Source organism: Cryptomeria japonica, chromosome 1, assembly GCF_030272615.1.
Source record: "Cryptomeria japonica chromosome 1, Sugi_1.0, whole genome shotgun sequence".
Classification (NCBI taxonomy): domain Eukaryota; kingdom Viridiplantae; phylum Streptophyta; class Pinopsida; order Cupressales; family Cupressaceae; genus Cryptomeria; species Cryptomeria japonica.
The window spans coordinates 650,294,412-650,366,500 of NC_081405.1; the positions used below are offsets into that span (position 1 = coordinate 650,294,412).

Genomic DNA, 72,089 nt, shown 5'->3' on the forward strand with positions numbered 1-72,089 from the left:
GATTCAGTGAATCTAAATAATTTAAACGAGGAAGACACATCGCCTCCACCACCTCGTGAAGATATCCCAATTTATGGAGACACATGGATTACAACCTTTTGGGTTTGTGAGCAAGATACAACTTCCACAAGCCCTACGTCAAATCCTACACTAGAATCTGACAAGGAGATTACCATTGACGAACTTCACTCATCTGTATTAAACCTCACTGACTCCTCCTCTAAACTCAACTTAATCAATGAGGTCATGCCCATCATCCACCCTAAGCTCATCAATTGGAACCAGCCAAATCCCCCATGTCTTTATCACTTCCAAAATGATGAGGCGCTCATCAACTTTTTGGAAATATGGGATAACATAGCAAGTGGGGATCATAAAGCTAGATTTGCCATCAAACTTAATAGCACATCATACTTTGGGGCAGATGCCAAACCTTTCAACTGCAAAAATATCACAATAAAACATGGATCTTCTAGTGAAAACCACACAGTGGCACTTATTGATCCCAAAAAAGTAAAAATAAAGAGCGTATCCAAAGGTGAAAACCTCTCTGAGGTGCCTATGGATGAAAGGTTTGACAACCTCCCCTCAAGTACAAATCAGGAGAGATCAACAATATTAATCAAAGAAATAAAAGAATTCAATGTGGGGACCCCTAAGACTCCTCACCAAATACATTTGGCATCTCTACTAACTCTAGAGGAATGGCCAAAATTTGTGGAATTCTTCCAGAAGCGTTAAATCAACTTTGCATGGTCTTATGCAAGCATGTCTGGCTTAGATCCTAATTTAGTTATGCATCACCTAACCGTGGTAGAAGGAGCTAAACCTATAAAACAAAAGCTCAAAAAGATGCACCCACAAATTCTTGTTCTTGTCAAGGCAGAACTCAAAAAGCTCTTAGATGTTGGTTTCATCCAACCAATCGATTATGCAGATTGGATCTCCAACATTGTACCTATCGGCAAACCTAATAGGGGCATCCGTATCTATAAAGAATTCAAATTGAACAAGGCATCCCCTAAAGATGACTTCCCCTTACCAAACATCGACATGATTGTCGATCTCACAGTGGGTCATGCAATGCTTTCTCTTATGGATAGATTTTCAGGGTACAACCGAATCAAGACTGCTCCAGAGGATCAACATAAAACAACTTTCGCATGCCCATGGGGAACCTACTATTGGAATGTGATGCCATTTGGTCTAAAGAATGCAGGGGCAACCTATCAAAGAGCTATTACTACCATATTTCATGATATAATGCACACCATAATGGAATATTATGTCGATGATTTACTAGCTAAATCATTAACAAGAGAGGATCATTTGGCAATACTGGGTAAAATCTTCGACAAATTAGAGCAATATCATGTCCGTCTCAATCCAAAGAAATGTGTCTTTGGAGTCACCTCCGGGAAGCTCCTAGGATACATTGTTTCAAGCAAAGGCATTGAAGTAGATCCGGTGAAAGTCAAAGCAATCATGGACATGCCACCTCCAAAGAACATCAGTTAGTTAAGGACACTACAAGGGCAACTACAATCAATTCAGAGATTCATTGCATAATTGGTTGATAAGTGTCATCTCTTCATGCATTTGTTACACAAGAATATCCACTTTCAATGGGATACAAAGTGCTAGCAAGAATTCCAAATGCTTAAAGACTACTTAATGCATACATTGTTGTTGATCCCACAAGATCCAAATAGACCTCTATTGTTATATATTTCAGCTACAAATATGGCATTAGGAGTACTGTTGGCACAACACAATGCAAAAGGAAAAGAATATGTTGTGTATTATCTCTCGCACACTGGTAGGCTATGAACTCAGTTACACACCTATTGAGAGAGCTTGCCTAGCAGTTACCTTAGCAGCCACCAATTTGAGGCACTACATTTTAACGCATAAGGTATAACTCATCGCCAAAATTGATCCACTCAAATATCTACTCAACAAGGCAGCATTGACAGGCCACTTGGCCAAATGGGTTATGATCTTGAGTGAATTTGATATAGAGTATGTGGACCGCAAGGCTATCAAGGGGCAAGCTATTGCAGATCAATTGACCGATGCACCCCTCGCAGGTGACCATCCTCTTGTTTCCAATTTTCCAGATGAAGAGATCTTCATGATCACAACTACACAACCTTGGAAGCTCTATTTTGATGGCTCACATACCATACATGGTTTAGGGTAGGTATTCTTTTTATCACACCTCAAGGTGACAACATCCCGAAATCATATAGGCTCACTTTCCCATGCACCAATAATATAGCAGAATGTGAGGCCTTTATCACAGGATTTAGATTGGCTATACAATGGCATCTCAAAGAGGTACAGGCATATGGAGATTCCTAGCTAGTTATCTGACAAGTCACCAATGAGTATCAAACTAAGGATGATAAGCTCATGTCGTATAAAAGGATGGTGGATAGTTACAAAGAATCATTTACATCTATTACATTTGACAAAGTGCCCAGAGATCATAATCAAGTTGCTGACACAATGGCTACAATTGCATCTCTCCTAGATCTTCTGCAAAATTCGACACGCTACAAGTTCTCGATAGAACAACTTTGGATCCCTACATATGATATCCTCAAAACTGAAATGATATGTTGCCTTGTTGGTTTTGAATATCCATGGTATGATGAATTCTTCACTTACCTCCGCGATCACACACTTCCTCCCAACCAATCCAATAACCAACGAAAAACCTTCATCTGCCAAACCACTCAATACACCATCATTGCCGAAACCCTATACAGGAAAAGTCTTGATGGTACTCTCCTTCAATCTTTGGAACAAGATGAGATAACAAAGGCCTTGGAATAGTTACATGAAGGAATTTCTGGGGATCACCCAAGCGGTCCTTCGCTAGCAAATAAAATCATGCGCACTGGATACTATTGGCCCACCGTGGAAAAAGACTCCTACTATTTTGTCAGAGAATGCAAGAAGTGCCAAGTTCATAGAGACCTGATACATGCACCAGCATAGAAATTAGAAACAATCACAACACCATGGCCCTTTTTTCAATGGGGACTTGACCTTGTGGGTAAAATTCATTCATCTTCATCCAATGGCCATAAATTTATTATTACCACCACCGAATACTTCACAAAGTGTATTGAATTCGTTCCACTTACCCAAGTCACCGACAAGTAGATCATCTCATTCATCCTTAATTATATCATCTGTCGGTATGGTGTACCCATGTCCATCATCACAGATAACGAGCTTCCTTTCAAAAATCAGGATGTCCGTGAACTCTTTGAGAAGTTTCACATCTAACACTACTTTTCCACCCCATATTACCCACAAGGTAATGGTCAAGTCGAAGCATCAAACAAGAATATGTTGAGGATCCTTAAAAAGATAGTCAATGATTCTAGCCGTGATTGGCACATTCGATTAAATCCAACACTATGGGCGTATTGAACTACCATTCAAACCCCTACAGGCACAACTCCCTACTCACTAGTCTATGGAGCAGAAGCCATCCTACCTATTGAGGTTGAAATACCATCTCTACGGGTTTCCTTGCACAATCTGATAGATGATGAAGCATATCGGGTATTCCTTCTTCAAGACTTGGAACTACTTGATGAAAGGCGACAAGCTGCATACAACCACCCGAAAGCCTATCAGCATCAAATGAGTAGAAGCTATAATCATCGGGTCAAACCTCGCATATTTGAGGTAGGTGATCTTTCTCTCAAGGAGAATCCTCATAACCAACCAAACAGAGAACATTAGGGAAAGTTTGAATCCAATTGGTTGGGTCCATATGTTATCACTGATGTATTTGGGTCTGGGGCATATCAGTTGGCAACTTCAAAAGGAGAACTAATAGCAGATCTGATCAACAACATGCACCTCAAATGGTTTCATACATAAGTTGTGAAGAGAATTAGGCTCTTCCAAATATATCAGAAAATACCAAAAACATTCAAAAAATGTCCTAAAGAAAATATGAAAAAATCAAGAAAATAGTAAAGAAAAATCATACATCCAAACGGTGAAAACCACTATGGTGGCACCTTGGGTAAGTACGATGGTGAAAACCAAGAAAACATGCACCATTCGTAAAGGTTATGGCTCCATTGTCTTTCAGACTTGTTGCGATCACAACCATTGCATCCATTCATCCATCATTCAAACCATGGCTTGTCATTGATCTGCAATCGAGGTTAATACTTCATGTGTTCTGCATCCTACTTTCATAGTGATGTCTAAACTGGGGGCAATGCTCTTACCCTATTGATGGAAATGGATTCTACATTACTTGTGATTCATTGAGTCCTTTCAAAATTGGCTGGAAATAATACCAAAAAAATTCATAAAAACTCAGAAAATACCCAAAACATGTCAAAAACATTGTGAATGCATATAATATTCTTTGTACATACGCACCAAAAAAGACACCAAACAAATATTTTGAGCTACTCAAACAATGATCACTTATCAAATCAATCAACCAAGTCAAAACATCTACACACAATCATCTTCGCAAGGATGCATCCTTCCTCACAAAACAAAGACATGATAACATTTTCTTTGACAAGAAAATTATGTTTAAGCTTATAAGCACTTGCTCGGTTTGTTATTTATTTATTCATATCAGGTTCCTACGCTACTCCAGGATATCCACAAGTGATTAGAGTAGCTAGGATGGTTCCTAAATATCATTTTGTTTGCTATTTGCGGATTATTCCAATGAAGTTTTGGGGCATGTACTAATGGTGTCTACATGGGAAGTTCACTAAGCTACACGATCCTATGCAAAATATAGTCGTGGATCACTATGGCTTACTGACTACAACATATACCTCAACCATTTGCACATGAACCAAAATGGAGGGTAACTTTTCCTTGTCTATAAATGCTTTCTTACATGTCAAATGCTCAAACCTGGTTCTTGCTACCTCGGCCAAGAACGATACTACCATTCTTGATGAGGAAAATAAAGCACTATGAATACTCTATGGATCGTCATTTTAGCTCATCTGTATATATTGCATATCACCCATCCATTTTCTCATTCATTAATCATATCTATTGTTTGCATGAAAGTAATTCAGGCTTATATGAGAAAGCACCTAATATAATTTATCTTGGGTACAAAATCATGACGGAGTTCTCTGATACATCATCTTACATCTGCATTCCACATCTGCAAATTTTCAACAACTTGCATTCATATATCATGCAGGCATGGAGTTATCATGTTAGTTACATCAACTGCATTTTGTTCATTATCATTTAATTGCACTTCAATTCATTTAGATATTCATTTAAGTGCATTGATTTATTCATCACATTAGGGCATTTAACACATCATGTGCATTTATTATCATTTACTTCCATTTCATTTAAGTGCATTTGTTTCTCCGTTATTAAGAACATTCCTTCATCCATTTAGTGCATTCATTTAAAACATTAAATATGCATTCCTTTCATTATCCTTTAAAATTGCATTAAGGTGTAGTTATTCATTATCCTTTAATTGTATTAAGGTGGGGTTATTCATTATCCTTTAATTGCATTAAGGTGCAATTATTAATTATCACTTAGCTGCATTTGTTTGCATTATCATTTTAATCTCATTTATCACTTAGTTATATTTTGAATCATTTTAGTCATTTAGATTCATTTTCAGATTCATCTCAACAACATCACATCATTTAGATACACCCATTTAAGGGCATTCATACATAACATTTGTTCATCCATTTAAGTGCATTCATCTAGTTGCATACATAAACATTTGCATAAACATTTGATCCACTTAGATTCACTTAGATTCATATTAGAAACATGCATCAAAAACTAATTTCATCATCAAATCATATCATCAACTTATATGATAAAATGTGATGCATACATCGTCATTGCATCATATTTTATCATTACAAAAGCATCATCGATCCTCTACCTACATCCACATGATTAGCAAAATCATCCATAGCATGTATATAGAAATAATATCATCATCAATGTACATACAGAAATCATATCATCATCAATGTACATATAGAAAGAAAGTCATCAATATCATGAATCTAAGCATAACTCATAAATCATCATCCTGTAATAAAACATATATGCATATCATATCTTCACAAAACATGGGATCTCCTCATATATCACATCGTATATCGTATCAAAAAAGAATACATGTATCAGAGTACAGAGATGTCACAATATATCGGCTAGCAAGAGCCATCCAAGTAACAATCTAAATAACAAAGTAACAAGTGCATAGAAACTCTCAAATAACACTCTGGCCAGATGCTTCTCCACCACTACCCCCTGCACCTCCCCCACCATCTCACCGACGAGGACCCATTACACCACCACTGCTCCGAGCCCTTTGTAACTGCTCTGATCTCGCCCATCACATCTAGGAATAGCTCAGTGTTCGCTGACTAACTGGCACAACCTGCTCATATAGGCCTCACCAATAGTCAATCTCTCCACCTGCTTGCTGCATCTCCCTCAAAACCACCTCATTCAGACCTTGTGCCTGTGCTCCCTCTAACACTCAAACTCTATCTTGCAACTCCCTCAATCTGTCCACCAGATCATCTCTCTCTCACACCACTACCCCCAACTCAACCTCCCATGCAAATAGCTGGACATCTTTGGATGCAATCTTTGCCTCCCTATCCTCTAACTGAGTTTGCAATCGTATAATCATAAACTCCCATAGATCTCCCTCTCCTCCACCTGCCTCTCCCCCTCCCATCTCCATAGGATCCCCTCCTCCACCTCCAAATCCATCCCCACCACCTCCACCTCCTCTTGCTCCACCAAAACGTCCCTCACCACCTCTCTCTCCCCCATCTCCTCCTCCATCACCTCCTCCTCCACCCCTGCCTCCTCTCCTCCTCCGTCACTGTCTCCTGACATCCTCAAAAGGTGGTATGGGCTCAACTAGATCTGAAATGTGTGGAATCGGATGCGCGGTATGATATTGCGTGTACTCCTTTGCCACTCCTGCATCCATAATCTCTGGCCTCAACTGCCATGGTCTCGCCTATAAGGTATGGAACTCTACCAAGGCTTGATCATAAGGTAACACTGGTCCCCACTGAAACCTCTCCCATACTACTCGTGCATACTCCCCTGAACCCCTCGGCAAACCCTGCCTCTATCCAAATTGCCTCATCACTCTCCCTGTCACCTATCTCTCTACCGAGTAGGATGTTCACCCTATCAAAAAATGTGTCATAAATACATATGGTAGCACCTCTCCATCATCCTCCTAGGGCTTGCACTCAAGGTATGGCCTCCATATGACTGTATCTAAATCATCTAAAGCCCGCTGCCAAAACTCCAACTTCCCCAGATGGGGCTGGCTAATCAGCCATCCATACATATATGCATAGGGTTGATCTATCGCCCTAAACCTCAAGCTAACCAACCGTGTGACTAGCAGGTGCTCCCATGCCTAAACATGCAACAATGTGATCCCTACCACTAGTGATCTAGCCTCTCGGTACACTACCTCATGTAAGTCCCTGTAAAGGTGTGCTAGTACACATGGCCCCCATGCATAGTGGGTCCCCTCTGTCTTCATCTTCTCTATCACTTGACCTCACCCAACCGCCAATCCATGTGACCTTTGATCGGGTCACAACAAACCCCCAATGATACCTGCTAGAATTGCGGGTAGAGGCTCATATAGTGCCGCTATATCCTCCCATGCTATCGAGCCATCCTCAATGTACACATCATTGGAAAATATCCTTTACACAACTATTGTCCCTAAATGGTGATCATATGTAACCAGCTCCCCTCTGATCAGGATGTGCCAAATCCTCCATACATCCTCCACAGTCACCATCATCTCTCCCATCACCAAGTGAAACGTGCATGTCTCACTATGCCATCACTCTGCCAAGGCCTTTAGTAGACCGTTATTTTTTTGAATCATGGGTAGGTACATCATGTCATACAAGCCCATCGCACAGACATAATCTATCTCTGCCTCTGTCAACTGCGCCTGCAGCCGCTGTGTGGCAGGATGCCTCTCCCACATCTGTAAAATGGAAAGCTCCTCCTACACTTATCGACATACATATCAGTTGTTTTTTTACAAAGTTTCTTAAGTTTAAACCTAGACCATCAATAGATACTTTGATCAAGTATCTTATGGTCTCAACAGGTAATCGATCATGGCAAACCTAGACTACAATAGGCATTTATCACAAATGACCTAGTCTCAACGGGGCTGCTATGATTCATAAAAAAAAATCATCAATCACTCAAACACAAGCCTCAGGAAATATTTTCTCTAACACTGGGGCATTTTTACTACAATCGCGCTACTCTACTGACAATAGCGCTACAACTTGTGTATAAACGCGCTACAAACAACCAACGTGCTAAAACAACTACCCCATAGCACTATTAAATGACAAACGCGCTACAACCTCTACTCGATTGCGCTAAAAGTGCAACAATGCTATCACTATGACACAATTGCACTAAAAGGACAATGGTGCTACAACTACTAGGCAATAGCACCACTGCAACATAGTAGCCCTATTTTAGGCGACAAAAGCGCTAAAACAGAGTTTTAGCGCTATTGTCTTGCTTGGACTTTGACACTTGAAAAAACATGACAAAAATGCATAAAAAGTAAAATTCAACATTTGCGTACTACTGGTCCGTAGTCGTCTGGCCCCTGGAATCGACGGATCCGCTCTAGTCGGTGATCTGCTATAGGCATAGGCATGATGATTGCCGCTCACTCCTTCGCCAAAAGTCACTATCAGATCTCCAAACTGCCAGGGAGATAGGTGCAAATGAGCTTATTTTTACCCCTCCCCCCCATATATACCCTCCATCCCTAACCCTAATTCACCCTGCTCACCGTCGTGGTCCCTGTGAACTTCCAACGCCTCTCATTTCTCTGTTTTACCCCCGTTTCCTCCCATTCTTTCACCATTATTGCTAATTTATTCTATGCTACCTCCCCTCCACTTGTTCTTTTTTCGAGAGATCGCCTGATTTTTTGAAATTTTTTGGTCCATCTCTCGAGGGGGCATACCACCCACTAAATTAACATTTATGGGGCATATTTCTCACACCTATTTTTCTTTCTTTGAAACGATGCGATAAACCGCACCGTCTCAAAGAGGGGCAAATGTAGTCACATAAATCTCTCCACTTAATTAAATTAATATTTACTATGTATTTGATTATTTAACCATCAACAATCAGTTAATTAAATTAATATTTTATTAATTCATCCTCAACCTCTTCTCCTATTAATTAATTAAATTATTCAATTTATTTAAATTAACTCATTAAGACACACTCTAAATCAATTAAATGAATAAAGCACATTTATTTAATTTAACCCCTTTTTCTCCTTTAAATAAATAAATAAAATATTTATTTAATCCCCAAACTACCCCCCCCCACCTCCCCCCCACTTGCATTCTTCTACAAATGCAATTTACACTATTTGGTTGAAATAAATGAATTTTATTTTAATTAAAATCCTCTTTTCTCTCACCCACCAAACCCACTAGACTCTTCTAACCCATTCTAGACTCTTCCAACCCATTCTAGATTCTTCTAATCCATTCTAAATTAGCCTAAACCCATCCCCTAATTATTGTCACATTCCTAAGCAACTTGAAGTCGCTTCTCAAAGCCTCCAAAGTCTTTGAAAAGCATTAAGGGTTTTATGTCTTTAACAAGTTAACCCCTAAAGTCTTCCAAACCATTAATGACTCTTACATTACCATTTATGGCTCTTACATGACCATTAATGGTTAAACTCAACTCACCCACATGGTTAGAGACTTTCCCTCTAACTCAAACCTCATTTGACTCATGGGTCTCTTCAAGCATTTATTGCTTTGACCATGGTCATCCCTACTAACTCTTGCACAAGAGTTTATCCATTGGATAAAGACATAATTCATTGGATAAAGGCTTTATTCATTCAACTCAAGCGTAACCTTACCTCCTAAGGTAACCTTCAAGTCATTTCAAGCATTTAATGCTTCTTTCCTCTCCTCTCAAGCCATCTCATGTTGACATTTGTCATCCTAGGATTGGGTTGAAAGCCCTCACATGGATCATAAACCCATAAATCTCGACCCTTGTTGAGATTACTCAATCTTAACCATCCATTGCCCTGTTTTTCCTATAAATAGAGTCCATTCCTTCTTCATCCAGATCCACAAATCTTGTATGCATCTAACCTATAGTAAACTTGACAGAGCATTTAGGAGCAAATCATATCCAGTTTGTTATTTTGGCTAAAATCAATATAGATTAATTAGGTATTTTCTCATATCTAGTTGTCCTACATTTGCATAGTATTTTATCTTCATTATTCATAAATATTCAATCTCCATAAGACATCCATAGTAGTGCAAAAAGATGAGGGCTACACTCATTTGGAACTTGGAGAGGAGAGGAACAAGGGAGGAGAATCTATGAGCATTTTGGAGAGCATATGGGAGGGTTTAGTGTCTTTCCTCCATTTTTGTTTGTTTTCTATAATATGTTTGATATCTCTCTTGATATGCATGCTTAGGATTGTAGTTTCTTTCATCTTTCTTTTTTGATTGATACTAACTAACACTGACGTTTGATAGACTTGTCTTGTGTTCCTAACATCCTTTTTGCAGTGGATCATTTCCATATCCCATAATTTGTTCCATCAAGCTTAGGGATTTCTCTTCTGAAAATAGTTGTCGATGGATTTGAAGTGTTAGCTTCCATAGGATCTACCTCAAGCAGTTAAGCTTCTGCAAAAGAGGAACAAAGCTTTGATACCAATTGTTAGGATAACCGGTGAACAACTGAGAGGGGGGGTGAATCAGTTGTTAATAGATTATATCAACCAAACCACTTAATAACCTTTAACCGGATTACATAAACATATAATATTAGAATAGAAGAAACATATACCGATAAACAATACAACTTAACAACAAAATAGATAATCAACACAATGCAATCATACCACATAACACCATGATTTGTACGTGGAAAACCGGGAAAGGGAAAAACCACAGTGGGAAGCCTACCCACAGTTAGATGATACTTCTGCAGAAAGTATGTGATACAAGGAGGGGCCTGCACATGCAGGAAGGAACACTGCCTAGAGCGTACTGCTCATTACAAAAGAGTCTCACTGACTACAGAGAGGTTATAACCACCTCAAGATAAATGGACAATAATCTAGAATAATGAACTACTAGAGATAGCATCTACCATGCCTGATTACATTTCCTGTTAAGATCCATACCGGAGGCCTTTGACCTCTTCATTCGGAGAGAAAGGAGTCTCAAAGGTTTGGTGAGTCCAAGATTGGATTCACTTTTTGTACATAAGAAGGAATGCATGTGCTTGCAAAGCCCACACCGGCTGAAGAAACTGAGAAAGAAACACTTGCACATTTACTAAGTGGACTTGTATCCATATTTGAAATATTCAAAACCGACTAGGATACCTATATACAGTTACTTGAGAAAGCTTATCTGGAAATATTGAAATTGGTCAAGCTCTAGTAAAGTAATCTATAATTATTCATTCTTTTGCACAAATTCCTAACAGTTATTTCAATTCTTTCACCGGTCTTTGGCATTGATGCCAAAGGGGGAGGATATGTATGTGAAAAATGACATGAAAAGGGAAGTATGTATATAATCCTAGGGGGAGAATATCAGATAAAGAGTACATTGCAAACATAGTCAATCAGCTCAAGGGGAGCATGTTTCCTTTCATGTTTCAGTTTCAGTTGAACCAACAGGGAATCCATTTTTCACATGAGTTTTGCCATCAATGTCAAAGGGGGAGATTGTTGGCAATTGACACTCATTGGATTCATATGTTGGCATTGATGGAAACAAGATTCTATATAAGGCATATACTATAATTGGAGGTATATACCAGCAGATATCGAAATTGGAGGCATACACCGATAGATACCGACATTGGAGTATTCAGGGTCATTACCGGCACCGACACCTGCACTGACATCCAACACTTTAGTGAAGCCGGCATCAATTTGGGATCTGAAAGGTTTTATTTGTAAAATCATTTTGTAATTATTGTATAGGGCCGACATTGAATATCTTTTGTAATGTATTGTAAGCCGACATAAGGAATATTGTTTGAAAAGGGTATATAAGTCAGTTTATTAGGTCATTTTGATATAGGAAAAGGAAGTAGAACGATGTGATGTGAAGGATATGTATGTAGGTCATTTGTATGTGAAATTTATATCATGCAATTATCAGTAGATGGTTTGTAACACATTCTTGGAGGAAAGGAGATACCGGTAAAAGGGTTCAGGGTTTATGAATCTGTACAGAACAAAGCTATTACCAGAACTCTTTTTGGCATTGCAAATGCATTTTGTGAGTTCACCATTACTGTTTTATCTCAGTAGAAGCTTGTAGTTAGTGAGACTCTTTTTTGTTGAGCAGTGTGCTCTAGGCAGTGTGCCTTCTTGCATGTGCAGGTCCCCATGCTATGTAATATCTTTCATATGGCCAGTGAATTGATATTGTGGGTCACAAATCCCACCATGGTTTTTCCTCTTTGAGGTTTTCTACATATAAAATTCAGTGTGTTATGGTGTTCATTCATGTGGCTAGTTTATTTACTTCATATTATATGTTTCTTCATTTACCAGTTTATATGTGTATGTTATAATAAGGTAAAATCTTACATTATCGGCAGAACACTGATTCACCCCCCCCTCTCAATTTTCTTGGATTCCTTCAATTCCAACACAACTAATTCTACTGATATCAATCAACAATCTGTAATTTTTTGACAGATTCTAGATTATTGACTTTTCATGTCATTTTTTAACCAGTTTAGCCATAGACTGCCTCCAATAGGTGGTTATAAAATTCATGTTATTCAGTTTTTTGAAAATCACACATAGTTCATTTTGATAGGCAAAACAAGATGCAACTTTCGTTCTTCAAAAAAGTCAATAAGACAAACTTTACAACCACTTTTTGTAGCCAGTTTAATCGCATCCAAGAGACAGAAGACCCACTGTACTTTTCCCCCTAACTATAGATTCCCCCCTTGGCTCTGTAGTCTCCATGAACCATTACCAATTTGCCATTTTTGAAAAGTGTTGTGCATGCATTTACATCTGATGTCATGACAACATGTGGATGTCACCTCCAGCATGTCCATGTCATCACAGTTTGCGCCTCCGCCATATCCACTTCGTCAGATCCCATGCATCCGACCCTCCTGTACCTGGGCATCGGTATGCATGTGTTCCCATGTATTCCATGTATGTCGTGAGTATGACACCACTTTTTTGCAGCCATAATAGCTGCATCCATGCAAACGCATGTAAGTGACTAGATTTCTTTCGAATGCCTCGGTGACGCAGTTAGCATAAAGCATGATTCTTGCTGAATTTTGATTCGTGTTGGCTCACATAGATTTCCATACAAGGCAAATCAAAGAAATCAACAGAGGTTCATAACACACACCACAACAGTAGAAAAAGAATAGCAGGCGACATATACGTCAGTAGCACCGCCAGTAAAGAAAAGGTTGCATCCACAAAAGACAAGGCTACTAAGTAAGTTGTTTCATTTTTTGTCTCAAGCTTTAGGGTTTATTGGGTAACTTGTTAACATGAGAGTTACTTGTGTGTAGGGATGGACAAGGGTTTATGTCGCCGCAACAATTCTCGCTCCATGGAATACATGCATGGTTGAAGCCATTTACTGTCCATATTATTACACAACATAATTGGTTGAGAAATGTGTAGTCATCCAACAATGCATATGTATGTGTGTACATGTGTGTGTTTGTTTGTGTGTCATTCTCTCTATATATAATGCAATATATAATTAACTATGTATATATGTATGTTAATGTGTGTTTGTGTGTATGTGCATGATATATAGAGACAAAGAATGACAGACATAGACACACATATACACACATACACACACATACATATGCATCATTTATTGACTACAAAAACAAAACACTAAAAAATATGAGGCATTGCAACAATTTTGTAGTTATAGAAAGCAACCAACTCATTGTATTTTCTAACTCTTAACATATTGGGCCCTATCACACAACCCTTCACCAAATAAACAACAAAATTGTGTTTAGTTGGCTCAAGAACAAAGTGGACACTGTAAAGCGGAAAAATCGAACCCTAGTTGTTCTCCCCTCCCCAACTCCAAGGAGAGAGAAGGGAGAGTCACTAGGGTTGATGGTTTTCACTTAAGGGAGACTTTACATTCAAAAGAGGGGTTGAAACCCACAAGATCCAATCCCACGCAATGCAAGATTGGATTCTAAATGAGTTTCAAGGGTTAAGACATCAAGGATACCCTCTTTTGTAAAGAATGTAGATAGAAAGATTGAACTAGGAATGCATGTAAAGTAGGAAAGATTCGCTTATAAACAGAGATAGGGATATGGGATGAAGCTGCGGACCTGGAATTAGCAGTAAAATGTCGAGACGGTGCTGTTCTACAAATTTGAGCGAAAGTTGACAAGACGATGGCGCCCGGCGTGCACACGGTCCTCCGAAAAGTCCGCGAAACGAAGGTGGATCTGTTCGTCTCTGCACAAGGATTCCAGATCTTCAATTACAGCCGCGTACCTGCAACCTACACACAGAAAAGAGAGGACGATTGGGGGGTTAGGGATGAGGGGTTTGCCTTTAGGTCAAACCCCGGTTTTGGAATTAACCAAGAAATGAGAATGTTGTAAATGTAAATGTTTGTAATGTAAACAAGTACTGATACCTTGTTGTAAGAATGTTTGTATTCTTACATGCGAAGGTGTAATGTATGTAGTATGTTGTATGTTGTATGTGATCTCCTCTTCAATGGTTGAATCCTTGTCTTGAATGCAACACTTAGCCTTGAATGGAGACTTAGAATGCTCAATTGCTTGAAGGAATGCTTGAATGCTTGAATATCGTTTTTGCCCCTTTTTTTTCATCTACCAAAATGGGAGAGGAAATGTAGTTTATATACTTGTCAATTAGGGCTGATAGACTGATTTTCCCGACCTTAGGCCGACCAAGAAATATTATTTTTCAATTTGCAAACATAAAGACCCGAGACCCAAAAGAGACCGGGCCCAAAAATAGGGCCAGGGACCAGGGCGCTGGGCGCCATGGTCCTGGGGGACTAGGGCGCTGGGTGCCATGGTCCTGGGGGACCAGGGCACTGGGTGCCCTAGTCTTGAAGGACCAGGGCGCTGGGCGCCATGGTCCCACCTCCAGGGACAGCAGGGTGCAAGGAGGATCAGGCCAGGGTGCTGAAAAATGCAGTTTTTGATGTTATGAACAAGTTTCGGGGTCTCCATTCAGGTTTCGTGTTGCATCGCCATCATGAAGACCCAAATGCAGTCGAAATTGCTAGTGTCACAATTTTAGGACGCTACATTTAGCCCCCACTTTAGCGGGAGTATAAGCGTACGCTCATACTTCCGGTAAAGTACAAGGAAACAACATTGAAAAACTTTCACCACGTCAAAGAGGCAAGATACACCAAGCCCCCAATGGACTAAGGATCTTACGACTTCGATTGACAAAGTAAAAGGGAAGATCACAAGGGATAACCATGACTGTCAGTAGTAAGGTTCCCTCACTATGAGTCATGCAAGAAAGATATCAAAAATTTTCAAGGCAAAGCTAAATTTGTCAAGAAATTTTCAAGTATCTTGAAAAGATATGGATGGGATGTATGCCCCCCTACGTTAAAGCGATCGCACATGCCTCACCGGGGGTGATTGCTTTAAGGTAGTGATACATATAAAAAATGAGAAAGGAGCACGTTATCACAAGGATTTAGCCCCCAAGTGTGAGATAAGCCCAAGGATAATAGACACAAAACACAAAGCACAAGGTGACTTCGCTTTCCTTGGGGTCAGTATGCTGTACGATAATTCATGTATATCATATGTATGTATGCATAATTGTTCTTCATTCCCCAATCAAGGAAGGTCACCTAGATGAAGGGAACACATGTGTCTTTTGAGTCAACATGAGAGAGACCAAGAGATCTCAATGCTTTGCATCGTCCTCAAGTAGAAAACACTAAGGACAACAAATAGAAGAATGAGAATAACACATAGAAGAAGTAACAAAAGATCAAGAGAGGGGGAGAGAGTCTGCTATGCTAATGAACTAGTCTAGCATGTCATCTACCCCCCGATCTTGCTGATCAATATTTCAGGAAGGTAGGAAACACGCTAGAGGAGGAACATCCAACACAGCAGATGGAGCTATCACAAGATCCAAACAAGGGCTATGTTCATACCCCAAGCCACGGTGTTCTTGTCTAGGAGCTAAGATAAGTGTTTTAGAAAATTCATTAGATAGATGGTTATCAACATCAACATATTCATATTCACTATCAGAATCAACAGGAGTAACATTTTCATCATGAATAACATTTTCATCTATGTCATCATCAAGATTTATAAAAATAGGATCTTTAACTCACACAGGATCAAGACCATCATGAATCATATGTTTAGGAGATTTCGGCTCAATCATCGGCTGAGGAGAAAATGGAATAATACTGGCTAAAGGTGTTTTTGGGGATTGCAAAGTTTGAGAAGCAGCTGCCTGAGCTCTAAGATGACGCTTTCGTCAGCGTTCACATGTAGAACAATTTCGTCTAGTCTTAGTAGGAAGTTGAGAAGATTGAGGAGGAGGAATGATCTCATCCTTATCACTTGGGTTTTTAGGTTGTGGTCTCTTAGGTTGAACAATAGGAGAAGAGGAAGGTCTCTTCTCTCCATAAGAGGAAGGAGGAGGAACTACTCCATATAAGGGAGGAATACTTGGTTTAGGAAGGAGACCAAGTCCATCATGATGAGGAGGGATAGGTCTACTTTTAGGAAGTTTATTAGATATAGACATAGTCACATCCATAGGGATGGGTTGGGAATCTTCTTGAGGAAAGACATTAGTTTTATCTTTCAAAGGAAGAACTTCCTTCTCAAGAACGATAGGAATGTCAAGTTTGGGTGTTCTAGGTTCACTTAGAGATAGGATCATATCTTTTTTCCACTTTTGATAAGATTTAAAAAGATGATCACTTCGCGGAGGAAGAGATTGGAATTGTTTAGGCCAAAAGTAATCAAGAGGAACGCTAGAAGTTCTTTCAGCTAGTTTAAAGAGACTATGATTGATAGTAACAATTTCACCATTATGGGGAAATTTCAAACACTTGTGAATAGGAGAAGCAATAGCTTTCATGGAAGATAGCCAAGGATAGCCTAGCTTCACACGAAATTGTTCGGATGATGGAATAATAGCAAAACTCACATCAAGATATTTGTTATGGACCTCAATAGGTAATGTAATAGAACCAATTGCAGGAGAAGAAAATGCATCAAATAGTTTCACAACCACATTTGTTACGTCATAGATCACTTGATTCAATTGCAAAGTAAAAAGAAATTCTTCAGTAATGACATTAACCATACAAGAAGGATCAATAAGCACTCCACGGCAAGGTGTATTCTTGACTTTTGCAACTATATATAAAGGACCATCAGGTGCCCTGATAGTTTCACTAGAATCAAAGGTGATGGAAGGTTCTTTAGGGATTTTCTGCTGCTCTACAAAGTTAATCACATTCGGAGTCATAGACACAAGATCATCAGGTGAGACAGAGGAATCAGTAGTAGCAATCACATTAGAGGTATGAGAAGGCAATGGATCAGTAAAAATCTGAAGATTTTGGTTAGGAGGAGCTACAGATGTGTTGCCTTTATCATTCACTCCAGAAACAAAAATAGTATTATTATCAATCAAATCTTGAATTTTACCCTTTAAAGCAAAACATTTTTCAGTATCATGCCCAGGATGACGATGAAATTGACAAAAGATTTGTTATCAAAATAGGGTGAGTTAATCTTTGCAGGATCGATTTGCCTTATAGGAGGAAGAGTAAGCACATTTTGTTCCAATTACTTATTCATAATACTATGCAATGATTCATTCAAAGGAGTAAACTTTCTTTCTTTCTTGAAAAACTTAGAAATAGGAGGCACACCTGATGCTACATTCACATGGTTGTTGATGATGTTTTCATTGAATTTAATTGACTCTCTGTTCGGTTTAAAATTCCCAAATGGTTGTTGACTACTATCACCCTTATCACTCGGAGCCATAGGATTTGCTTGTTCCATTTGACTCACAGTCAGTTGATAATTGTGAAGAGTTGCGCACGACTGTTGGAAAGAAGTAAACTCAGAAAACAGGAGTTTTTCTCTAATATCTTTTTGTAAATTAGAAATAAAGATTCTTTGAATGTCATTGTCAGGCACTGGAAAAGAAATTTGAGCATACAAATGCTTATATCTACCAATGAAATCAGTCACTTTTTCCTTAACACCTTGTTTACAATGCATTAAATCAATCAAAGTAACTTTAGGACTTATATTTTTTTGAAATTGTTGAATGAAAGCATTTGCAAGTTGTTCGAAAGAAGTAATAGAATAAAAAGGCAACGAGCAATACCATTGTAGGGCTTTATCTCTTAATGTTCTAGTAAACAGTCTTGCAAGCAACCTTTGGTCATAGGCAAAATCGGTACATATTGTTTGAAAGGTCTTAACATGTGTTAGAGGATCACCCTTACCATTATAAAGCTCCAAATGCGGAATTTCAACATGTTTAGGGGGAATAGCTCGAACAATGTCAAGAGAAAGTGGGCTCGCAACATCAAATGTGGGCACACTAAACTTAGATTGATTCATAGAGGCAATTTGTTGCTGTAAAGAAGAGACAGTTTGTGCAAGATTGTTAATGGTCGCTTCAGTCGAAGAGTTCATATTAGACGTGTTAGATTGTGATGGAGGTGTTATGTTATTGAAAGAAGGTAGAGAGTAAGGTGGTGGGACACTATGATAGTTAGTCATAGGAGATGATTGGAAAGGAGGAACACTACAAGGAGGAATGGAAGGGTTAAATGAATTGCCCCCTTGTGTCATGTTTATTTGTGGAGATATAATAGGAACACTCATTGAAGGAATGAATGAAGAAGTCGGATTGAATGAAGGAAGAGGATTGATTGAAGAAGAAGGATTGCCCCCATGACTGGTGATCATAGGAGGAATGTCTTGTATTGAAGTAGTCATTATGTTTGATGTAAAAGTAGGTATACTAGCAATAGGAGTTGTCAAAGGAATAGAATGATCAACTTGAGTAGGAGGTTGTGTATAACCTAAAGTTTTGGCACAACTTTTCATAGGCATCACATTCGAATCCACAATGTGTGCAATACCACGCAAAATATCAATTCCATTCTTATCACTTTGAACCATACGTTTTAGACCCTCAATTAAGGAGAGAGCTTCACTATCAGGGTATTCTTGAGACATCCATTGTCGAAAATCATCAAATTGGTTATCCAATTTCGAAAGTTGTTCTACAGAAACCTCATGGAGAACTTCTTCATCATTAAGAGGATTAGAGGAATTACCCATGTCCTCGTTAGAAAGGCCATTCAAATTAGGTTCCATCTCCTCAATAATTAAACCTTGGAAAGACTTAATTCTAAGGCTTCGTCTAACGGGAATAGTGTAAGTAAGGCTTATTGTTGTAAAACTCATGCACTAGAGAGAGAGAGAGAGATTTTGAATTTTTAGAGGTAGCAAATTCCAATAAAATCAGCCAATCTCCTAGATTTAAGCTGTTAAATGCAATCAGGACAATCTCCCGAAATTTTGGAAAAAATGTCCAGGACCGTGGCGAACGGAGTGCACACGGTCCTCACAACTTTTTTCAAAATTTTCAGGGATGACAGTTATGATGATTTTAAAGCTAATCTGAAAAAATTGAGTGATTTAACGATCTATAGATAGGCCAAATTAAAGTTGCAATCTCAAAATTGAACCCTACCAAGACTGTTGAAAAATGTAAAATTTGAATTTTGAAAAAGAGGGGGAAACTGAAATTTTGAATTTGATGATTTTAGAGGGAATACTAAAAGCAATGCAAGTTTTGAAATTTTAAAAGTTGACTCGATTTCATGCAAAATTCAAATTTGAAAGTGGAAATCAAAGATGTTGCAATTAAACACTTAATTTCAAAAGTCACAAATTGTAAAAATTTGAATAAAGCACTGAAATTTTGAATGAATGCCAACACACTTTTCAGATTTAGGATTGTAAGAAACACAATTTTGACACAAATCTCAATTTCAACAATTTTTGAATGATTAGAAGCCTCAATCCAAGCAATTGCTAGACCAACTTTGACTTTAATTTTGAAAGTGTTTAAATTGATAAAATCAGCCAAAATTCTGGATTTTAGCAGAAAAATACAGTAAGATCTAGCTCCCGAAATTTCGGAAAAAATGTCGGGGACGAGGGCGCTCGGGGTGCACATGGTCCTCGCAACTTTTTTCCAAATTTTCAGGGATGAAAGATATTGTGATTTTATTGCGGAATCCAAAGTTACAGCCGATTTGGAAGTGTTTTGATTAGTGAAATTATCAGTCAAAGGTTGAATCAAGAAGGTTCTAAAAATTAGGGTTTTGACATTTAACCACTTAATTTTCAGAATTAAAGCACAAATATGAATTGACAATTTGCAATAGAAGGGTAGATCTGAAACAAGCATTAACAATTAAACATTTCACAAGTTTAATTACTTAAAAGAAAATTTTAGGGTTTTTATGCAATTAGCCTCTAAAATTTGCAAAAGATCAAACATGGAAATGTAATTAGGGAAGCAAATTTTTCAGATCTAACCATGAATAATCAGAATGAGGATGTTCACATCGGGTTCACCAAAATGTAAAGCGGAAAAATCGAACCCTAGTTGTTCTCCCCTCCCCAACTCCAAGGAGAGAGAAGGGAGAGTCACTAGGGTTGATGGTTTTCACTTAGGGGAGACTTTACATTCAAAAGAGGGGTTGAAACCCACAAGATCCAATCCCATGCAATGCAAGATTGGATTCTAAATGAGTTTCGAGGGTTAAGACATCAAGGATACCCTCTTTTGTAAAGAATGTAGATAGAAAGATTGAACTAGGAATGCATGTAAAGTAGGAAAGATTCGCTTATAAACAGAGATAGGGATATGGGATGAAGCTGCGGACCTGGAATTAGCAGTAAAATGTCGAGACGGTGCTGTTCTGCAAATTTGAGCGAAAGTTGATGGGACGATGGCGCCCGACGTGCACATAGTCCTCCGAAAAATCCGCGAAACGAAGGTGGATCTGTTCGTCTCTGCACAAGGATTCCAGATCTTCAATTATAGCCACGCACCTGCAACCTACACACAGAAAAGAGAGGACGATTGGGGGGTTAGGGATGAGGGGTTTGCCTTTAGGTCAAACCCCGGTTTTGGAATTAACCAAGAAATGAGAATGATGTAAATGTAAATGTTTGTAATGTAAACAAGTACTGATACCTTGTTGTAAGAATGTTTGTATTCTTACATGCGAAGGTGTAATGTATGTAGTATGTTGTATGTTGTATGTGATCTCCTCTTCAATGGTTGAATCCTTGTCTTGAATGCAACACTTAGCCTTGAATGGAGACTTAGAATTCTCAATTGGTTGAAGGAATGCTTGAATGCTTGAATATCATTTCCGCCCCTTTTTTTTCATCTACCAAAATGGGAGAGGAAATGTAGTTTATATACTTGTCAATTAGGACTGATAGACTAATTTTCCCGACCTTAGGCCGACCAGGAAATATTATTTTCCAATTTGCAAACATAAAGACCCGAGACCCAAAAGAGACCAGGCCCAAAAATAGGGCAAAGGACCAGGGCGCTGGGCACCATGGTCCCACCTCCAGGGACAGCAGGGTGCAAGGAGGATCAGGCCGGGGTGCTGAAAAATGCAATTTTTGATGTTATGAACAAGTTTCGGGGTCTCCATTCAGGTTCCATGTTGCATCGGCATCATGAAGACCCAAATGCAGTCGAAATTGCAAGTGTCGCAATTTTAGGACGCTACAGACACTCTCAAACAATTTTAAATTTTACATACAGAAAATGAAGAAAATTGGCATGTGTAATTTCATAGCTCTGGTCACTATGGAAAAGTGGCACATATGATTAGGCAAATATACACACCTTTATACTCTTCTTCACCCATCCACCACACAGTCAGTGATGCTTGCTTTCCTGACACCTCCACTTGAATACTGCAAATGATAAACAAAATTCAAAGTCAAAACAGTAAATGTTAAAAATAAATAAATGTCGTGTTATGTGAATGATAAATGGAATTCACAGTTAAAACGGTAAATTTTAGAAAACAAAATCATGTCATCTTATGTGTTAGGGTTTTAATTTACCACTGCTGCCTAACCCTCCACACAAATCTTAATGCTCTCGACACCTCCCGCCCACCTTTGCAATACAAAATAATGATACAAAAAATTCAAAATGAAAAACACTAAGTAAATGTTATAGGTAATCAAAAAAATATTGTGTTATCTGTTGGGATTTGCACTTACCGCTGCTGCCAAACCCTACACAACAATCTTGACACTTCCCACAAACCTCTATGCTATAATCCCTCCTTCCTACACATCAAAAACCCACATGTTAGCAATGATAACATTAAACCTATACAACACGCGTTATGAATGTCACCTGCTTTGACCTCACCTTCGCAGCCACAAAACTTGTGTCCTTTTTCACACCTCCTGCATGCCCTGCAATACGAACAATGTACACATTGCTGGATGGGGGCATACATGTCATCTCACAAAAACCCTGATGAGATCTAAACACAAATTATACATATATTAATAGAAGTATATATACCTCCACTCGATGCGCAACTCCCTCGCTCCATGACTCAACTACGAACATTCAACTAGAACGATCGAGATTTTCTCGAATGGTTTCCCCTCTTCTCACAGCCTTCGACTCTCCCCTGCCCATGTAGGTCCCATATGAAATAAATCTGAAACATTTTCAAACAACCCGGTTATTGATCCTTTTTACCGGTTTTGAATTTTCAAGTTTCAAAATATTAAAAATTGGTCTTTTTCAACAAGTGTAGCCATTCCTGTAACTGTGAGAGCAACCAAGTTTAAATTTTAGCCGCATGGTGCCCATAATCGTGAGATCGATCGGAAAATTGTTAGCCACGTGCAACCTTTTCGTCAATGAGAAAATGGCAACATCATCAACATCATTGGACCCCAAGATTCCTCCACGTCATCGGTGGGTCCCTTTACGTCGGTCTCAAGGTATTTTGTACTTCTATTGTACTAGCATGCGATACCATGGAGGGACATGTCGTTTTGGAGCTAGAATATCTATAGTTGTAATAATCGTTGTGGATCTTTTCATTTAATTCATAAATGTTGTCGTACTGCACAACTTTCCTCTGAGAAGAAGTTAAAAAAAATTCATGTCTTTGTTTAGAAGTTACCACAATGAAACAAATCTCTTCTTTGATCGATCTAGATGTTGATTTAAAATAACATAAGAAATAAAACCGAAAAGAAATATTGCAGTGAATAAAAATAAATGAACAAAACAACACACAGACAAGAACACAGAATTTATGTTAGTCTTCGGACATGTAGTGCCGCACTTAAAACATTTTGTTGGTGAAGCGGCCACCAAGGTTCAAATCCCTACTGGGCCTTTGTGCTCGCAAGGCCTTGTGCCTTTGTTGGGTCATTGTGCTCGCGGATTTGAACAAGTGAAGTGTGGGGATGAGGTCCCCCGTTTGTGGCCTCATTGGTTCATAGCTCCAAGTCAAAAGCGTTTACCCCTTTTTTTTTATAAAAAGAACACGAAATTTATAGTGGTTCAACTTAAAGACTTCATCCACTCTCAATAGGGATTCTAAATATATTATTCTCTAGTAAGAATTAAATATCACAGACACACAATAACAGCCATATGAATGGCTAAAATGGATTACTCAACTCCAACATATTCTCTCACCCAATAATAGAATACCAACCATCAGTGGTTTTCAAGAAGGATGCGGTTTGTAGAGAATAATTGTTACAAGGAGAAGAGTAGTTACACAAAGATTGTAGGCGTGATAGGTGGGATTGGGCTTCATGCACCCAACAATCTCCCACTTGAAGACCAATCAACACTAGAGAAAATTGCTCCCCTAATGCAGGCTTATTGTCACATCCCAATTAGGCCCATCAAAGATCTCAACTTCTCCAATGACTTTTCTAGGACACTTCAAATCAGTCTTCTCCAAAATAAATCAGAACTAACCACACTTAATAACATAAAATAAATACCACAATCTATGGGATCAAAAATGTTCCTACTTCATACACAGAAAAGCCTTGATCAAAATACATTCCTCCCACTCTCAAAGAGAAGAAATTTGCCTATAGCGAAGGAAAAAGTTGAGAGCACATTTACCAACTCTCCATCTATGGTAGCGCTTTGTTCTTGTTTGAGCAACCAAGCGGTTAGAGTCTGTATGTCATACACACCTAGTCTTGTGTTTTGCTTTGCTCAGAATTTGTTGTCCTGTTTCTCACACTCAACACATTCTTCCTCCCATCTAACAAATTTACAAAACACTCAAAATTTGAGATGGTCTCCAAACCATGCTCCGAGCAGGCAAATCTCTCATAACTGTTGCCAGTACTATTTCGGGACTCCTCTAGCATCAAATTTTGGCTTTTATTACATGTTGTAGAGACCCTAGTAACTTCCACTACTGTTGCTTTATCAATAGCCTCGAGAGTCTCTTCTACTTTATTTCTCAACATAATTTGTTCGTTATTTTTCTCCCCGGCAATTTCTTTAGCCACTTCAGCCTCTCTAGCTTCACCTATTTGCTCATCAATGCCAAACTCAATGAGAATAGAATGAAGCTCAACCAATTCCTCCTTCAGTTGTTTATTTCTTTTCTCTTCAAGAAACTTCCACTCTTTGTTTAATATCTCTTTTTCCAAATTCATATGACAGCACCAATCTTCTATTTCATCTTCCATACTGAATATGCGCTTCGTGAGCATCAAATTCTCCTTCTTCAGCCTCACAATTTGGTTACTTTGCCTCATCTTCCTCAGGTTCATCTTCATTCACTAGGTTTGAGACTGCATCCTCCTCACCTCGGGAGGAATCCTTCTCATATTGGAAGGCAAACTCCACAGGCTCTCCTTCTTCAACCAGTGATTGTTTCAAACCTTCTTCTTCTGCAGGTGAAGTGTCCTCATTTTTTCAGTCATCCCACCGAAGAACATGGTGTTTCATTTCAACTTCTGCTTGCATACCATCACTCTCTACCAAGTCTAAAGTGCCAATAAATTCATCGATGATTGGCTTCATCATCTGAAACTCCCACTTTAGCCTCTATATTCACTATGTAAAAGCACCCAGCTCTGGGATCAAACACCCAATCAATTTCCATCTCTGCTCAAAAATTCTGCATGGATCTGATACCAAATGTTGATTTAAAATAATATAAGAAATAAAACCAAAAAGAAATATTGCAATTAATAAAAATAAATTAACAAAACAACACACGGACAACAACACAAAATTTATAGTGGTTCATCTTAAAAGACTACATTCACTCTCAACGGGGATTCTCAATATAATATTTTATGGTAAAAATTACATATCATAGTCACACAATAATAGCCGTAGCAATGGCTAAAATGAATCACTTAACTCCAACATATTCTCTCACCCAATAATAAAATATCAACCATCAACCGTTTTCAAGAAGGTGGTATGCAAAGAATTATCATTACAAGGAGAAGAGCAGTTACACAAAGACTATAGGCATGATAGGTGGGATTGGGCTTCACGCACCCAACACTGAATTCACTCCAAATTGTCATGCACCCAACATTGGATTCACTCCAAATTGTTTGTGATGAATCCATATTAGGTAGTGATTGATGCAACAAAGGAGAACATTGCAACTGGATTTGGTGTGAGAAAAAGGTTTTGATTTTGTGAAGGTCTAATTGTTTGGAGGGCACAAGGTTACACAATCTATCAAAGTAGATTGTAAGTCAAATAAGTGTGAGGTAAAAGGTTTTGATTTTATTAAAGTCGAATTAAAGTTTTTGGAGGTGACAAGGTTTTGTGTAAAGTGTGATTTGAGCTCTTGAGGATTGTAAGTGGGTTTGAGAGATTTGAGTATTGTTTAGTTTTTATTATGGTGTAATTAAAGGGTTGGAGAAAATATGATTTTATTAGAAGTGAGGTTTTGATTTACTATAGTGCAATTAAATTCTTCAAGGAGAGGTAATTAGGTGTAAACCATGGGTCAAATAGGTTAAGGAAGAAAGTTAATTGTGTAGTATGTAAATCTAAAAATATTGAACGTCTTTATTTTGTTTGCATCAATAACTATTATAGTCATGTGCTTTTATATTTGATAGATCCCTCTAAACATTTATATATAAATACATTGAGTACATGGTGTTTTCAAACATCATCTAATAATAAGAAGAGATCCATCCTTAATTAGAAGAGATTCTAAATATTCATGTAGCATAGATGTTTTAAACTTTTTACATTAATCAATGCTTCATGAGAACAACTCAACCACTCTTGTTCATTTGAAATTAAATTCTCACCAATAATGCCTTCACTTTTCCCATAATGATGTTTAGATGGATAAATGTACAAGCACACTCATTATACCATTCAAAGTATAAAAACAATATCATATCACTATGAAACAAACATTGAAATCTTATTTTTTATAAATTTATAATAATTGTTTTATAAAAGAGTAACATGGCTCGCTATTAATTTAAGTTTTGAGATATTTACATGTTTAAATAAATGAGTAATGTAAGAGGATAAACTTTAAAAAGTGATTATATATTTCATCATTTACTACCGTCTTTGTCTAGTAATAAAAAATTATTAAGAATAGATGATGCAAATCTATATGGTAATTGAATGAAAAATTCAAATTTATTATTCCATGATAAAATTTAAAACAATTATTTTCAGTCCATGCCTTTTAACTTTTAAGTTAAAGGGGCATGGCATTCACAACAGGTGCATGCCACTCAGACCATCGAGAACATATAAGTTTTACATTCTCCCAGACGGAAGGTTCTGTTTATCTTTCGTCCACTTCCCCTTTTATTCATATAACCAGGATAATCAGTTTTCTGAAAACTAACAGACTCCTTCAAATATAGCCCATACTTTTCTGCTTCTCCTTCCAAAGTCCATTTTTTGTAGGGTGGCCCCACCTTGTTAGTAACATGAATTTCTCCACACAATCTCAGCATCTCGGTAGCACTTTTGAAGAACATACTTACCAGCTCGTTGTTCTTCTTGATGGCTTCTTTACTGCATTCGCCACCGCCAATAAAGCCTGCATGCGGCAGATTGAAAACAATTCTGTCAAACTGGCTCGCTCTTAATTTTCCAATTTGGTGCAATCTGGTTGCATCCACCTCATACAGTACCAATCCTCTACGACTTTCCAAGTTCCATATTGAACTACGAGCTGTATCATAAACCCTCAAGACTTTCTCTGCTTTGACAACAATGAAAAAAATAGTCAAAAAAGAAAAACACAATATTGGGAACAAAATAGATTACGAAGAAGGGATAGGGCATAATTTTTACTTATTTATTCCAAGTTCTGATTGATACCTTTGCTATCAAGTGTTGTGGCTACGATGTTTTGTGCACATTCAAATGCAGTTGCCAAAGCTGAAGAAAATGAGAAATTGCCTTCTCCAACTAACAGAATGCTTTGAGAGCTAGAATAATGCATTAGCCTCCTCTCCACCATGGGTTGCCTCTGCCAACAAAGAAAATCAACTCGTTAATGTAGAGCTAAGCCGAATCACAATTCAAGAATAGAGTCTGCAAGTTACAGTTAATATCACCAAATTGCTCTTCTGAAAGTACGGACAAAATTAGGAGATCATGTTCAGAAAATGGACTGCCCTAGAAGTTATCCCAGTCAAACAAGTATGAACTTATGGTATCTTATGTACTAATACAAAATTTATGTCAAAAATGCAACTTGAATTTTTTTAACCGAAGTAATTTTAAAGTGATAATATCCAGCAAAGATATGATATTTACATTTAGATTAGTTTACGAGTTTGTGGTCGAAATTTGTATTTGAATTTTTTCGTAAGTTTTGGGTGGCACTCACACACCAAAATCTATCATCAGGGTGTAAGAGTTTTCTAAATCAAGTTTTCAATGACATTCTAAAATCCATCATCAGGATGAGGCAACATTTTCAATGGCAATCTAGAATCTATCATCAGAATGAGTAAACATACATTTTCAATGGATTCCCATCATCAGGTTGAAGAAACATTGTGCAAAAGCTTTTTAATCAAATTTTGTATGGCAATCCAGAATATATCATCAAGATGAGGAGACACTGTGCAATCTGAGTTTTTTAATCAAGTTTTGGATGGCACACCCAATCCATCATTTAGATGAGGAAACATTATTCAAGAGCTTTTTACTCTAGTTTCTTATGGCAATCCAGAATCCATCATCAGGATGAGGAAATGTTGTGCAAGAGTTTTTTAATCAAGCTTTGGATGGCACTCCATGATCCATTATCAGCATAAAGAAATGTTGATGAAAAAATCTCACGCTATTTTCTGGCATAAACTTTTCAATAAATGATAATATCAAATATTACTTATTTTCCATTTTCACCTTTTTTCTAATATAAATTTGATTATTTGGAGAAACTTAAAACAGAGGAGTGGCATTTTAATAGTGTAAAGTTGCAATATTAGATTTGGTCTAAACAACACCCTCTAAGTTTTGACTTGCTTAGGTGGCTCATTTGAAATCACAGTCACTTAGTGATTTCAGACGAGCCACCAAAACAAGTCAAAGCTTAGAGTTTGTCATTTCATATGAACCACCTAAACAAATTAAAGCTTCAAGTGGGTTGTTTAAACCTTACCTTTTGTGACTTAATATTATGACTCAATTGAACAACAATAAGCTTTGACTTGCTTAAATGACTCATCTAAAATCACAATCAATCATTCCCCCTCTTATTAAGATTTGCATATTTCCCATCTTAAGATCATTGAATGTCCCCAATTTCCCTTAAAACGTACTGCAATAAAACAAACTGGCAAAGCACAATCCCTTACTCTTAACAACACCTACATAAATTATACCAGAAACTTTAGACCAAATAAGCTCTGAAAATCTCAGTTGCCCAACACTCTTAAGATCCAAACCTACAGAAATTGGCAAAGAAAAACCTGAAAACACATCCCTCTCCCTTTCCTGATCACAATTGCTATAACATTCTCAAAACTCCACAACACTAAAATCAGAATATTATCCTTCCATTCGTAACTCTACCCAAATATAGCATGCATACCTTAAGCACACAGCTCATACCATACCAGTATGCCCAAGACAAAAGAAAACTTACCTGGAACAACACTGATGCTTCTTCCAGCCTTAGCAATTCCTCATAAAAGGTCACATTTCCACCATACACAAGCTTTTCCATCGTTTAACAGTATGATGATCTTTGGCACTCGGGAAACCGGAAAAATTAGAGGGGTTTCACCGTAGCCCAGCAGCTGCAAGCTTCTCGGACAAACGATATGAAATAGAAAATTTAAGAAGAAGTGATTTTGTTTCAATTCTTGTGATAGAAGTTATTGATTCAATGCCTTCATACTTGCTGATTTAATGTTCAACCTTTGTATAACATTGTACCAATAGTTGTATGATAAGTACCAATAATTGAATGAAATATATCATTTGTTGTGAAAAGTAATCAATCATGTGATGCCATATCAGCTGCACAAGTATTGGGGCCCTTTTGCACACCTATTGTCTGACTTTTTTTGGGGGATTGTTTTGGCATCATATTTGATAATGTGACCTTGAAACCTTAAGTAGGTTTTGAAAATAGGGTGCACAACTACTGATCCTTTGTCCTATATAAGGGAAAGGACTCAGTAGTCGTGCACCCTAACTTCACGCTTCTCAAAATCCTACTTGGAAATTTCGAATCACTCCGATTTTTTTACAGCAGCTTACTTGGCAAGTCCCCTGCTTATAACTAAGGTTTCAGGGCCACATCATCAAATATGATGCCACATCAGCATGCTTTTTGCCAAGGTGTCCAAAACAGCCCCAAAAAAAAGTGAGACCAATAGGCGTGCAAAAGAGGCCCCAATAGTTGTGCAGCCGATGTGGCATCACCTGATTGGTTACTTTTTACAATATTAGTACATTTCTTAACAACTATTGGTACATTTCCTAACAACTGTTGGTACATTTCCTAACAAAAATTGATATTTTTTGTTTCAAACAATAGGTTTTATTTGTTCAATTTTTGGAACAAAAGGTATCAACAACCCTCACAACAATTGGAACATGCTCAACTACTGGGTCCTTTCCCCTATATATATATATTTGATCTTTTCTCTTTCGAACCATTAGATATATTTGGAGGGTTGACGTCACCATTTAATTTTAGATATTTAGAGGGTCAAATTTATATTTTCACTGTTCGAACTTCAATTAGGGCTGTACGCACAAATATAAATTTCTGTACTGAGTTAAATGCTTCATTTCTGTGCACACGTCATCCATTAAATGCTTCGTACTGAGTGGAAAATGTTAAAACCAGGTTTAATAAGCCAGGGAGATCTTGAATTAATGCTATTTCGTCTGATTTATGCATTACTTCTCTCTTATTCAGCTTTCTCACCGTTCAAAATGTCCGATCGGAATGCAGTTCAGAGGTTGATTATGAAAAATTCCCAATTTTCACTTTTAAATATCCTGATTAGGATTGTGAAGTACGAAAAAAACATTTGATAGGATTTGAAGTACTGGCAGACGTATTATGACGCATCTCTGCTGTCAGAGCCGGTGAGTGGAAATTAAGCTTTCTTGCGAATTTAATGTTTTAGTGCGGAAGCATTACAGAGAATTTCAGAGCATATCGTACAGCATGGATTGCATAAATAATTGTAATCAAAATGAATACAAATGTTTTTATTTTGAATTAGTTAATTTATCAATATATATTTATTAAAAAATAGTTATTAAAAAAATAAAAAATAAATTGTATAATTTTTAAAATTTGTAAAATATAATATATTTTTGCAAAATTTTCAGAAGTGAAATCTTCATGCTCTGCATTCTTATTGACAAAAAATTCTACTAAGAAAATTGTGTTTTACAGATCTAATAGATTTTTTGGAATGTCATTTTATGTGGAGATTTACTGTGCCTATTTATGCAATCTTGTAAGGAATATGATACAGAACATTCCAACTAATTCAAAGTATTATAATCAAAGGTAAGAGTTTTCCACAATCTATCATTTTAGATGTCACTATTTTTGAGGAGATTGTGAGTTAGCATCAATGTTGCAGATCACACTTTGTTAACCATTTTTTATTTATTCTTTGAGCTCTCTAACATCTTGATGATGAATCAAATAGTGTGACCCTAAATGTTGATGCAAAAAAACATACACAATCTCTTTCAAAAACAACAAGAAGTAAAATTATAATATACATATTTTCTTAAGAACATATTAGATCACATTTCTATACTCATAGAATAAGATAACTAGAAAATTAATAATTATTTTTAATGATAATAAATGTAGACCTAAATTGTTTTTTGGATGATTATAATATTTAAAATTGTTTTCTATATATGAAAATATATGGTATTTGAAAAAAAAGAATATATATAATGATCTTATTTAATTTTATTAGAGTTTATTCAAAATTTTCTCTTTTACATTAACTGTTCCTCTTTCTTTATGCCCAACTAATTTGTTCTAGTTATGATTGTTTATGTAATTATTATGAGTTTCAAGCTTATATGTTGATCATTTCTATTTTTCTAATAGTCATTGACCTATCTATTTAATATAATCAATTTTCCTATTTTTAAAAAAAAAAAATTATATAATAAATTCTTCAAGAAACATCATAATTTGACACATTGATAAAAAAAGTGCCTCCTGTTTATCAATTAATATACTTATCTTTTAAAAAAAACCAAAAAAATCCATCTACAAAAGAAAAAAGATATCCTTCCCCCAAACGCTTAGTCAACTATTTCTGCATTGATTTTGGCTTATATTATTATTTATTTTATATAAAAATTTGAATATACATTAACTATGTTTAAATGTTTTTATATACACAATAACATTCTAACCTTTAATATCATCGTATATTAATAATTAAACTATACTTTTAAAACGATTATGTGATTAAATTAAAATTTAAAATTTATAATAATTATTAAATTATATAAATTTGTATTGAATATTACATTGATTATAAAAATAATTAAATATTATTTAATTATTTAAAATTCAAATAAATATATATTTTTTATTTGAATTAAATTTTCAAAATATAATATAATATGAAATATATGTTAATAATAAATAGTATTGATAATATTGAACATATAATTTTATATAAATATTAAAAAAAAAAAATTTAAACAAAAGATAAATTAGTTATTATAAATATAATAATTTAATATCTATAAGATAATTTTATGAATAAAAATTTAAATCTATATTAAATGATAAACTATTTACTTAAAAAAAAAAGTCTAACATCTAGATAAGATATTTTTGTTGAGAAACAAAAACTTCTAGCAAAATATTATTTCTCATAGCATTATGACACATTCTTGTAGTTATATAACTTAATAATATTGATTGGAACAACATCTATTATAGAGATAAGATGTATAATGGAGAATCAAATTTAAATAGCATTGTTTAAAGTTCTATCATAGATTTTTCAAGTGAGTCAGATATCATGGTCCACACTTTTCCACACAAATAAACGTTTCTTTTCAAACCCTTTTGAGAAATGATTTGTAACACACTAAATATTGATGAGCATATTTTTGTATTTTTTAAAATATTTTATTGACCCTAATTATCGTTTTAAAAACTCGTCGTGTACAACCCACATAATTTGACCTAAACTTATCATTTTTTGAATTTTATTTTTAAATTGATAAGAATTTTTTGTAGATTGATGACATAATTTTGTTTTCAAAAAACATTAAAACAAAAAATTTATTAAATAAACAAGATAAACTGACATTTCAAGTTAATGGACCAAATTTAGTACACGTTAATTAGAAAATATAAAAATAATCAAATCTGAAAAAAAAATATATATTCAGAATCTACATAGTGTAATCTAAAATGGGTTTTAATTTTGTTGAAAAGTTCTATGATAATGGGCATCAAACATATGCCAAAAGTTGGTATTTCACCATGTCATTGATACAACCTTGTACTTGTAGGTCCAAGGCTAAGGGTTGGGCATTCCATACCTTTCCTAAACTAAAACCTGATGCACATGGCATGCTCTATTTTTTAAATTTAAGAAACGGGGCCCGTTATAATAAACGGGTCCTCATTTTGTAAATGGGGCCCCATTATGTTTCTAAACGAGGCCCCCTTATGTTTCTAAATGGGGCCCCGTTAACAACGGGACCTTGTTAACAACAGGGCCCCGTCCCGGTTTTTTATTTTCGCCTCAGCTCCCCGAAGCATAACAGACCTCTGTTCCTAGCGGCACACTTTCCAATGCGTGCACTTCCCCCAAAGTGGAACTCTACTTTCTGCACTATATAATAAAAGTTGCATATTCTATCTCTAAAGCTTGGAGTGCATTCCATAGAGCTAGAAGTACATGTGTGCCATCCCATACAATATTTCTCATTTATTCAACTTTAATCTCTTCCATTTGTAATAGTTAAATTGAGTTCACAACAATCAATAAATGACCATAATGACTAGTAAGCTTTTTTCCCCAAATTTCGTTATTTATTAGTGACGAGATTTCAATTTGAGGGCTAACTATCTTCTCAAGAGTGTTTTATGATGTTTTTTCATTTAAAGTTGCCTTTCCAATATTAAACTATATTTTACTTTCTAAATATATATCATACATTAAATATGTATATAAATAGATATTATATAATGTTTTTGATAGTCTATCTAATTTTTATCATTGTTATACAAATCGATGAATAGAACCTAAGCATTGTGTAGACTTATGTCCAAAATTAAATGTAACACTACTTTTGCATATTATTTTGCATTTTGTGCAAGTCTTGGTGCCAAGTTCCCAAGTGTTGCTCAATCACAAGCTCCATTTTTTAAGGCACTAGATGGTTGATTTTGGCCAACTATTGAATGATCTTAGTTAATTATCAAAATTAATTAAAAGTTCACTTATTGTCAAAATTTACACTTCTCCAAAATCTAAATTAGCATGTATTATATGTCAGATTTAAGTGAAAGATCAACTTCCTTTTTAAAGTAGTTGTGAGTTTTTCAACTATTTTAAGAATTGATGAAGACCAAGAGTCATAATGATTAGTTACTTAACTAGTGCACTTCTAAGAAGAATGGGTTGAAGTTTTATCCTCTCCTAATGACGTATCAAGGGTGTAAGTGTGGATGTTAATGGGGGGAACATGAAAAACAATGGATAGGGTATAAAGAGGGTGAAGAATTTGGGATGAAGTGCAAGTAACCTGAAGAAGAGATGTGTCGCTAGTAGGAGGAAGATGATAAATGAGAATTGTTAGAATGATAAGAGGAATGCATTCAACATTAGTAGGATAGGAAAAATACATGACATTAGTAGCACGAAATAAAAATATGACACTAGCGAGGTGAATGTGAGGAATAACTTGTCTAATACTAGTGTATGATGGCTAGTCGTGACACTAGACAGGAGAGCCCAAGGAGTAGGATAAATTAGATTAGAAGTGAGAGAAAGAAAACATCATAGTTAAGAAGGATGGAAATGGAAGAAGGTTGGGTGGGAAGGAAGAAGATACCCCATGTTGCAAAGCACTTGTAGAAAATAACCTTTAGAACCAATGCCTTGAAGAATTTCTAAACCATAGAAAATATCACTCAATAAGGTATGAAGATGATCCATCAATTTTTTTTGAAATTGATATCACCACCTATCCATTTGTTTAAAGTGTACCTCATGAGAAAAAAAATTGTCCTAAATGATAAATGTTATCAATTAGATTTTCAAATTCTCCACTTTCAACTTCAATCTTAGCCATTATAAGATTTAAACATAGACTTTTTCTCAAAGAGGAAGGGGGATGTTGATGAGGATTGGGCATAAAATCAATACACAAACCCTAAGTTAAGGATAAATCATATAAAACAAGAGTAGCATCTCATGTAAAATATAAAAAAAAAATAGAGGATCTTAATTATAAAATAGAACCATAAAAATAAAAAACCTAATGGGGTGTAGGATCTACTAAGTTCACCAAAATGAAAGGAAATAAAACACACTTTCAATATATCTAGGTTAAATGAGTAATTAAAAAAAATTGAGTCAAAAATGACATATATAAAGTGTTTGAGACAATAAGTAATTTACAAGCACAATTTTGAAAATGACAAGCCATTAGGACTTAAATTTGTGTTCGGCTTTTAAATTTTTTTTATAGATTTTACTTTGTGAACCAAAACTCTAGTCAAGGATCTATTTTCATCTAAATGAACTACACCTTCTACACATGCATGGAATCTACTTGCTTATAATTTATATCATAAGAGTAGGTGATATTGATGAACATCTAAATGTGTTTGCTAAAGTGAGGATCTTATCCTTATGTCAAACCCTTGAATTCCATCCAACAAATTGTAAATGATTGTGCAATATGCTTCAATTCGTCAGTAGATGTAAGTTGTAATACAATCCAATGGTTCTCTCTAAGTGAGGAGACAAGTAGTCAAATAAAAGATAATGGATGGATGATGTCTAAAAGTATATTAGGATTTTCCCTTTATACAACATTCTAGCATACAAAAAAATTTGTATACTCAAGTCAACAAATGGCAACTAGTAGAAAGTAAGACATCTTTGAAACTCACAAATATTTGAATTTAAAGATTCAAAGGTTAAATCCATAACATGAATATGAATTAAATTCATTTTTGCAAGCATAAATTTAATCTAATATAAAAATAAATAAACTAAAATCAAATCTAAACTATTAAAATGTATAAAATCGGATAAGATTGCTTAAAAAGACAGAGCTCACCCTCTTCAAATTGGAAGAATGGAAACCTTAAAAATGGCACAAACCAAACTAAAAATAGATGATTCCTGACTAATGAAAAAATCTGAATTGAAACAACGTTCTCATCAATCCCAATCTCATGTCTTGTGAGATTCATTTTATTGTCTTGATGACTGATCTGTAATAGATACAGACCCTTCCATACATATATATAATAAAAACATTCTCATCACCTATCACCCATCACCCATCACCCATCAAGCCTGAAATTCAAAGCCTCGTTTCACTGAACCCTCAAACTATCATTCCAAGCAAACGTATACCAACAAAATGACGTAAACCATAAGTTACAATAAGTTGCATGCATTCTGTAGTGGGTAGCATATTTTTTTCAAACCAACTCTGGCAAAGCATTAAAATAACTCGATACCGCTCCACCTCTTCACTATACTACATTGATGCACAACAAAAATACCAATACTCCTTTAGACAAATTCACAGAACTGAGTAAACATTAAAACATAAGAAATGAGTAAACATTAAAACATTGCCCAAGAGAAAGCAAACATACCTCAGAAAGATCAGCTCTTTCTATTAGCCTTAGTAATTCATCAAAGGTGGTTCTGGAACATGGAGGCTGCTCCATCATAAATTGCTCTGGAGTCTGGACAGGAATGAAAAATAAAACAATCCAGCAGGCTAATAGTCCAATATTATAGGTAGATTGACTTCAACAACAAGAAAGAGAACAGCCAATGCTTTCTTAACATGCGAGAATAAGAATACTAGATTTCTTAACAGTAATGCCGAAAGTTAAGTACATAGGTGGATTGAGGGGGAAAGTGATTTTGCAAATATTCTGGGAATGAGTGAGAAGGGTGTAAGAATCCTCCTGGGTCTTTTCATTTAATTCATGAATGTCATCGTACTGCACAACTTTCCTCTGAGAACAAGTTAAGAAAATTCATGTCTTCGCTTAGAAGTTACCACATTGAAACAAATCTCTTCTCTGATCGATCTGGATTCATTCCAAATTGTTTGTGGTAAATCCATATTAGTGATTCATTCCAAATTATTTGTGGTAAATCCATATCAGCGATTCATTCAACAATAAAGAAGATTATAACTGGATTTGGTGTGAGAAAAAGGTTTGGAATTAAAGTTTTTGCAGGGGACAAGGTTACGTGATATATCAAATTAAAGTAGATTGTAACAGGAATCTGTGTAAGGTAAAGGTAAAGGTTTTGATTTTATTAAAGTCTGATTAAAGTTTTTGGAGGGGACAAGGTTTTTGAATTCTCGAGGAATGTAAATAAAGTGGGTTGGGGAGATTTTTAATTTTTTGTTAAGTTATATTATAGTTAAAAAACAATGATTTTATATAGAGATTTTAATATTTTGTAGTTTTATTATGTCAAAATAAAGTAGGTTGGAGAGATTCTATCAAAAAAATTTGGAAGTGATGTAAGTGTAAGAGGTTTTGATTTTATTATGGTGCAATTAAATTCTTAAGGAAACATAATTATATATTAAGTGTAATTCAAATACGTTAAAGGAAAAAGTTAATTGTACAATATGTAAATAAAAAAATATTGAAAGTCTTTGTTATTGATGTTGTATTTTTTTCTATTTGATGGATCACTCTAAACATTTATAGATACATTGAGTGCATGGTGTTTTCAAACTGAGATTTATCCTTAATTAAAAAATATTCTAAATATTCAAGTAGAATAAGTGTTTTAAATTTTTTTCATGAGAACAACTCAACTACTGTTCATTTGAAATTAATTTCTCCTTGAAAATGCCTTTACTTTTCCCTCACACAATGATGTTTAGATCAACAAGTCTTACAAGCACACTAACACTCATTACACTATTCAAAGTATTAATATAATATCATGGTGTGAACAAGCATTAAACTATTTCTTTTGTAAATTTGTAAAAAAGTAATATTATAAGAGAGTAAATGAGAAACTTTAAAGATTGATTCTATTTCATCATGTACTATCATCAAGTACTTTGTCTAGTAATAAAAAATCATATATAGCAAATGAAAAATTCAAAATTATTATTTCATGATAAAATTGTCTTAAAATATTGTTAGAGATATATAATAACCTAAGTCCTAAGTATTAAAATAATTTATGTGTTTTGTTAGCGTGTATGGTGAAAAGTGGATAATGGAAACAATAATACTGAAAGACTAAGTGAATTCAACCACAAAACCCTAGCCATAACATAAGAAGATTACCTAAGACAATGCAAATCAACAAAATCACAAATTTTATACCATCACATGTCCACTAGGGTTTGAATCTCCATTCTTCCTATCTCCATTGATCTTGCTTGATATATTTGCTCTCAGATTTTATGTGTGCACAAGAGCTCAAGAAAGAACGGAAATGTGGTTGATAGCTTGGTTGCAAAAAGACTTGATTGCATAAGATTGATTAGAATGCTAGGAGGGTTGATAATGAACGAGAGTATCCTCTTATATAGAAGACACTGTAGGAAATGAAGGGATAAGATTAAGAGGTGTAAGGATAAATGGTCGGCTAGGATTAAAGGGTAGGTAGAATAAATAATAAAATGATAAAGTGGGTAGCTAGTGTAGGAATTAAGAGATGAATGACATGTGTCATGGGTAGAAAGGGCTAATGAATTATTTAATTAATAGAGGAAATGGGATAAATTAAATAAATGAAATATTTATTTAATTTAGGAGAAGGACAATTTAAATAAATAAAATTATTTATTTAATTTAGGAAAAGGACAATTTAAATAAATAAAAGTGTTTATTTTAATTAAAAAAGACTAGAAAAGGATAATTGAATTAATTAAATAAATAAAAATTTATTTAATTAATAGAAGAATTAGGCTTAAATAATTAAATAAATAAAAATATTTATTTAATTAGACAGGATAATTTTAGGTGTCTACAGTTAGCATTTCATAGTAGTTGCACACAAGGAGTATGCTAGCTCATAAGATGTAGAGTTGAAATTGGGGCATTTAAACCCCTTGAAGGTTATTTCAACACACTTGCTTTGCATATTAAATAAATTTATTGTAATCACAAGTACAAAAAACAATCAGAACTTTTTTTTTTTTTTTTATCATTAAATGATATTTTACCCTATCACAAAACTAATAATTTGGAACATTTTATAGAAATCTACAAAAGACTATTGAGAATGGCTTTACACTTGCCCTATGCACCACCATAGGAAACAATGAATGCATCATATCTAATGAAAACAAGATTTTCACCAAACTTAGTATCATTTGGAAATTTATGAAAGGAAATAGTGGTGTGAAATATACTTCCTAAACTAATCTATGAAACAAAGTATGTGCAAAAAATAAATTGGTCATAGAGTTGCAGGGAAATAAGCACAAAAGTAAAATATCTAACTTAGTGATTAACATTAGGAAAACCCTTTTGAGAGAAAAAAATTCCACTCCAAGGAAAATCAATGTATTATTCAATAATCATATGGTTACAATACACTTGTGGATTCTAAAAATTTATATGAATTTCGCGAACAAGAAATCTATTTAGAAATCTTTGTAGCATAATAATACTAAATGACTCAATATAAAAGCTTCTTCTCAAGCACCAAATAAATAAGATAAGTAATACATGAATTCATCAAATAGTAATTAGGAAACCATGAGCTAAAAATACCCAAAATATGGTGTTGAAATCCATGGTAAAAAACCCAATGCCTAAATACCAATATAAGTCCATGGGCTATAAATAGCATATTCCTTACACTTGTCATAATCCACTCATAGACTTGGACACTCTTTTTTTACTCCAGTATCTCCATTTAAATTTGTCTTCTCATGTTATAACATGTACCATTTAAGTTTTCAACAAGTGTTACTCCCTCTTATACCTCTCTTATGTGAAATTGAATCCTCTTTTATTAATATTATGTGAGAGGCCTAACTTCCCAAGGCCGTAACTTTTGAACTATGACACCAATTGATACACTAGGTGAACCCACAATACTAGGTTACAATCCTATCCCAAACCAAAAATTGGAGGTGGCCAAAACACTTTTGGGAAAACACCTTCGAACGAAGGTACTTTTTAACCCTACCCCCTTTGCATGAAGGTTCTTTCCACATAGCCTTCATTTGAAGGTGTATTTCTAGTTGTTTTATTAATAAAATAATGCATTCACTCAAAGGGGTCCTTTGAGTGAAGAAATAGTTTATGTTTTTTTGAAAAAAATTATAACTCTCAAAATGACAATTATTTTGTCACTTTGAGAATGTTTAGAAAGTGACCTGCAATCAAATGAACCCACAGACAAAGATGAACACATCAACTCCTTTTTCTACCTACTACAGTCTACCACATTAGCTTTGGCAATGCCACATTAATGCTCAAGCTTCAATCAAATGCCACGTTTATGCTTAGGTAGGTGCATTGTTGTGTCATAGTTTTGTTTATCTAGTTTCAAACCCTAGTTAGATTTTTGGGTTGTTGTTTTGTAATATTTCTTGGTTGTTATTTCTAATATTGTTGTTTTGGATATTTTTTATTGTTGGTTACTATTATTTCAATAAGAAGGTACCATTTTCAAGGCAAATTGAGGCATATGCTTGTGTTGGTATTTGCATGAAGATTGCATTAATGATATGTTATGTTGTCATTGATGTCAATCGAACCGGTAATGGTATTTATGATATTGCCGATATTGTTGTTATTGATATTGGCTTGTAACCGGTAGGAAGTGTATTGTGGAAGATGTTGTAAACTGGAATGTTAAGTTTGTCAGTTGAACCAGTAAATCGGTGTATAAGGTTAAACCCTTTTCTATGCAATGTAACCATAAAACCCTACTAGTTGTTTTTTATTAAACCCTAACCGATCAATTTTGTTGGTTTAAGATCTAATGAGTAGTAATGATGGAGACACGTGTGATCATTGTATGAGGATAAGTTCATATTATTTTGGTGCCTTTGTTCATTTGTTTGATTGTCTAGGGAATGAGAAAAGTGGATTGCATCTAATGCATAGCGCGTGATGAGTTACAAAGTCTGATGAAGTGGTGATCATGGAGCGGTTGGAATTTTCTTGAAGAATCCGAAAAGATTGTTATGATTTCTAACGATCAAGATTGAACCTACTTTTTTATAATCTCTATGAGAGAATAAGGTTTTTGTTGTGTTACTGACCTAATTGATTTGTATTTAAGGTCGATGAAGTTGTTTGTAAGAGTGTTGGCAAGGTTGGTAGAAACCAGTTGAGTGTGTGGTTGCCTAACAAGACAATGGATCTGCAGTTTGTGTCGAAGCAGATTGAAGCTTAAAATGATCTGATCAAGCAAATGTAGTGCTATTCAGATAGATCAAAAAACATGTTCTTTTCTAACAGTTATAGTAGAATTGAAATCCCCTAACCTGGTAAGCTCTAACAAGCTTGGTTACTTCTTAAATCCTCTAACAAGGTGGTCCATTAGCTTGGATTCTCAAACCCTCTACTGAGGTTACTCCTAATAGGGTATTTTTATTTTCATCAAGGCATTTTGTAAGTCCCTTAACTGGGTGATTCCTAATAGAATCAATTCTTAATAGGACTTATTGTAAAAGCTTTAACAAGCTTGGCTCCTAATAGGGCGAACTGCAGAAGAGTTCAGATAGTTATCTTGTGAGTCTCATCTCACCATGTTTTTTACCTATTTGGATTTTCCACGTATAAACATTTGTGTCAAGTGGTGAATGTTTTTGTGGTTATGATCTTATTTGTTGATTTGATTGACTACTTAACTATTTTGATAAGGCATGATAATTGGAAGCATTGAGAGATTGAATATGTTGATATATGATTAAGCATTTTGATGTTTACAAGATTGAAGTTGTTTACTGTTAAGTTGTTATAACAATTAACCGATTGATGTTGATTATTGATCTTGACAGTGAAAGTTTACTTTGTGAGTTTGAATTTGAGATTGGGAAGTTTGTATCAGTTTTTTAGTTTACTGATTCACACCCCCCCCCCTCTTGAGATTCTACTAGATACTTATTCTTTCATCATACCATCAATTGGTATCAGAGCCTCTCAAGTCCTCTTTAACCTAAAAGCCTAACAACTTGAGGAAAAGATCTTGTAGATCATGATGAAGAAAGAAGGTCTGAAGTTCAACAAAGATAACTATAGGATATGGAGCGACATAATGAAGATTTACATTAAGAGTCTGGGAAGTCAGTATTGGGATCATATAGAAACTAAGTATATTGCACCTACTGGAACTTTGACTGATGATCAGAAGAAAGAACAACAAGAAAATCATCAAGCATTGGAGGATATTATCAGTTCCATGTTTGATGTTGAATATGTAGATGTTCATGGTCTTGAAACTGCATATGAAGTATGGAAAAAACTTAAAGATATTTATAGCGGTGATGAACATGTTAAGATTGCTAAAGAGGAGAGCCTAAGAGGAAAGTTTGATGACATGAGAATATCCAACAGTATGGTCAAAGGATAAAAGAGATAGTTGGTGAAATAAAGAGTGCAAGAGGGAAAATGGAAGATGCCACTGTGATCAGTAAGGTACTGAGAACCCTGCTACCGGTCTATGCTATCCGAGTTGCAACTATTCGAGAGTTGGAGTCCATTGACAAAACTAAGGTAACTCTTGAGTCTATCATTGGAAAACTTACTGCTTTTGAATTAAATGGCTATGATGGTAGTGTACAGAAATCATAATCTGCATTTAGAGCTTCTGTCTCTAACCCATCTGTGAGAAAAAGTAGAGATACTTATCATGGTTATGAATCTAGATCCAGCAGAGATGTTGATGATGAAGACAACTTAGTGGAACTTTAAGCATTATTGGCAAAACGACTTCCTAGAGGCACTGGGAAATATAGAGGTAAACTACCTTTAAAGTGTTTTTCATGCAACAAGATTGTTCATATAGCATCTAATTATCCTAATGGTGAAAATGACTACAAGAGAGACAAATTCAAGAAGTATAAGGGCAAAGGCAAGAGAGATTGTCTTATAGCAGTTGATAGTGGTATTACTGATGAAGAATCTAATGATGATGCTAGTGAAGATATTGTGTTTGTAGCTATTAAGGAAGAGATATCAGATCAAAAGGCACTAGTGTCCAAGATGGATAACTCTGATGATTGGATTGTTGATAGTGGTTGTTCACATCACATGATCGGTGATTAGAGCAAATTTATTTCCTTGAAGGAATTTGATGGCAGTGTTGTCAGATTTGGAAATGACTCACCCTATATGGTTAAAGGTAAGGGAGTTATTTCTCTTAATGGGAAGAGCAGTGCTGACGATGTCTATTGGGTTGAAGGCCTAAAGCACAATCTTTTGAGTGTGGCACAACTTAATGAAAGAGGATACACACTGGCGTTTAGAAATGGTATGTACAGAATCTTTGACAACAAAGGTGAATTGATTGCAACTGGGAAACAAACCACAGGTGATCTATTTCATCTTAATCCTAAAGTTAGCAACTATTTGATTGCAAAGATAGATGATAGCTAGCTTTGGCATAGGAGATTTTGTCATATAAACTTTGATAACATTGTTAAAGTGAGAAAGTCCAAGACAATAAAACGTTTGCCTCAACTAGATAAACCAGTTAATGCTCTTTGTAAAGAATGTCAGTTAGGAAAGATGACTTCTTCAACTTTCAAGAGCAAGTCCTTCTCAGCAGAGCACTTGTTAGATTTGGTTCATACAGATCTATGTGGACCAATAAGAACAAGAAGAATTCAAGGTGATAGATATTTCATGATCTTCATTGATGATTATTCAAGGATGATAAGGATCACATTCTTGAAGGATAAGAATGAAGCTTTTGGTAAATTCAAGGCATTCAGGGCCTTAGCTGAGAAAGAGAATGGAAAAAAGATAAAATGTTTGGGAACCTATCAAGGCGGTGAATTTACTTATGAGGAATTCACTAAGTATTGTCATGAGAATGGTATCAAGCAGCAACTTTTTGCACCAAGGACACCACAACAGAATGGTATAGCAGAGAGGAACAACCGGTCAGTGGTTGAAGATGCTAGAACAATGTTGGTACAAGGAAGTGTAGCGAAAACATTTTGGAAAGAAGTTGTAAGTACAACTGTCTACACAATGAACCGAGTTCTGATGAAAAGAGGTAAGGAAAAGACCCCTTATGAATGTTGGTATGGGAGATCACTTGATGTTAATTATTTTAAAATATTTGGTAGCAAGTATTTTATTAAAAGAGGTGATTACATAAGAAAGTTTGAAGCTAAGAGTGATGAAGGCATATTTCTTGGCTATTCCACCAAGAGTAAGGTATATAATTGCTTCAGGGTATGTGCACCAAGTTGTGGTACCAAAAGGGGGTCTTAAGATTCCACTTTTTTTTTCTCAAATCAGCAAAGTCTGAACTTCAATGACAAATTGAAGATATTTACACTCCAAATTTGAAGATGCAACAAGAACAAGAGTCAGAGTTTTTCGAGTCTACTTTCTAAACTACTAATTTTTTTTTTAAATGGTGGAGATTAAGGGCTTCAAAAAGGGGGGCCACAAAAAGTGGTCCTATTTTTATGCAAATAACATAACATAGCATCTGTTGTGGCCCCCCTAAAATGTCAACTTTTTTTTTGAATTTTTAAAATCGCTTCTGTGAGAAATTAGCTAACACCTTGAAGTTTACGCCAGAATTTTCAGCTAATTTTTTAATGAGTATATGGTATTTTTACTAATTTTTGAAGTGGACGAATCCTGAAAAATAGAAATTTGAGTGTGCTCCCCCCTAAAATCATTGAAAACAAATCAAAAATCAAAACCTTTTCTTTTTAAATTGTGTAGAATGGAGTCTAGTTTCTAAAAATGTATTTTTTTTCAAAATCTGATGAACGTGTAAAAATCTAGACCCAAAATAGTGCATGTTGGTTTTTGACAAAAAACGGACACACTAACAAAAGAAATTATAGATGAAAGACTTAACGAAATCAAAATTTGAAATAAATTAAATTTTTTGATAGCTAAGAGGGAGCTCAAGTTTACCAATGTATTTTTTTTAACTTCATTGAAACATGTGCAAACTTGATGGAGAGCACAACCAGAAATATGTCAAAATTTTCAATGTTCTAACAAAAACATGTCTCTAGCCTGAAATGGTCGTCCAAACCTTTGGGTTGGATACCCAAGGAAAATCCAAACCATAGGTTTGGTGTTTCCCAAAGCGGGACATTTGGTGCTTGCCAAATATGGCGAGCGTTGTATTTGGCATGTGCCGAATGTGATGAATGGATATTCCATTTGGCATGTGCCAAATGTGGTCCATATTCCACATTTGGCACGTGCCAAATAAGGATGAAGAGGGAGATAGCTCGAGGGATAGTAGAATAAGGGAATTGTGAGAGCTAGAAAGGGGAGGGACAAAGAAGAGTATGTATCTATAAGAATGAAGAGCCTGAGAAGAGGTAAGGGGAGAGAGAGAATATGAGATCTAGTTCATAGAGAGAGATGGAACTACGAGGGAAGGGAGATAAAGAAGGGAGAGGTGAGATGGGGGTTTCTATGTACACATTTGGCACTCTCCCTATTTGGCACGCGCCAAATGTGGAATAGATACAAACTCTTCTTTGTCCCTTCCCTCTCTAGCTCTCACAATTCCCTTATTCTCCTATCCCTCGAGCTATCTCCCTTTTCATCCTTACACCCATCTAATTCCCTCTCTCACCTCTTTCCCTCAGTTTTTTCCTCACTCCCTCCTCTCTCTAGGTCCTCAAGGGTCATAGGACACCATATGACCCCTTAGGACACAAAATGACCCGTAATGACACCTAAGGGGTCATATGGTGTCCTAAGGGGTCATAGGACACCTTATGACCTCCTAGGTTACCATAGGACCCATAACAACACCATATTTTGTCCTAAGTGGTCATAGGACACCATAGGACACAGAGCAACACCATATGGTGTCTTAATGGGTCATAGGACACCATATGACCCCTTAGGTGTCGTCGGGGGTCTTATTGTGTTCTAAGGGGTTATATGGTGTCCTATGACCCCTTAGGACACCATATGACCCATAACAACACCATATTGTGTCATAAGGGGTCACATGGTGTCCTAAAGGGTCATAGGAAACCATATGACCCCTTACGACACCATACAACCCATAACAACACCCTATTGTGTCCTAAGGGTTCATATGGTGTCCTAAGGGATCATAGGACACCATATGACCCCTTACGACACCATATGACCCATAACGACACCCTATTGTGTCTTAGGGGGTCATAGGACACCATATGACCCCTTATGACACCATAACGACCCATAACGACACCTAAGGGGTCATATGGTGTCCTATGGCCCCATAGGACACCATATGATACCTTAGGACACCATACGACCCATAACGATACCATATTGTGTCCTAAGGGGTCATATGGTGTCCTAAGGGGTCATAAGACACCATATGACCCCTTAGGACACCATACGACCCATAACGACATCCTATTGTGTCTTAGGGGGTCATATGGTGTCCTAAGGGGTCATAGGACACCATATGACCCCTTACGACACCAGACGACCCATAATGACACTTAAGGGGTCATATGGTGTCCTATGGCCCCATAGGACATCATATGAGCCCTTAGGTGTCTATACGACCCATAACAACACCATATTATGTCCTAAGGGGTCATATAGTGTCCTAAGGGGTCATAAGACACCATATGACCCCTTAGGACACCATACAACCCATAATGACACCATATTATTTCCTAAGGGGTCATATGGTGTCCTAAGGGGTCATAAGACATCATATGACCCCTTAGGACACCATACGACCCATAACAACAACCTATTGTGTCCTAGGGGTCATATGGTGTCCTAAGGGGTCATAGGACACCATATGACCCCTTACGACACCATACGACCCATAACGGGGTCATATGTTGTCCTATGGCCCCATAGAACACCATATGACCCCTTAGGTGTCCATACGACCCATAACGACACCATATTGTGTCCTAACGGGTCATATGGTGTCCTAAGGGGTCATAGGACACCATATGATGCCTTAGGAAACCATACGACCCATAATGACACCGTATTGTGTCCTAAGGGATCATATGGTGTTCTAAGGAGTCATTAGACACCATATGACCCCTTAGGACACCATACGACCCATAACGACACCCTATTGTGTCCTAGGGGGTCATATGGTGTCCAGAGGGGTCATAGGATACCATATGACTTGTTACGACACCATATGACCCATAACGACATCTGAGGGGTCATATGGTGTCCTATGGCCCCATAGGACACCATATGAACCCTTAGGTGTCCATACGACCCATAACAACACCATATTGTGTCCTAACGGGTCATATGGTATCCTAAGGGGTCATAGGACACCATATGACTCCTTAGGACACCATACGACCCATAATGACACCGTATTGTGTCCTAAGGGGTCATAAGACACCATATGACCCCTTAGGACACCATACGACCCATAAAGACACCCTATTGTGTCCTAGGGGGTCATATGGTGTCCTAAGGGGTCATAGGACACCATATGACCCCTTACGGCACCATAACAACCCATAACGACACCTAAGGGGTCATATGGTGTCCTATGGCCCCATAGGACACCATATGACCCCTTAGGTGTCCATACAACCCATAACGACACCATATTGTGTCCTCACGGGTCATATGGTGTCCTAAGGGGTCATAAGACACCATATGACCCCTTAGGACACCATACGACCCATAACGACACAATATTGTGTCCTAGGGGGTCATATGGTGTCTTATGGGGTCATAAGACACCATATGACCCCTTAGGACACCATACGACCCATAACGATCCATCTGATCCTACGGGGTCGTGTTATGGCACTCTAGAAAAGCCTCTCTTGGTTTGGGTAGACTTGGATCCAGTTGCTCGTGGTGACTCTTTCTCGGTCGTGACAAAAAGCGACAGATGAGTTCAATGAAAAGTTGCCCAATGCCCCATCTTTCGATCTGCTCATATGCGTCAGGGTGGCCGGGTTTATGCTAGGAATGCCTTCATTTTTCTCTTCAACTTGCTCGATCATTGTGGGCCACACCCTAGCAGCCAAATCGCCCAAGTGCTCAAATTGCTCAAAGTTGTCAATATTCGGCATCGCGTTTCTCCATGCCCATTAATCATAAGAATGATCCGTTTGATCCTACGGGGTCGTGTTGCGGCACCGAACCGTCAGCTCGTACACATCGGGGTGGCTTGTGTCTTGGATTACAAACACATATTTAGGTTCAAAGCTTAAGTAATAATAAACTTTGTGCAATTATTCATCTAATCATATGTACTGCAATTATGGATAACCATGATAAATGATTTGCATTAACCAAAAAGCTACAAATCCATGCAACATTGTATACCGTTAAAACTATCAAATATATCCAATACAAATAAATAGGCTTGCAAAAACATATATGGACTTAGAATTTCACATATTCATAAAACAAAACATATATTCAAAATTGCTATAAAGGCATACAACATGATATCCAATAAAGTCAAATGGGGGCTTGCCAAAAGCCATATGGACATAGAATGTCACATATTTGTAATACAAAACATATGTTCGAATTTTCTATATAGGCATTCAACATGGTATCCAATAAAGTCAAATAGGAGCTTGCCAAAAGCCATATGGCGATAGAATGTCACATATTCGTAATACAAAACATATGTTCAAAATTGCCATATAGGCATACAACATAGGACCTTATTCTATTCATTTCCCTCTAGGGGAAGGAAACAGATCATGAGATATCTTTGCCTGTCGAGGGGATGGAGATGTATATGATGCAGGTGTCTTTCGACTACGTCCACTCGACCTCCTCTCTAGACTTTTTTGTAACTCCACCTGATACAATGAAAAGAATGATGTTAGCATATACAAAAATTGAATTTTAGAATGACATATAATAGAATAGTCACTTACCGCATACAAATAATCATGATGTTCATCCACAATAGGTGCACATTCATGATTTGGAGTAACAAGCCCCTCTTGTAAGCATCACAATATAAATTAAACTAAATACAAGTGTCGTTAAAATTTTCAATAACATATTATTAAGATAACAAATGTAATGCTAAATTTACTAAATTTACAAATACGTGTCATACTTTTGTTAAAGCAGTTGAACTTGCTACTGCTGCAGCAACACCGCGCTCCATTGACACGCGGACAACAGGAGGAGTCTCTGAATTCAACATCTGAAAATTAAACAAAGTATATTGATTAATCGCCAAAACTATCTATATTATTTAATAACAACATTAAAGATAAATTGTTTACCTAGGTGAAAGATTGTCGATGAAATACACTACAAGGTGTTGATGTTGAAGCTCTAGCATCAAACTATTTGACATCCAAAATGAGTAATTAGAAAATCATTCACATAAGGTTCAACTATCTACATATAATAATTATATTTTTTCACTCGTTGCATACCTGTGGAGTCAACGAAGTAGTGAAAAAGGGTGCTGCAGGAATGTTGCTAGTATTGTGAACACTTTGACCCTGATTTTTTATCATAATAATTTACTAATTTAGATATATTCTCAAATTTACATATAAGATTTAATAAAAAGAATGAAATGAACTTGTAATGAAATTCACCTGGGTATCAATGCCAAATGTTTCATTCAGCAAGGATTATGTCATGACAATGTTCTTTGTAGCAAACTTCGCTCGTGTACACGCATTCTCAGAACTATTAGGATCATAAGTGCAAAGAGAACCACAAGATCGACAAAAATGAGCTGGATCTCAATGCCTAGAAGAATCAACATCATCACTTGCATCACTCTCTACTAGAGGACTAGCATATTGTATAAGGGTCTGAGTGAGTGAGCTAATCGAGTCTAGAGTTTCGACCTCAATACTCTCCTTCACAATGGAAGGAATAATAACATGCTCCACCATAGATCTGGCCAAGGGTCTTGGTGGGAGATTTATATCACATTGTGCACTCTCTCTATCATGCGAGGAACCCCCACCTCTACCTTGGAAATCTAGACAATCAAAATAGTTTGGGATCTCATTAAGGACAAACTCATAGTACATTTTTCTCAAAAAGTATTGGGGTACCTCATGATTATTGCATGGGGGCTGATCAAATACCATCCACCACCTATCCCAAAAATTGTTCTTAATCCCTTCATGATGACACCAATGAATAGGGAATCTCCTACATCTAGGGTGTAAAGGTTGATTCGTTCGGGGGTCCGTAAAAAGAGCACACAAGTCAAATTTATTAATTTTCTTTTTCTTCATTGCCGCATATGATAATTTGTCAGCATAAAATTTCTTTTGTTCTTCCTTCTTACTAGACCAAAAATTTATTTGCCCACTCACAGATTGTATGTGAGATACAATAGATTGCAAAGAACTGGCAAGGTTTGTCCTATGGGAGTTTGTTCCAGTGGGATCTTTTAGCCTTGTGATTAAACCTTCAAGCTCTTTTTGGCTATTTTCTATTTGACCTAATAGGTTTTCTTGTGTACCTATGGGGTGTCTAGGGATTGTAGGAGGTTCTTGATGTACTTCTTCTTCAATATGGTCTTCATGAGGAGCTGATTAATGTGCTTCTTCTTCAATATGGTCTTCATGAGGAGGTGATTGAGTGTTTTCAACATTTTCTTGTCTAATCTCATTTCCTGATAATGAAAATAAATTTAAATCAATAAACCTAGTTTAATCTTCAAATTAATAAAAAAAATGACAATAAGAAAACAAAAAAGCATACCTCTTCGAGCTCTTCAATGGCGTGGCGGAATTTTGATGAGAGATAAACAACTTCTTAGTGCCCAATTTCAAGCTTTTACAAAGGGCGAGCACAAGAAAATAGCACCCATGGTGCAGGAGCACCTAGCTCATTCTCAGCTTCTTTTTCATCTCAAGTTTGATTTGTGTTATTTTAAGTTGGAAAGTTGTTTAGCATTCTTTTTGAAGTTGTTCTAGGTTGTTTGGATGAGTTTTGAACTCATTGTGTGGTTTTGGTTCCCTGTTTTCAACTTTTGCTCAAAATTGTCAGTTTTGGTGTTGCCTGGCAAAATGTTGTAAAAAGTGAGTTTTTAGTGTGTTTTTTTTTTTGAAAGGTTTTAGACATGTTTTATGTTTGGGTTTAAGGTATAAGAAGTGTTTTTAGATGATGGTTAGTTTTGGAGGTCAATCTTGCATTTTCTAGGCACCAAAAGTTGTCATTTAGGCATCAAAATGTCAAAATTAAGTGCCTTTGGACATGTACCTGTCCATGCAGGAGGTTAACCAACTTGGAGAGGTATTTAAACTCTTGTTTTAACTTTTTTAAGGGTTGATCATTCGAATTTATGAGAAGTTTTGCAAACTTGCACTAGTTTTTACTTGATTTTCTCTAGTTTTTGACTCCATGTGAATAGCAGTCCGTACACTTGCTGTACTTGGCCATACTATTCTTGTATTTTCTAATTATAACATGTTTTCCTAAACTTTTCCCTTTGGTGGCATTTGATTTCATCAAGTTTTGAGTTTTGTGCAAAAATATTTGGTTTTGACAGTTTCACTGCCCAGTCTAGGAATTTGGGCAAAATGCTTGACCAACTTGGTTTCTTGGAGTCCTAAAGTGTTCATGGCTTCTCAAGAACTAGTTGGCCAATTTTTAAAGTGTATAAATATGATTTTTGGTTTCAAGAGTGCAGGTACAAGGAGTTTTTATGGCCATTAAGCCCTAGGCAAGTGTGCCATTTGGCTAGGGTCTTGAAGAAACTTTAATGCTTTGCTCTTCTATAGCAAGTGCATTTAATATTGGAATAGACTTGCCTTGATGATGAAGCTTGTATGCAAAGGAAAAGACATTTTATAAGCCATGAGGAGAATGTTTCCATGTTTAGTTTGTGAAAATAATGTAAAAACAATGAGTCATTGTTTTAAAAAGCAATCTCCTTTCATTAGCCTACTCTCCACCATGTGTTGGAGCTTGTAAGGTTGTTGTACCTCCTTCTAATGGCTTACAAACAAGCACAATGAGTGTTATTTATGTCATCCATGAGTTTAGAGTTTCCAAGATCAATCAATGATCTTTGAGGCAAGATTTTTGGAATGCCCATTTGCTGTCCCAGTCAACTAGGACCGAGTTTTACTTTTTTTTCCTTGAAGTTATACTCGTATTCTTCTCCTCTGAAATGACAGGTATGAAGGACAATAAGTCAGCAAAGATTGAAACTTGTTAAGGAGCACTAAACAGACTATTTGTGAGGAGTTCTAATAGTGAAAGTGCAGGTCACAGTGAACTACAAAAAACAGTGAAAGACAAGGGGCACCAATAGTCAGCTTAACAGTGAATTAATTCCATTTTGTAATTGCCTAATGCTTGTATGCAGGGCTAACAAGATTCTCTTTGTTTCTAAATGATAGGCATGCTTAAATGTTGAATGTAATTGGTTTTGGTTGCAAAAGATGTTTGCAAGAGGCAAAATTGGAAAAGTTGTAAAATGTTGCATTTTCCTCATAAGCAACTTGTTGTAAAAACTTGTTCTTTAAACTTGGAAGTGTAAATCTTCTTATTTGTGGCTTAATTAGTCAGCACTATGATGGCACTAAGGTCTCTTGTCCATATTGGAGGTTTATAGGTAGAATCTTAGTTTTTCACCATCAAAACCCTTCAAGACCCTCCTTCCTCACCCATTTTGGGGACAGTCATGAAGAAGGACTTAGGGACCCCCAAACTTGATGAATCTTCAAGAATTCCCAAAAGGGTATCCAAAAATATGAACCTTTCAGTCTGGAAGTCCATCGCTTGAACAGGGTGAGCACAAAACCCCAAAAGGAGGGCTAATTGCTTGTAGCCTTTTTAGGCCTTAAAATTGAAGTTTGGTCAAATCGGGTACACAAATGGTGAATGAAAAGCACAAAAGACATCAATACCAATTGAAACAAGTTGTCCTCACATTAATTTGACACCTTTTGTGGGATAGACCCCAAGAACATAGTTTTAGCAAGCCAGAGTGGTTATGGGGTTGAAGCCTTTCAACATACAAGAGGTCTTGACTTAGGGAGGTGAAACAAGAGGAAGTTTGAGATGGTCTATGAACCTTTGCACTCTGATTACAGCAACAATTCCTTGAAAATAGTAAGGTCCCATACTTAGTGAACATATAAGTCACTTGAGCATTCCACTTGCACTGCCTCCCTATCATAGTGGTATCAGAGCTCAACTACACTTGGGATGAAGTAGATGTTTGAGAACCATGGTGACAAATGCATAATTAGCAAAGAAAGTTGAAGACCAAGAAGAAGAAAATAGGTTACTCAAAGAGAAGTTAGATCTCTTAGAGCAGAAGTTGGGTGAAGTAGAAGTGAAGGCAGATGAAGCCAGCAATAAGATAGAGGGAACAGAAGGTAAGGGTAAGCTATTAGCTATAGAGGATGAGACCCCTATACCAGACCCTATGATAGAGAATGAGCCCTTTTTGAAAGCCTTGAAGGCTATGAGTGGGAGAACACTAGAAGGAGTCCCACTATTCAATGGTAAAATGGACCCAGAAGTGGTCATGGAGTGGATTGAGGGGCTTGAGAACCATTTTGAGTGTGATGGTGTGATAAAGGCCCAGAAAGTGAAGGTGGCTAAGTCTAGGTTGAGAGGAGCTCCCTTAACATGGTGGAGGTTCATTCAGGATGAACGTGAAAAAGAGGGCAAAAGGCCCATAGCAACCTGGAAGGGAATGTTGTCCAAGATCAAAGAGGCTCACATTCCAGAGGAATATGAAATACAACTCCATAGGAGAAGGCAAAACCTTAGGCAAAAGGAGTTAGATGTCAACACCTACACTGAGGAGTTTCAGAAGTTATGCCTTAGGTCAAAGATTCAAGAGGATGAGAATGTCAAGGTGGCTAGGTATCTCAATGGTTTGATATGGAACATACAGGAAGAGTTAAGTTTGTTGTGCCCTACAACAGTCCAGAAGTGCTATCAGCTTGCACTCAAGGTAGAGGAAAGGAGTAGGAAGAAGCAAGAGCAGCATAACAGAGGCAAAGGAAGAGGCAGAGATGGTCGAGGCCATCGAGGTAGTTTTGGGAGAGGACACATAGACCAAAGGTCCCAGGGGGAATCTAAGCTTATTGAGCAAAGTGGGGATTCTCAGAGCAAACCTAATTTTAGGGGAAGGGGATCAAGCAACCCAGGAAGGGGTAGGTCTAGTGGCCCAGGTAGAGGGTCTTATTTCTCCACAATGAAATGCTACAACTGTCAGAAATTGGGTCATCCTGCTTATAGGTGTCCTGAAAAGCCTAGTTCTTCCCGTGGAGGTGAAAGAAAAGTGAACTATGTTTAGGAGGAAGGGAGTAGTACAAGAACTCCAACAATGCACCTAGCACCTGAAGATGGTGACAATTTGATGATAAGGAGAGTATTGATGCAAGAACCTCATAAGTGTGAAGTGTCTCAGAGAAGAGCCTTGTTCAAGATAAAGTGCAAAATCTTGGGCAAGGTATGTAAGGTTGTTATTGACTCAGGCTCCACAAATAATATCATCTCAGAGGAGGCAGTTGGCAAATTGAACCTACCTAGAATGAAGCATAGCGAACCCTACAAGGTAACCTAGTTAAACAAGGGGCAACATGTCCTAGTGAATGAACAAGCATGGGTAGACTTCAATATAGGTGAGTACAAAGATAGGATTCTATGTGACATCCTTCCCATGGATGCTTGTCATCTACTATTGGGTAGACCTTGGCAATTTGATAGAAAGGCACACCATGATGGTGAAAAAAATACATATTCCTTTCAAAAGAATGGCATTGTATACAAAATTCAGTCCCTTAGTGAAGAGACAGAGAACAGCAAACCACAGGCACCTAAAGTGCTATTAGTCAATGAAAAAGAGTTCATCAAGACCATGAAAGAGGGAGATGGGATTGGCTATGCACTTGTAGTGAAGCCTAAGGAGGATAAGAAAGAAAAACAAGTAGAGATCCCACAAGAGGTGCAGCAAATTCTTGATAGTTTTAAGAACATCATCAGTGATGGACACCCAGCAACATTACCTCCTCCTAGAGACATTAGTCATCAAATTGACTTTATACCAAGAGCTTCTTTGCCAAACAAAGTAGCATACAAGATTACTCTTGAACAAAATAAAGAGGTAGCTAGACAAATTCAAGAGTTATTGGGTCAAGGATTAATTAGAAAGAGTATAAGTCCTTGTGCAGTGCCCACTGTGTTAGCACCTAAGAAAGGGGGCACATGGAGATTGTGTACAAATTCCAGAGCTATCAACAAGATTACAATAAGATACAGATTCCCCATTCCCAGGATAGAAGATCTGATGGATTGTTTAGGGGGTGCGAGGTATTTCTCCAAAATAGACTTAAAGAGTGGTTACCATTAGATAAGAATAAAAGAGGGTGATGAGTGGAAAACTACTTTTAAAACAAATGAGGGTCTTTATGAATGGTTGGTTATGCCTTTTGGACTCTCTAATGCTCCCAGTACCTTTATGAGGTTAATGAATGAAGTATTGCAGGATTTTCTCAGTAAGTTTGTGGTAGTCTACTTAGATGATATTCTCATCTTTAGTAAGACTAAAGAGGAGCATTTGAAACACTTAGCTATTGTTTTACAAAGATTATCTGATGAGTAGTTAACCATAAATCTTGAGAAATGTGATTTTATGCAGCAAGAGCTAGTCTATCTTGGTTTTGTTGTGTCCAGTGGAGACCTTAAGATGGATCAATCTAAAGTTGCAGCCATAACAAGTTGGCCAACCCCACAATCAGCCAGTGAGGTTAGGAGTTTTCATGGTCTATCCCAGTTTTACAGAAAGTTTATTAGAGGATTCAGCGAAATTTGTGCACCCATGTTAGATACAATAAAGGGTGGTCATAAGGTCAAGTTTCAATGGACAGAAGCAACCAATAGGGGGTTTGAGTTACTCAAAACTAGAGTTGCTACACAGCCAGTGTTAATCCTTCCTAGCTTTGATAAGCTTTTTACTATAGAATGTGATGCCAGTCACCTTGCAGTAGGTGCAGTCTTGAGTCAAGATAATAGACCAGTTGCTTTTTTAGTGAAAAATTGAATGATGCAAAGAAAAAGTATTCATCTTATGATTTAGAGTTATATGCATTGGTGCAGGCACTCAGGAAGTGGAGGCATTACTTGCTTCCTAAAGAATTTGTTGTGTATACAGACAACAAGCATATACCTTCACTCTTAAGCACAAGAAAGGCCAATGTAATAAAGTAGTTGATGCTTTAAGTAGGAGATTGTTGACTATCCAAGATATCCAAGTAAAGAGTGTTGGGATAGATTGCTTTCAAGATTTATATCCTAATGATGATGATTTTCCTACTGCTTATAAAGTTTGTCTTGCTTTTGAGAATCATTTTCATAGTGAGTATGTTGACTATACATTGCAGAATGGTTTGTTATTCAGGGGAGGATAGCTATGTGTTCCTAAAGGTTCCATGAGAGAAAATCTCATTCAAGAGAAACACAATGGGTATTTGAGTGGCCATTTTGGTCTCAACAAGACCTTAGAGTTGGTTCAAAATTTTTATTATTGGCCTAAGATGCAGAGAGATGTCCGGAGGTATGTTGAACAGGGCATGATATGTCAAAAGGCCAAAGGACATAGCACTAATGCTGGTTTATATCAGCCACTTCCCATTCCTTCTAGGCCATGGGAATGCATCGGTATGGATTTTGTTGTAGGCTTACCGAGGACAAAAACAGGGCATGACAGTATCTTTGTGGTTGTGGATAGATTTAGTAAAATGGCTCACTTTATTCCTTGCAAAACTACTAATGATGCTAGTCATATTGCTTTTCTTTTCTTTAAAGAGGTTGTCAGAATACATGGTTTGCCATCTAGTATTGTATCAGATAGAGATGTTAAGTTTTTGGGTCATTTTTGGAGGACTTTGTGGAAGAAATTGGGTACTAGCTTGTCTTTTGGCTCAACTTACCATCCACAGACAAATGGTCAAATAGAGGTGGTGAATAGAACATTGGGTAATCTACTCAGATGTCTCACCAAGGAGTATGGACAAAGTTGGGATCAGCTTATCCCACAGGCAGAGTTTGCCTACAATGACAGTGTAAACAGATCCACTGGTAAGGGCCCATTTTAGATTGTTTATGGTATGATCCAAGAGGTGTTTTTGAGTTACATGATGTGAATAACTTGCAACATGTTAGTGGGACAACAAAAGACATGGCACAATCTCTCCAAGAGATACAAGAACAGGTTAAACAGTCTTTGCAAGATACCACATCAAGAGTCAAGGCAAGGGTGGATGCTTCAAAGAGGGATGTCCAATTTACAGTTGGGGATTTTGTGATGGTGCATCTCAAAAAGTCTAGATTATAGAAGGGAGTTCCTACCAAGTTATAGATGAGAAGAATTGGACCTTGCAGGATTTTGGCTAAGTATGGTCCAAATGCTTATAAAATTGATTTACTTGTTGATGTTTCTTTATCTCCTATCTTTAATGTTGCAGATTTGGTACCTTTCAAGGGGCAGCCTCCAGTAGAGAATCAAAGAGTTTCAGACATTTCAAATTCCCTTTCTGATCTACCTCTCCCCTCTTCTTCTTCTCCCATTCCTGAACAGGTACTTGATTCCAGAATCATCAAGAAGACTAGAAGACATGACTACTTTGAACATTTGATCAAATAGAAAGATCAACCAGCTTCTGAAGCCACTTGGATACCTGAAAGTGACTTCACCAAGCCCGGTATTCCTCTCTCTATTCTGCCCAAAGGATCACATGACTTCTTTGTCACCGGGGGAGTATGGTGCAGGAGCACCTAGCTCATTCTCAGCTTCTTTTTCATCTCAGGTTTGATTTGTGTTATTTTAAGTTGGAAAGTTGTTTAGAATGCTTTTTGAAGTTGTTCTAGGTTGTTTGGATGAGTTTAGAACTCATTGTGTGGTTTTGGTTTCCTATTTTCAACTTTTGCTCAAAATTGCCAGTTTTGGTGTTGCTTGGCAAAATGTTGTAAAAAGTGAGTTTTTAGTGTGTTTTTGTTTTTGAAAGGTTTTAGACATGTTTTATGTTTGGGTTTAAGGTATAAGAAGTGTTTTTAGATGATGGTTAGTTTTGGAGGTCAATCTTGCATTTTCTAGGCACCAAAAGTTGTCATTTAGGCATCAAAATGTCAAAATTAAGTGCCTTTGGACATGTACCTGTCCATACAGGAGGCTAAACAACTTGGAGAGGTATTTAAACTCTTGTTTTAACTTTTGTAAGGGTTGATCATTTGAAGTTATGAGAAGTTTTGCAAACTTGCACTAGTTTTTACTTGGTTTTCTCTAGTTTTTGGCTCCATGTGAACAGCAGTCCGTACACGTGCTGTACTTGGCCGTACTATTCTTGTATTTTCTGATTCTAACATGTTTTTCTAAACTTTTTCCTTTAGTTGCATTTGATTTCATCAAGTTTTGAGTTTTGTGCAAAAATATTTGGTTTTGACAGTTTCACTGCCCAGTCTAGGAATTTGGGCAAAATGCTTGACCAACTTGGTTTCTTGGAGTCCTAAAGTGTTCATGGCTTCTCAAGAACTAGTTGGTCAATTTGTAAAGTATGTAAATATAAGTTTTGGTTTCAAGAGTGCAGGTACAAGGAGTTTTTATGGCCATTAAGCCCTAGGCAAGTGTGCCATTTGGCTAGGGTCTTGAAGAAACTTTAATGCTTTGCTCTTCTATAGCAAGTGCATTTAATATTGGAATAGACTTGCCTTGATGATGAAACTTGTATGCCAAGGAAAAGAGGTTTTCTAAGCCATGAGGAGAATGTTTCCATGTTTAGTTTGTGAAAATAATGTAAAAACAGTGAGTCACTGTTTTAAAAAGCAATCTCCTTTCATTAGCCTACTCTCCACCATGTGTTGGAGCTTGTAAGGTTGTTGTACCTCCTTCTAATGGCTTGCAAACAAGCACAAGGAGTGTTATTTATTTCATCCAGTTTAGAGTTGGCAAGATCAATCAATGATCTTTGAGGCAAGTTTTTTGGAATGCATTTTCCTCATAAGCAACTTTTTGTAAAAACTTGTTCTTTAAACTTGGAAGTGTAAATCTTCTTATTTGTGGCTTAATTAGTCATTACTATGATAGCACTAAGGTCTCTTGTCCATATTGGAGGTTTATAGGTAGAATCTTGGTTTTTCACCATCAAAACCCTTCAAGACCCTCCTTCTTCACCCATTTTTGGGACAGTCACGGAGAAGGACTTAGGGACCCCCAAACTTGATGAATCTTCAATAACTCCCAAAAGGGTATCCAAAAATATGAACCTTTCAGTCTGGAAGTCCATCGCTTGAATAAGGTGAGCACAAAACCCCAAAAGGAGGGCTAATTGCTTGTAGCCTTTTTAGGCCTTAAAATTGAATTTTGGTAAAATAGGGTACACAAATGGTGAATGAAAAGAACAAAAGACATCAATGCTAGTTGAAACAAGTTGTCCTCACATGAATTTGACACCTTTTGTGGGACAGACCCCAAGAACATAGTTTTAGCAAGCTAGAGTGGTTATGGGGTTGAAGCCTTTGAACATACAAGAGGTCTTGACTTAGGGAGGTGAAACAAGAGGAAGTTTGAGATGGTCTATGAACCTTTGCACTCTGATTACAGAAACAATTCCATGAAAATAGTAATGTCCCATACTTAGTGAACTTATAAGTCACTTGAGCATTCCACTTGCACTGCGTCCCTATCAACCCAAAAATGCCAAAACACGAGTTTGGAATGCAGAAATGTGGAGCAAGGTTTTTTTGCTGTTTACAATGCACATACACCTTATAAGGCATGCACACTATAGGGTGTATTCCCTATAGTGTGTGCGCCTTATGCGCTTTTTTAATTTTTTTTTGAAGTGTGGCACCTTTTTGGTACCACAACTTCATGGATATACCCTTCAACAACCGGACATAGCTAATTGTTGAGAGTGTTGATGTTCATGTAGATGAATATCCTGAAGTCTCAGATGGAACTAGTTCAGAGAAAAAAGATGAAGATCCTTGCATTTTTCTTTTGGCACCTAAAACTATTAAATCAGAAACCGGTTAAGCAAATCCTAATGTACTTGTTCAATCAAAACAAATAAATTCAGAAGAAGATGATAATGAAGAAGCTAAACCTAAAGAGAATGATCATGTTATTCCTAGGTATGTAAGACTGAACCATAGTCCTAAGTAGATTATTGGGGATAAGGATGATGGAGTACTAACTAGAAGGAAAATAAGAGAGAACTCTTGCATGATCTCCACTACTGAACCTAGAAGTGCTAAGGAGGCATTTGGTGATGATCATTCGGTTAAAGCTATGGAGGAGGAATTGGATCAAATTGAAAAGAACAACACTTGGACCTTGGTACCCCGACCGGTAAACAAGAATGTTATAGGTACTAAATGGGTATTTAGAAACAAGTTAAACGAAGATGGTGTTGTAGTTCGCAACAAGGCAAGACTAGTTTGCAAAGGTTGTGCTCAAGAAGAAGGAGAGGATTATGGAGAAACTTTTGCACCAGTAGCAAGACTGGAAGGTGTCAGAACTTTACTTGCATTTATAGTCCATAAGAAGTTCAAGGTATACCAGACGGATGCTAAGTCTGCATTTTTGAATGGGATATTGGAAGAAGAGGTATACATAGAGCAGCCTGATGGTTATGCATTAATAGATGAGAAAGACATGGTATGAAGATTGCATAAAGTTTTGTATGGATTAAAGTAGGCACCCAGAGCATGGTATGAATGGCTTCATACACATCTAATAAAGATAGGGTTTGCAAGAACTAGTGATGATAGTAATATTTATCTTAAGTCTAAAGGAGATGAAATGTTGTTTAGTAAAGTATTTGTTATGATATTATTTTTGGAGGTAATGATGTCATGAGCAATAGTTTTGCAGATGAAATAAAAAATGAGTTTGAAATGTATTTAGTAGGGAAATAAAAAAATTCATAGGCTTGCAAATACAACAAATGAAGAATGGTATTTTCATTACTCAATCTAAGTATGTGAAAGAGATTTTGAAGACTTTTGGCATGAGTGACTATAAACCAGTTGGAACAACAATGGTTATAGGTTGTAAGTTGTCCAAGGAGGATGAGTCTAAGTCCGTTGATGAAAAGGAATATAGGTCAATGATTGGAAAATTACACTATGTTGTTCACAGTAGACTGGATATTACCCATGCGGTTGGTATAGTTGCTAGATTTCAGAAGAATCCAAAGGAAGCACACTTGATAGAAACAAAGAGAATGTTTAGATATATGAAAGGTACAATTGAATATGGATTATGGTACCCATATGGAGGAAACTTTGATTTGAAGGCATGCACTGATGTTGATTGGGCAGGAAATATTGATGACCGGAAATGTACTACCGGTGGAGCATTATTTCTAAGAGAAAGGGTAGTTTCATCGAGTAGTAAGAAGGAGAGTTGTACTTCACAATCTACTATTGAAGGTGAGTATGTTGCAGCTTATATGAATTGGACACAAGCTATTTGGATGAGGCACATTTTGGAAGGTTTTAATATGAAGATCTCAGAACCTATAAAGATTTTATGTTATAATACAAGTGCCATTAATATTTCTAAGAATCTTGTTTTGCACGCTCGCACCAAGCACATGGAATTGAAGTATCACTTTCTGAGGGAAAAAGTTCAAAGTAAAGATGTTATCTTAGAACATGTTTCTACCCAGGAGTAGCTTACAGATATCTTTACCAAACCTCTAACGATGACCACTTTTGAGTATCTTAGAAGTTATTTGGGGGGTTGTCCCTCTTCATGAAGTTAGTTGAGCATGATTTTGATTGCATCAGTCCCTGAATTACATGTAGAATTTTACATGGATTGATGAAGAAGTGGATGTATTCCACAGGGGGAGCATCAAGTTGTAGTATGTTGTTGATGCATAGTGAGAGAAGAATTACATGTTTTACTTTAAATTTGGCATTGTTGTCAAAGGGGGAGAAGAATTATGTGACTGGCAAAGGGAAACCAATGACAGGCTGAAAACAGACAGAGCATGGTGAATACTTGGTAATGTAAATCGGGATTCCTATTCACCAATCACAATAGCAATCAAAGGCATTTACATTTGTATTGCCATCAATGTCAAAGGGGGAGATTGTTGGCATTTGCATGAAGATTGAATTAATGATATATTATGTTGTCATTGATATCAATTGAACCGGTAATGGTATTTATGATATTGTTAATATTGTTGTTATTATTGATATTGGCTTGTAATCGGTAGGAAGAGCTTTGTGGAAGATGTTATAAACCGGTATATTAAGTTTTTCAGTTGAACCATTGTATAAGGTTAAACCCTTTTCTATGCAATATAACTAGTAAACCCTACTAGTTGTTTTTTGTTAAACCCTAACTGATCAAGTTTGTTAGTTTAAGATCTAATGATGAGCGGTAATGATGGAGACACATGTGATCATTGTATGAGGATAAGTTCAAATTGTATTGGCGTGTTTGTTTATTTGTTCGATTGTCTAGGGAATGAGAAAAGTGGATTGCATATAATGCATAGTGCGTGATGAGTTATAAAGTTTGATGAAGCGGTGATCATGGAGTGGTTGGAATTTTCTTGAAGAATGTGAAAGGATTATTATGATTTCTAACAGTCAAGATTGAACCTACTTGTTTGTAATCTCTATGAGAGAATTAGGTTTTCGTTGTGTTACCGACCTAATTGAATTTTTATTTAAGGTTGATAAAGTTGTTTGTAATAGTGTTGGCAAGGTTTGCAGAAACTAGTTGAGTGTGTGACAGCCTAACTGGAGAATGGATCTATAGTTTGTGTAGAAGCAGATTGAAGCTTAAAAGGATCTGATCAAGAAAATGTAGTTCTATTTAGATAGATCAAAAAAACCTGTTGTTTTATAACAATTACAGCAGAATTTAAATCCCCTAACCGGGTAATCTCTAACAAGCTTGGTTACTTCTTAAATCCTCTAACAAGGTGGTCCATTAGCTTGGATTCTCAAACCCTCTACCAAGGTTACTCCTAATAGGGTATTTTTCTTTTCATCAAGGCATTTTGTAAATTCCTTATTTAGGTGATTCCTAATAGAATCAGTTCTTAACAAGACTTATTGTAAAAGATTTAATAGGCTTGGCTCCTAACAAGGTGAACTTTAGAAGAGTTCAGATAGCTATCTTGTGAATCTCATCTGACTGTGGTTTTTACCTATTTGGGTTTTCTACATATAAACATTTGTGTCAAGTGGTGAATGTTTTTATGGTTATGATCTTATTTGTTGATTTGATTGACTAGTTAACTATTCTGATAGGGTGTGATAACTGGAAGGATTGAGAGATTGAATATGTTGATATATGATTAAACATTTTGATGTTTACAAGATTGAAGTCGTTTAATGTTAAGTTGTTATAACAATTAACCGGTTGATGTTGAGTATTGATCTTGATAGTGAAAGTTTACTTTGTGAGTTTGAATTTGAGATTGGGAAGTTTGTATCAGTTTTTCAGTTTACTAATTCACCTAATAACTCAATGATGAATGGATAGTACCAAACCGGTACTGAGAGGGGGGGGGAGATGAATCAATACAGACAAAAATACAATCTTAAACTGGTTTGTCAGCAGACACTATTCTTTGACATACAAACAACAACACTAGTCTTAAATAGAGTGCAACCGGCAAAACCCGGAATAACTGAGACAAGCATAAACTGGTTGACACTTATCTTTTCAAACAATCTAATACTTCATTTCCATTTCACCCTAGTGCATGAATAGGTAATCTATCATCAAAAGATATATAAACAGCTAGATCAACATGATTTACCTTCAGACACAAATCACTCAAACCATCACAAGAATATCACCACACATGACACACAGATTTTTCACGTTGAAACCCAACTGGGAAAAACCATAGTGGGGATGAATACCCACAAGCTATTTTGAGCTCTTTAGAAGTCCTCTTTGTTAGGAGCCTTGTACGATTAGAGACTGATACAATAGGTTCTGTTAGGAACCGATCCTATTAGGGATCACCCAGTTAAGGGATGGCAAGAATACCCGGTTAAGGGTTGAACCTTGTTAGAGAATTTCAAGAACTCAATGGTTTTGAGTCACCCTGTCAAAGGATTTATAGTAAGCCAGTTAAAGCTACCCTATTAAGAGATTTCCCAACTATTGAAGTGGTTAGAGATCAACAGGTATACAACGATTTGGTAATAGCACTCAATGCCAATGCAGATCCGCTTTAGCTCCTCTTCACCTTCTGCACTTACACTCTGCAGGTATCACTTCTTTCCTTTTGGTCTGGCAAGAATCATGTATCTCTTCACTTGGATACACACACACAACTTTTGCCAACAACTTCAGAAATAAACACAACATTGACCTTATAGGAAATAGATAGGTCGGTAGCATAAACCCTAAACCATAAACCTGTTAGGTTAAGCAATTCAAACGGTTCAATCCTGACCGTTGAGCATATTGCATTAAATGCAACAGTCTTGAACCGATCTCAAGACATTCTCCATCATTCATTTTCCACTATTTTCATGGCGGCTGATAACCCATCATGCATTTTCACTATTTACAGACTTCACGCATTCCCGAGGTAGATAGGAACAATCTCCTTCATGCAAGATCCTTCACACACACAAGGCTGACGTGGCAACATAGTCTGTTCTTCGTTGCAATGCTAACTCATCACACAAAGTCACTGGTTGAGTCACACAGGCTTGAGACTCATCAACCAGAAACCCTAAGACTACCAACCGGTAGTCATACAAAGCTTCCATGTGCCAGTTATCACATCAACATGCCGGTTCACCTTGAACAGACACACTGCTTCACTTTGGCACACATGTCGGTTCACCTTGAACAGACACACCGCTTCACTTTGGCACACATACCGGTTCACAATGTTATACCTGTTGGTAAACAGATTTGTCTTTTCTTATCTATTTAATTTAAAGCACTACGAATCATAGAAGATTAGACAAACTTTTCACCAAACAGTTGGAAAACCATCTAATTGATTAACCTCTGAATTTAGGTACAGCTCCCCCTAGTAAATATTCATTTGGCTCCAAATTACATATAATCAATAGAATGCTTTTCACCAGAAAGAACTTAAAGGCAATTGCATACACCAGTCAATACAAGATGAATGCAAGCACTGATCCATACATAAATTTTTATATAAAGCCGACAAACTTCATATGAACACTAAAATGAAATGAAAAGGCTTATAAAGATGAACTTAGCCAATAGTTTCCTACACATATAGAAAGTATAACAACCTCTTCTTTGAAATAGATTTACATAGAAATCAGACTTCAAAAATCAAACACACAGATTTGAAACTGAAAATAGTTGATAAAAAGATTTCACATTCACAGATGATCATTCACTTTCTTCATACACAAAATGTTCTTAGCTAGTCTTAAAGATAGTCTTTTTCAAAAACTTAGTGAACCCATATCAAGTCATTACATCAAATATTTATAGGTCACCAGACCCGATAGTTCTTTTAACCAAAGTAAAAATTAACTCATAGGAGTTAACAGAAAACCACCCTAACTGCAACAACCGAAATTTAAACAGAATAACTAGGCTTGCTGGCAAACAACTGCCAGTAGCGCTAATCATGCAGTCTTCTCTATTTCAGGGCGATCAATTAGTTTAGTGTCCTGAACAAACACCATCACCACCTTCGCCGCGCTCCACTCTCGGTGCACTTTTGAAAACTCCTGGATTACCGTTACGTGTGGCAAACTGATATGAATAACCCTCTATTTCTAGAGCTCCTTCTTTCTCTTCACCATTTGCACTTTATCTCTGTGAGAATCCAGATGATCGAGGCAAACGGTGAGCATCGATTCCACCTTAGAGATCCCCGTGAAATCTTCCACAGATAACGATTTCTCCATCTTGATTTGTCTGATGTGGCTGCCGAACTGGTTAATCATCTCCATGGTGTCCTCTAGAGTTTCACTGTCTTCTTTAAGTAATTGAACATCCACATAGTGTAAGTCCTTCTGCATGGTCACCCTCAAGGCTGTTAATTCACCATGCAGACTGGCTGACTCGCTATAACCATACTCAATAATCTGATTGTGCCATTCAATAGTCTTCTTGCAAATGAACATAACATCTTCATTTAGTCCTAACACTTGGTTTTCAGCAAGAAAGTTCATTAGCCCATAACGTTGAATATCCCGCATCTGCTTTGAAATCACAACCCATTTGGACTTCTCCTTCTACCATGAGATCAAGTCAGATTCTAAGGCTTAGCTGACCTCATTGGCATCCTTAAAAATCTAGACCAAGTTGGTTATGTAATTGGTTGCCTGGCACATAATTGTGGTGAGCCATTCTGAGAAAACCTCGGCGATCATCTTGTTCCGCTGAACTTCATCCAAGAATTTTTTATTGCTAGGTGACTTTGGACTAAAAGGACCTGAATGTTGGGATAATGGCAACAGGATATTCCACAAAGCATGGATATACTGAGCCATTTGTGTTAAACTTTGTTTCAACTCAGCCTTGTCCCTCTCATCCTTCCAGGTACGAGAGATGATTCATTTGGTGGAAGACTCCAAGTACTTAACATCCACGGCTCTAGTTCCGATTTCCAAATCTATTCATTCAACAACATAATCTACTTTTGAAGCCATAGCAACATCTTTGTTAGGCTCGGGTCTAGCAATGTCAGCAATCCAATGCTTAGTATTTTCATCAAAGTCAATCATTGCCTCTGTTTTTAACTTTTTAGGCTTTGTAGATCTTTGTAGACATTTACTTACAACGTCCTCCATTGATACTGAAATTGAAACTACATTCCTTTTCCTGGTGATGGAATCACATAGCCATTTCGGTGCTAAGGTTAGTTCTTTTGAAGACATGGATGGAAACCCTACTAAGGATGGTAGCATAGTATGGTCTACATGAGACTGGATTTCGAGTGTTCCTAAGTCCTAAAAAATAGTGTCTATGTCAATTGAATCCTTGTCCACTTCAAAAATAGGGGATGCCATCTTATTCAGTGTTTCCTCTGGGTCTAAATCCAGAATGAGGTGAGAAACCGGCAGTTTAAAACCCTTCTTAGATCTCGATCTGGTAACCCGACCAGCAACAAAAAGCTCAACCCCGATGTTAAGTTTCTCTTCTTTAATCCTTTCCTATGCTTTTCATGCATCAGAAATGGGAATGTTAGTCACAACAGAAATTTTACTCGCAGTACTCCTCTTCCTACTGTTGCTTCTTGAACTGGTGGCTTGTGCAGGGTGAAAACGGCGGCCCCTAAGCCAATTTTCCATCCTTCGGATTACACCGAAAGTGCATGTCTGAACACTGTCGCCCATCTTCTTGTTCCAATCTATTTTCAGAAGAGGTTCATCATGAACCCGTTTCATAAACTCTGAGTCAAGGATGTCTTCATCCTCGAAGGTGACATCTGAGGTATCCATAGGCAACTTCATGTCATGAATTTTCTTTAGAGTTAACTTGGACCAACTCCTTCTCGATACTTCAAATTCATCCTAGCAACCCTCCCAATAATCCTCCAACTGAGGAACATGCTGATCAGGTACCGCTTTCTTTACATATTGAGAAATGAAACCCCTGCTGCCAAAGTTATCCCTTTAAAAAGGACTTCAAATGGAACCTTTTAAATTCAAGTTCAAGGTTCAATGCATCAGAGACTGACTTATAGCTATAATGACCTAAATCAATGGGAAAGATTCCACTTGTGTTGGAGTCCTCACCATAATCTTTTGCGACGTAAGCAAGCTATCTAGATACTTCGATCAATATGCAGGTGTCTGAGACGTACCTAGGAAGTCTAAAGGGTTCACCCTTAAATCCTCCAACTCTTAAATAAGGGAAATGGTTGAACTATATGAAGAAACTGCCATATATGTTGACAAGCTCAATTGCTTCTGTAGACATTCTTCTAGGCAAATTTCCCTATAACTCAAAGGTCAGCCTTCCAGTGAAAACATCATTCCAACAGAGATAATCATCAACATGCCCTTTCAAAGTTAAAATAGGATGATACTCATAAATCCTCATGCTTTGAACCCATTTTACATGTGACAACCCCAACCACTCTCTCACACAGGCAAGCATGTATAGCAGATAAGATGACATATAAAAATTAGGCATTCCAAGATAATTGCTCAAACCCTCATGTAATCTTTCAGTAATAATAGTTCCCCAGTCAATGAACTGGCTACTATCCAGAGTGACCTGGATGAAGAAATACATCCAGTCTTCCCAGTAAAAAGAGTGAGAATTACCCTTCACCCTGCTCAGTAGTATGACCAAATCTCGGATTGTTCGAATTAAATGTTCATGAGTTAAAGGTCCCGACAGCCTCGAGCCCCCTTTTTGGAATTTTACGAGCCAATTCCGGGCAATCACTATTCTATAATATTGCTTCTTCTCTGAGAAGATCCCATAAGATTTACCAATGGTCCAATCTTCATAAGGTTCCCAGTGTGGAATACCCATGGCTGCCATTACCGTCTATCTGTCAATAGACAACGAGACTTCACCATCATTTCTCCTTATGCACCTATTTCCCTTGTCGTAATGATTCATGCATTCTAAGACTAACTCTGGGCAGGAAGCAGCTATGGGGAAGGTGGTGGCTTCTAATAATCTGCTCTGAGCCACAGCTCTCATTATGGGGTTTGTGGTTCAATTCAATACTCTCTCCAGAAAGACCTCTAAATCTAGCTGAACCAGTGTTGTGTCACCCAACTCTGGTAAAGAGCTTACAAGGGAAGACGAACTCATCAATTTGGGTAAAATGGGCCTCCTATTTTGGTTCGTGGTTTTTCCCAAATCAATCCCAGGCGAAGACGAAAATTGAAAACAAAAACAAGTAGCTAAAGAACACCCATATCTTTTAAAACAAACTACAGCAATTTAGAAAATTGTCGAACATACCTTCCTCTAGTCTTTGTAAACCTCTATCGCTGCCTAATTTTCCCGCTTCGAAAAATCCTTCTCAAAATCTTCCCACAAAAATAATAATTCTGATGAGGCAACAACTCAGTTTTTAAAGTGGAGAAAATCTTACCCGTCATTACTAAATCTGCCTTCATTACTCCTTGTTCATGTGAAGTTACTTTGAAATGATTACGCTGAGGTATGCCTTATCTGTTAAGTCACTTCTCTTCTGACATGGCAGATCTTCACACATACTTGCCATAAATGGCAGATTTCAAATTATTAGAAAAAAGGAATATTCCTTCCCTTGGCGGTCATCTATCGTGTTATGAAATTTCGCACCGTCACCACGTGAAAAGTCACATGCCTCCCAAGGAACCAATACACAAAAATCATAGCCTTGCGCAATCATCACAAAAAGATATTAACATGATGGATGTTGAACTTGAACCTTGAACCAAAAAGGTTCAAGTTCAAAGTTCAAAGTTCAAAGAATGCAAAATGTCGACGGGAACTAGCTAAGCTTAAAATTGCATGGGAGAAGAGACGCTCGAAAAAGAACACCCGTTGAACTTTGAACCTTGAACCAAAAAGGTTCAAGTTCAAGTTCAAGGTTCAAGTTCAACACAGTGAAACCTAACAAGGACCGAATGACAAGAGCAAAAATTTAAGCAAAATCTTGACCGATGAACCAGACAATGAACTAGACAAACATAACTTCATACAGGGACACATATAGAATGAAAATTGTATATGGGCCCAACAGTGGCTCTGCATGGGGACTGGGTGTCAGAAGATAGCAAGCAATGAATCATAGAATCTCTGGTTCGTAGCATAATTGACTAAGGATTGACCTACAACAAAAATGGACACACCTAAACTAGCATGACAAAAACAAATATGTAAAAACTAATAGGGGATACCTATTTAGAATTGATACAATTTTAAATCCTGCCCATTATAAGACAGGGGAAGTTCAAAACCATCCTAATAGGCCAGTTTAAATGAATTAGGCCCCTTTACCTCGTGAATCACATAAGGTCCCTTCCACAGTAACTCAAATTTGCCATGAGCACCTTTCGGTTCTCTTATTTTATCCCATAATAACACCAGGTCTCCTTTCATGTACTTCCTGAGCCTTGTTCTTTGATCAAAAATCCTTTTAACTCTCATCTGATGTTCTGTGATCCTGTCAACCAACTTTTCTCTTTCTTCTTCAATTTTGGTTAAATACATGATCCATTTTTCAAGGGAGCTCTAGAAAAATGCATCTTCTATCACCATCTGTAGTTTTAAAGCTGCTAACTCCAAAGGAAGAGAGAGTTGTGCACCGATACCATATACCGACTCAAAAGGTGACATCCCTATGGCTCGTTTCGGTGAAGTTCGGTCTACCCATAATGCTTCGTGTAACTTCTTATGCCAATCCCTGAAGTTTTCACTAACCAACTTCCTCATGATGTTGATCAAGTTTTTGTTACTTGATTCTGCCTGACCATTACCATGCGGATAGTAATCAGAAGCATGTGCCAAAGAAATCCCATGATCATAGCAAAATAAACTCAACTCAGACGAAGAGAAATTGGATGTATTATCCATAACTATTTTCCAAGGGACTCCAAACCTGATAATAATATTCTCCATAATGAATGCACAAACAATTTCTGAGGTAGTTTTCTTTACTGGGATCACCTCCACCCACTTAGTGAAATAATCCATCATTATCAGTATGTGAGTGTACCCTGCACTAGAAATGGGTTTCAAAGGACCAACAAAATCTAGTCCCCACTACTTAAACGGTTCTTCAATTATCATGGGCCTCAAAGGCAAGGTGACCAATTGTGGTTTACCTGTGAACAACTTGCATTTCTCACACCTTGCCACCGAGGCGTATGCATCCCGGAACATTCCCGGCCAATAGTAACAGTTTCTCAAAATTTTGTACACAGTAACTGTAGAGGAAAAATTGCCCCCACATGTTTCATTATGAAAAGTTTTCAACAGAGCTTCTTGGTGCGGTTTATCCACACATCGGAGGAATGTGCCATCCAAACCTTTCTTGTATAATATGTTATCTGAGATAACATACTTTGTAGCTTTCAACCTCAAGTTCCTTTTTTCCCTGGGAGAAAGATGATCCGAACAATCTCCATATGTAAGATAATACGCTACATTGATGAACCAAGAATCCTAATGATCAACGAACAGAGTTAAAGGTAAACTGTCCCCCTCTTTAGACTCATTTTCTGCCATCAATTTACAGAGGCCTTGTCCTCTGACCAGTTTAGTGGGCTTGATATCTAAATTGAATTCCTGTATCTTGGAGACCCAAGATGCTCTATTGTTGATTCCCACATCTTGTTGAGTTAAAACAACCTTTACTACAGAATTGGGAACAAAAACAATTGCATGTGAGTGAAGTATATAATATCTGAACTACTTTACAACTTTTAGCACCGCATAAGCCTGTTTCTCTATCTGTGATTATTTCAACTCATGTTTCTTCAAGGGAATACTCATAAAGGAAATCTACACCTCTTCATTATCTTCTCCTTTTTGCACCAAAATCCCGGACATAGTATGTTCAAATGCGTAGCAGTAAATAATAAAGTCCTTATTAAAGTCTAGATTTACCAGGGTAGGTGCATGTGCAATTGCCTTCTTAATCTCTTTGAAAGCTTTTCTGCCAGCTTCATTCCACTTAAAGGCTACTTTCTCACTCATCATATTCACAATGTACCTGGTAGTTTAAGGGAAATCAGGAATAAAACGCCTCAAGAAGTTCACCTGTCCAATGAAAGACCTTACTCCATTTCTATTTGAGGGAAGGCTAAGTTGTTGTATTGCCTTTACCCTCTGTGGATCAACCTTTACTCCTTGCAAAATGATATGTCCCAGAAGCTTTCCTTCTATGACACCAAAAATGGATTTTTTAGGGTTTAAGGATACCCCATGCTCTCTACATCTCACAAGAACCTTTCTCAAATCCCGCACATGATGCTTCCTTTTTCTGGAGAATATAGTTAAATCATCTAAATAAACCA

At 36.8% G+C, this 72,089-nt stretch overlaps 1 protein-coding gene across 3 annotated transcripts; it reads right to left on the reverse strand.

The window, feature by feature from the left end:
• Window positions 1–26,902: 26,902 nt before the first annotated feature.
• LOC131050410 (heavy metal-associated isoprenylated plant protein 41) lies at window positions 26,903–37,102 on the reverse strand. 3 transcript variants are annotated; one of them, XM_057984574.2, is made up of 4 exons: window positions 29,397–29,530; window positions 27,617–27,767; window positions 27,427–27,494; window positions 26,903–27,332 (listed from the first exon to the last, which is right to left on the reverse strand). In XM_057984574.2, the coding sequence occupies exons 1-4, from the start codon at window positions 29,475–29,477 to the stop codon at window positions 27,273–27,275; spliced, it is 360 nt and encodes a 119-aa protein (XP_057840557.1). In that variant the 5' UTR covers window positions 29,478–29,530; the 3' UTR covers window positions 26,903–27,272. The 3 variants fall into 3 exon arrangements, with proteins under 3 accessions (XP_057840557.1, XP_057840556.1, XP_057840554.1); XM_057984573.2 differs by lacking the exon at window positions 29,397–29,530 and adding an exon at window positions 36,624–37,102 and having other exon boundaries at window positions 26,903–27,494; XM_057984571.2 differs by having other exon boundaries at window positions 26,903–27,494; window positions 29,397–29,527.
• Window positions 37,103–72,089: the final 34,987 nt, after the last annotated feature.

Bases quoted from the DNA above. Each gene is read 5' to 3' on its own strand.
- LOC131050410 (XM_057984571.2), bottom strand. From the start codon at position 29,477: ATGGAAAAGCTTGTGTATGGTGGAAATGTGACCTTTTATGAGGAATTG. The intron at 27,768-29,396 runs GTAAGTTTTCTT...CTTTGTTGGCAG, and splicing joins AAGCATCAGTGTTGTTCCAG to AGGCAACCCATGGTGGAGAG. The intron at 27,495-27,616 runs GTATCAATCAGA...TTGTCAAAGCAG, and splicing joins CACAACACTTGATAGCAAAG to AGAAAGTCTTGAGGGTTTAT.